This window comes from Hordeum vulgare, chromosome 2H, assembly GCF_904849725.1.
Source record: "Hordeum vulgare subsp. vulgare chromosome 2H, MorexV3_pseudomolecules_assembly, whole genome shotgun sequence".
NCBI lineage: Eukaryota > Viridiplantae > Streptophyta > Magnoliopsida > Poales > Poaceae > Hordeum > Hordeum vulgare.
In genome coordinates this window covers 347,075,131-347,147,219 of record NC_058519.1, presented here as the reverse complement: position 1 = coordinate 347,147,219, position 72,089 = coordinate 347,075,131, and the positions used below count along the sequence as shown (strand labels likewise).

Below are 72,089 nucleotides of genomic sequence, written 5' to 3'. Positions count from 1 at the left end.
CTTTCTTCCTTTGCGGACAATCGCTAGCAGAATGTCCTGCTTCCTTGCAACGAAAGCAAATGAGTTCTGACAAGTCTCGAGGCTTCTTAGCTTTTGCTTTTTCTCCTTGGATTTCCGGCTTCCTTTCTGAGCACATGTATTTGTGGTGGCCAAATTCCATACACTTGTAACATCTGACATGACTCAGGTCTATGTCTGCAGAGATTTGGCTCTTCCGAGGGTACTTTTTCTTCTTTCTGGACTCCTTCATTTTGGCCAGTTCTTCTATTTCAAGTGGATCAAACTCCACTTCTTCCGTCGGGAAGTTTCCCAGATACTCTTGGCTTCTCTTCGTGCAATCCTGTGAATAATGTCCTTCTTTTCCACATGAGTAGCATGCATTGGAGAAAAATCTGGTCAGACCTTGTCCATCAGGGTCTTCAATATATTCGTTCATCACAGGTTCTTCTAGAATCTTCTTCTTGAGGGTTTTCCTTCACTGCATCTTTCTGCTGCTTGACAACTTGTTGTACCTTGGGGTAAATGTGACATTGAGCTGGGTAGTGCGTGGTTCCTTCGCAAAGGAAACAAGTCACCTGACTACTTGGGCACTCCTCAGCTGGGTGATTTTCTTCACAATGAGTGCATCCATCCTTGTTTTCTTCCTGGGTGTGTCCTATTTCTACACAGATCTTCCATGCACAAGTCTTCTTCTTCGGGTTATCATAGCACTTCTGAATAAGACGAGATCTTAACAAAGTCTTCTTGAATTCGTCCCAAGTTTCTGCTCCACTAAATCCTTGTATGGCATGGTGCATTTTCCACCAGATTGCAACACTTTGTGTAAATTACTGAAGAGCGTATTCCACTTCATACTTCCTTGAGATCAAGTTGCTCCCGAACTGGTTCTCCATGTTCTGAATCCATATCTCAGCTTCCAGCTGGGTCATTGGTCCAGAGACTACAAGTCCAGCTTCATACTCCATCTAGTAGGGTTGAGATTTTGGGGATGAGACGGGTAAGAGAGGGAGGGAGATACACACAATACAAAAAATATTTTTGAGAATAAGTTTTATTTGGGGCCGTCGAAAAACACACACCAATGACGGCTCACAAATCATCGTATCTAACGAGGGTATATAACAGGGGTTTGGACTTCTAATGGTCATATAATTATTCGAACGCTTCAGGGTCTTCAATAGGTGTAGCTTCAATTCTTCAAATGCATGGTGAAATCCTCTTTCCTTTGAAGTAGAACTCCGTTGATTCTCCATGAGGTCAAAGGGGTAAGGGTATTGTCTAACTATTGGAGGTGAGAGAGAATGTTTGATGAAATCAGGAGATATGAGAAGTAAAATGTGTTCTCGAAAATAAGATTTTTGAGAGGTCCTATCCTAAGAAGTTTCCAGTTTCTAGGGTCACGTCCTACACTCAACATGTGCTCTGATACCATTTCTATAGCGACCCGACTCAAAACGAGTCAAGCCTCTGTGTATCTGTGCCATCCCTGGATCAGTATGCTGGCACACACAGTACATCAACGTATATATCAAAGTGCAATCACATGTAAATAGCATAAAACTGATATATACCTTAAATATCTCAGCGGAAGCAGTCAAGGGAGTGGAGTCCCAATAAACACCAACGGCAAGTTGAGTGTAGACCGTAACCCTGAATCGTACTCTTACTCGTCGAAGAAAATATCTGCAACATAAGACGTTGCAGCCGTGTAGGTCAGCATATTGAATATGCCGGCAAGTCACATAAGAGAGGGGTGAAAAGTAATCATCTATACTATATGCATATATGGAAGGTGGGGCTATAAGTTTTTAGCGAAAAGCAAGTTTTCTCCTACATCAAGAGAGGGCTAAAAGCAAAATGTTACTACATTGTTGGTTGTTAACGAGATGGTTCTGCCAACCAAATCTCGTACCCGAGTTGTCAATAATTCCCACATCAAATATATTTAATGGTGTTGAGAAATCCAGATAACTTCAGTTCCTTTGGCTCAAGTTGTCCATGACCGTGGACACGGCTAATCGATTAGGTTTGAGTACTCTGCAGAGTTTTGCACACGTTCCCCACAAGATTTGATCGCCTCCGTGTATGTCCTCGCACTTCAGGGTGTTTGAAGACCGGATGATCAAAACATGGTCTTTCAACGGGTCCCTCTGAATCCCTGTCGGTGCCCATCCAATCCTACCGTTCTTCTACATCTGCTAGCACCGCCTGTCCAGAGTCGCCGCGTTGTCCAACCAAGCCAGAGCCCATAATGACTTGTGGCTCTGCAGGTAAGCCTTGGGTCTTGAAAATATTCGTCCGTCTCTTTGAGCCTGGGTGAAGCTTTCCGCAGGATGTCATGGCCGTCCCCAGCATCCCGGGTCATGCACTGGGTTCTCCAGGGAGCCGATCAACCGTCCTTCACCCAGAGTTGCATTGCGTCCGAGGTCTTGAAAATATTGTCTTAACCAATCTTGATTATTTAATCAACCTCGCATCACTCGTGTTATGCACTCAACCGAAATCCCGTCTACTCAAGCATAGCAATATGAAATTTGTCATCCCGGGGCCAAGTATCGGGGTTGTTGTGTGCCTACCACATGATACTACAATCTATACTAAAATTTCCAAGTACCTAAGAGCATGCAATTGGGCATAGGATGGTAGAACTACGATGCATAAAACATAGGTGATAGTATGATCAAAGTGACTTGCCTGGTAATGTTGACGAAGAAGAATTTCTCGAGAAATAACTTGATAGACTACTCGTCACTCTCCGATGAAATCTATATAACAAACATATCATTCACATAAGCACTCATACTAGCAATCATTCTAGCAATCAAAACAAAAGAGAGAGCGAAAAGGAATCCGAAGGAAACTTCAAATAAAACTAGGGAGTCTTCTACTACGTCAAACCCTAAATAGTTTTTGTCTAACAGAAAATAATAACAAGGAACTAAGATATAAATTTAACTAAGATAAAATAAAGTATTTTTCACAAAACTATTTGAAAGTACTTCAAAACGGGATTTGAAACAGTGGGGAAACCAATTGCAAGTTACTAAGGAACTAGAATTGATTTCATGAAAACAAAAAAAATAAAAACTTGTTGCAAAACTACTGTTTAACTAACATAAAAAAAACAATAATGTTTCTGAAATAATAAAGAAAATATTTTAAAACAAATCTAGAAAAGGAATTAGCCGAAATCCTAAAAGAGGTGAAACATAAATTGTTTCACAAGAAACAGTGAGCTCAAATACTCAAACAAATCTGAAATTTTTACCACTGCTAAATAAGATCACTAGTGATCAGTACCAAGAAGAATCAAATTAAAAGCTATTCTTAAACTCCCGGAATAGGCAAAACAAGGTTTAAACTAAATCTGATCTAACTTATATTTGAAAGTTTCAAACATAGACAAATTATAGGTTTTTAACAACTACAGGAAATTTGTGAGCTACTGGAAAAAGAATCAACTCCATTGGAGTTGTGGATCAAAAGTTATGGGCTAAACAAGATTGGAACTTTTCTGTTTTTGGAATTAAACAGGAAAAAAAACTAACTAATGAACGGCCACGTGGCGATCTCTGGTTGGTTAGACCTGTGCGCTGCGGTGCTAAACTAACAAACGTCCGCACATTAGAAGAAAACTGTTTGGCTTACTAATTAAATAAAACAACCGCCGGTTCTTTTTAGAAAACCGAAGGGGTAAGTACCTATGTAATCTACACCGTAGATTATGGATCTAAGGGCTACTACATAAAAACAAAAAAGAAACAGGAGGGGGATGGAGTTACTGTGGCTGGGAGTAGCAGTGGCTGCTCCGGCGAGGTGGCTGGCATGGGGAGCCGCTCCGGCGTGGGGGGGTGTCCGGCGGGGGTGGGGAAAGGGCTGGTGGAGGGTCGCGGCGAGGCTCCAGGGGGGTGGCGAGGGGGAGTGATCTGTAGGGGGTGCCGATGGGGAAGCTGCTGGCTCCCTGGTAGTGGCGATGGGGATGGGAAGGAGTAGCAGGGGGGCCGGCGGGGTGGGGTGGGGTGGCAGCGGGTGGCGAAGGGGTGGGAGGCGCGGTGGAGGGAGTGCAGGGGGGAGGGGCTGAACTGGTGGAGTTCCTGGCGATGGGAAAAGTTACTGGCTGCTTTCTGGTCGTGGTGTGCAGCGAGGTGGAGGGGCGATGGGGTGGGGTGGCGAGGTGGGGTGGTGGAGGAGGGGTGGCCGAAGGGGTAGGAGGGATCGGCAGGGAGGGGTGGGTGCAGGGAGCCGACGGTGGGGAGCTCCTGTGAGTTTTTCTGGTGCCGACTCCGGCGAGATGGCGCGCGAGCTAGAGGCGAGGAGAGGGGAGGGTTTCAACGGGAATGGAACGAAGAGGCCTCGGGGGTTCTTATAGAGGCGACGGGAGGTGCTGGGAGGGAAGGTACTTCGCGAATCCCGGAGGTGGAGATCTTGTGTCCATGGATGGCAAGTTCCTGTGATGTGAGGGAGAGAGGAGGAAGAAGATGATCTTCTTGGGCCAAAAGTAGGAAAGGTCTTAATGGGCCAGCTGGAGTTTCCTAATAGAAACGATTTCTTTCCTATTTTTATAACTAGGAAACTAAAACGATCAAAGGGAATTCAAATCAATTCGGAATAAATAGTTTTTATATACTAAAATTATCAGAAAAATAAAATATAGATGATGGGCATTTTTCCACGGCAAAAATAAAAACTTCAGAAAAAATTATTTTCACAAAATTGCCTAAAAGGTTTATTTTCTTTTGCAAATAATTTTCAAATGAGCCTCGAAGTTTGAGGGTTCAAATAACTTTCAAAATGCCCGTGGGTTCGAGGGTCATGTTCCTCCTCTCTAGAATGTATTTCCCGCACGAAGAAAACAAATGGAAATGCAAAAGAATTCAAATGCAAATATCTCCGTTCAAATTCTTTATAGTTGGAGAAGTCATGTCATCTTCTCTCTTTTCTTTTAAAAGATTGAATTTGAATTCACGGGAGAAGGGGAAAGTCATTTTATTCCCTCTAATTCAAAAGTCTTTGAAAAGTTTCAAATTTCACACAAGTTTCAATTACTCAAGCAAACAAACAAACAATCAATCTAATAATTATATTAACATTCCAAATTTTATAATTTTGGGATGTTACAATTGCTTATTTGCTTCCATTAATTATGAGAAAAGTTGAACTTTTCTTGAGGCCATTTTGGGTTCATTGATTTGAACAAGTTTATAATTCCTTTGAATTTGAGAAGTGGCTAGGGTTTTTGAGTTTTCCTTCACCACTTGCTTTGTTCTTGTTGAAATTTTCTTGGATGCAATGCAAAGAATATATGAGCACAATGCTATACTTGATTAGGGTTCCAGGGATGTGACACAAACATAGTATTAGTCATTGATATAGTCCATGCAAAATTATGATACAGGAGAGGCGATTCACATACAAATATACAATCGGGGACATATTTTATGATTGTGAGCCCCCACCAAATATTCTATAATGATCAGAGTGGGGATGTTGGACAAGGAAGACAGCATAATAAGTTATGTTTGTTTACATTCACATAGATGTTATATTCTCATGGTTTCTCTACCATGTGGTGCTTGCTTAGGATCCTTTGCCAGCCCAAAAATTTGCACTGAGTAGAGACACTACTTTTGCATCCATAACCATTAAACCCAGCTTCTTGCCCTGAGATTTTACCATACCTACGTATGGATTGAATAAGATCCTTCAAGTAGGTTGTCATCAGTGCACAATGCAAAAAAATTGGTCCTAAACATGTATGATATTTTAACGTAAGGGGAAATCAGCTTTGTACGATCCTGTGATGGCAAATAAATAGAAGTGACATACTTCATAACAAAGGTTGCTATCATAAGGGGCAATATAAAGTGATGTTCCTTTACATTCAGAGTTTGCACATCCTAAATTAATAGTGCACGGCAACCTCTGGTTCCCTCTATGAAGGGCCTATCTTTTACTTTCATGTATTTACTTTTATGCAAGAGTCAATAATGTTTATCCCTGTTCCTACCTATTAACTCTCTAGTTGGCAAGCATCATGTGTTAGGTAAAGATCCGTATATATATATATAAATGGAAAATACCTCCTACTACCAGGTGTACTTACTTCCATGTCTCATATACTACCATGTGGTAATGTATATACTAATTTATCACTTTGAATATGTTCACATACTATATATAAGATACTACAAAGTATGTTACACGAAAAAAATATTTATATGGTACATATTTGTACATATAAATATTATGAAATATGTAATTAATAGTAATATTCTTATACTACAAAATAATTAATAGTTTTTATAATATTATGAAATACGTACATATTTGTACATAAAAATGAGTATGCTAAAAATATGGTACATGCTATCTAAAAAGTAGTATATATACTATCTAAATTCTCTTATATACTACATACTACGCGTACATACTATCCGATATGATAGAAACTACCTATAACATACCAAACAAAAGTGGGCGTAACTACACCCGGTCGTACGAAACATTTGTTTTATACATATATATATATATATAGGTGATCATGATTCATTACTGTTGACATTATCCTTGAGGTAAATGAGTTGAGTGTCGAAAACAATAAAGCCCATATGTTCCCATGTGTGCGATGGAAACATTAGCTCCCAAAATATGTAATGAGTGTCAGCAATCATAGAATACTAAATGATAGTTGAGTATGTGAACTTGTTAAAATGAAAGGTCTTACATAGACTCCTCTCTCAAATATGATGAATTGTGATTGTCTGAATGACTAAGAACATAGTTTGTTGATGGCCAATAAAGTTCATACTTCCTACTTCAATAATTATGGATAGATTGTTACTTCCTTATAAGAAGTCATATGTTGAAAACCTTGCTCTATGTTAATATTGTTGATGCTCTAATGTATGTATTCTTATTTTATCGACACCTCCCTCTCAAATTATGTGGTCATTATTATCGAGTTTGGCTTTCGCTCGAGGAGAAGCAAGGTCTAAGCTTGGGGGAGTTCATACATCCATTTTGCAGCATGATATCCTATTTATATTTATATTATCCTTAGTCATTATTCCACATTATGAAACAATTCTTATGCGTTTTCGGTCTAAATTTTACAAGGTACATCACAAAGAGGGAAATTACCGAAAACTGGAATTCTCGACCTGAAAACCAAGAAAATGGCTGAAAATTTACTAGATTCCAAATGACCCGGAACTTCACATGAATTTTTCTGGAATATATGGTAACTTATGAAGCAAAAATATACCATAGGGGCCACCAGATGGTGCCAAGCTAAAACGGCGCGCCCACCGCCTATGCGCCCCTTGATGGCTTGGGACCACCTCCAAGGTGCCCTAGCGTCCCTATTCTCCTGTAAGATGGGTTTTGAATTAGAAAAATAAGGAGGAACTTTTGGGATGAATATACGCCATCTCGCGCTGGAAACCTGGGCAAATGACTTTTTTGCTCTCCGGCAGAGCTATTCTACCGAACAAACTTCCCTCCGGGAGGGGTAAATCGAAGCCATTGTCATCACCAACACTTCCTACTTACTTGAAGGACCAATGTTCATCAACATCTTCACCAACACCATCTGATCTTAAACCGTAGTTCATCTCTTGTATTCAATCTTTTTCTCAAAACCTTAGATTGGTACCTATGGGTTACTAGTAGTGTTGATTACATCTTGTAAGTGATGCTAGTTGGTTTATTTGGTGGAATATCATATGTTCAAATCCTTGATCAAAATTGTTATACCTCTGATCTTGAACATGGTGATTATTTGCGAGTAGTTTCTTTTGTTCCTAAGAACATGGGAGAAGTCTTGTTATAAGTATTCATGTGAAGTTGGTATTCGTTTCATATTTTGATGATGTGTATATTGTTGCTTCTCTTAGTGGTGTCATGTGAATGTGACTATATGACACTTCACCATGTTATGGGCCTAAGGGAAGGCATTGTGGAGTAACAAGTAGATGACGGCTTGCTAGAGTGACCGAAGTTTATACCCTAGTTTATGCATTATTTAACAAGTGGCTGATTTGGACCCACATGTTTCATGCTATGGTTAGATGTATCTTAATTCTTGTTTCATGGTTGTGGATGCTTCTAAGAGGGGGTAATCATAAGTGGGTTGCTTGTTCAAGTAAGAACAAAACCTTAGCACCAGTCCGCCCAAATATCAAATTATCAAAGTAACAAACGTGAATCAGTTCAACATGATGAACATGACTAGACGGAAATTCTTATGAGTCCTCGGGACCACTTTGCTTCATATAAGAATACTTTTAGGCATGTCCTATTGTTACTTTATGCACACTTGCTACTATTGTTACTTGTCACTTGTTACGAATTATCTTGTTGCAAAACTATATATCACTGTTACTTACAGCATTTACAGATAATACCCTATAGAAAATTGTTTATCATTTCCTTACGATCCTCGTTGGGTTCGACACTCTTATTGAAAGGACTATGATTCATCACCCATACTTGTGGGTCATCAACAGATACTGAGGCAAACCTGGACTAAGGGGTCTCAACCTAGGTGGTTTAGTCCATGGGTTAGACCGAAGGCACGTCAAGGAGAAGGACTTCGAAGGCCTTCTAAAGAAGCGTGACCACTCGGGATTCTACCAAAGGCTTAGCGTGCACTCCAGGGAAAGGATGAATCGTTTGGCATGTAATCCATACATGTTAACTGACATTTATGTAATCCTAGATACCCTCGGTTCCTATATAACCATGGGGTTTATCCCATAGAACACACATATACACAACATAATAACCACTAGGGTTTTAACTCACAATATCATGATCTCGAGGTAGATCAACTTTCTAATCGCTACAACATCAATAAAACAAGAGCAGGACGAAGGGTTTGACCTCCATTGAGATGGCCCGAACCTGGGTAAAAGCCTTGTGTACTTTATCTCGTGTTACCCTCAATCTCATCTCACACCTCGGCCCCCCTACCCAAGATTTGTTGGTTTTGACACCAAAACCTGCATCCATCGTAATTAAGTTCATACGAATAGAGTAATGCCTTAAAATATATGGCATAATGTAGGCAAAGTAAGACCAAATAATATGTTCACACCTTGTCATTTTATCCTTAGTAGCAACAATACAAACACGTGCCTTGCTAGTCCTCCTGTCATACAGTGAGGACAGTACAAAATTGAACCAACTAATATGCACCACTCCCTATGATGATCCACTCATCTACTTGGCTAAATAAAACTTATAGATCGGAAAGCATACATAACTATATGAATTCACACATAATAAATCTCAGATTGGGTCAATTACTTTCAATGAATAATCTTAACATAAACTTGCAATTCATCACATCCCAACAAACACATCGTAAAGATTACATCGAATAGGTCTCTCAAGAGATCATTGTTTTGAAGTTCAAACGATGGAGAGAAATAACATCTAGCTACAGCTATGGACCTGTAGGTCTTGTAGGAACTACTCACACATCATGTGGAAGGCAACAAGGTTGATGAAGATAGCCTCCGTGATTGATTCCCCCTCTGGCAGAGTATCAATGGAGGCCTCTAGATAGGATCACGAAAGAACAAAGGCTTGCAGCGACATTTTCTTATTTAGGGGCTCTCCTTGGAGTTTTTTAGGATATTTGAGAATTTATAGGACGAAGAGGCGGTGACGAGGACCCATAAGGGTGTGATTACCCACAAGTATAGGTGGTCAATCATAGTTCTTTCAGTACGTAAGAGTGTCAAACCCAACGAGGAGTAGAAGGAAATGATAAGTAGTTTTAGCAAGGTATTCTCTGCAAGTGCTATGAGTAACAATGATAGGTCATTTTGTCGAAAGATAATTTATAACAAGTGACAAGTAACAATAGTATCAAGTGTGAAAGAAGATAGCCCAATCCTTTTTATAGAACCCGAGCTTACTCTTACATGAGGCAAGTGCTCCCGAGGACACATGGGAATATGTGTCTATTGATGTTCATCATGTTGAGTTGATTTGTGTTCGTTACTTTGATAATTTGATATGTGGGTGGTCCGATGCTAAGGTGTTGTTCCTACTTGAACAAGCAACCCACTTATGTTTACCCCCTCTCGCAAGCATCCACAACTATGAAATAAAAATGAAGATAAATCTAACCATAGCATGAAACATGTGGATCCAAATCAGCCCCTCATGAAGCAATGCATAAACTGGGGTTTAAGCTTCTGTTAGTCCCACAACCCATTATGTACTTGTTACTACACAATGCCTTCCCTTAGGCTCGTGTAGTCAACGTTCACACGATACCAGAAAGCGAAGCAACAACATAGACATGAGAAAAATATCAAACAAATACCAACTTCACAAGATTACTTATAACAAGACTTCTCCCATCTCCTCAGGAACAACAGTAACTACTCACACCTCATCAACATATTCAAGATCAGAGGTATAATAATGGTGACCAAGGATGTGAACATAATATTATTCACCAAGTAAACCAATTAGCATCAACTACAAGATGCAATCAACACTACTAGTAACACACATGTACCAATCTGAGGTTTTGAGACAAAGATTGAATACAAGAGATGAAATATGGTTCGAGATGAGATGGTTTTGGTGAAGACCTTGACTAAGATTGGTCTTGCCATGATGGAGGAAGCGTTGGTTATGACATTGGCTTTGATTTCCCCCTCTCGGAGGGAAGTTTGCCCACCACAATCTCTCTGCTGGAGAGCAAAAGGGCTTCTGCCCTGGTTTCCGCTTCGAGACGGCGACACTTCATTCCGAAAGGATCCTTATGATTTTTTCCAGGATAAAACACACAATATAGGAGAAGAGGGGGTCGGGAGACCTGGTGGGACCCCACAAGCCATTAGGGCGCGCCATATTGGCTTGTGCGTGCCAGGTGTCCCCCTCTACTATATTTTTGGCCAATAATTCTCATATTTCCATAAAAATTCTCTGTGAAGTTAGAAGTCCAATGATTTTCCAACCTTTTTCTTGGTATTTATGTCCATAACTCCTGTTTCCAATAATTTCCCTCCTTGTAATGTACCATGCATATTAAGAGAGGAAAAACATAAGAATTTTATCGTGATGAGGAATAATGTACAAGAATATCATAAATATCAATAAGAATTCATGATGCAAAATGGATGTATCAACTCCCCCAAGCTTAGCCATCGTTTGTCCTCAAGCGAAACCCGGACTCAATAATAATGACCACATAATTTGAGAGAGAGGTGTCGATAAAAACAGAGTATAGCCATGCGAGCATCATAAATATTAACATAGGAGCAAGTTTTTTCATCATATATATTCTCATAAACAAGTAACCATCTATCCATAATATTTAAGCATAAAGCATAAACTTTATTAGAAAACATCAAACTATGTTCTTAGCCATCGAGACAATCATAATTCATCATATTTCATAGGAGAGTCTATGTAAGAGATTTCCTATTAGCAAGTTCACATACCCAACTATCATTTAGTCCTCTATAATTGCTGACACTCATTGGCTCTTTTTGGAGATAATTTTCTCATTGGACACCTAGGAAGATAGGGGCTTTATTGTTTTGCCACCCAACTTATTTCCCTCGAGGATAATGTGAACAATAATGGTCCATGATCACCTACATTCAAATGGATATATATATCTGGATCTATCCCTGACACATGATGCTTGCCAAATAGAGTGTCAATAGATTAGAATAAGGATAAAATTTATTGACTCTTGCACAAAAGTTAATTCATGAATATATAAGATAGGACCTCTGCAGAGGGAACCACAGGTTGTCATGCGCTTTTAAGTTGGGTGTACAAACTCTTAATGCAAAGGTACATCACTTTATATTGCCCCTTATGATAGCAACCTTTATTATGCAACGTTTCGCTTTTATTTCTTTGCCATCACATGATCATACGAAGCTTATTTTCCCATACTATAAAAGATCATACAGGTTTAGGACCTATTTTTATGGCTTGGTGTACTGATGACAACTTACTTGAAGGATCTTACTCAATACATAGATAGATATGGTGGACTCACATGGCAAGTAACTCGGTTTAAGGGTTATGGATGCACAAGTCGTAACTCTACTAAGTGTGGCAAATTTTGGCTACCAAAAGGTATAAAGAAATCACCCTATGTTAGAGGATGCATGACGAAATAACTTCTATGTGAATGTAAACTATCATGATCATTACGTTGTTTTCCATGTCCAACATCAACACTTTCTCATTATATAATATTTGATGGGGGATCACAATTATAAAAGATTTCCAAGATAGTGTATTTATACGTGGATCTCCTCTCCTGTATCATAATATTGCATAGATTGTACCAATGACTAATGATATTTTTGTTTATTCCCGTCAAATTTTTTCACTTATACTTTTTAAATGTGAAGCCATTACTCCTCATGGGATTATCATATGATATTTTTATTTATTTTATTTCAATGCTATGATGATAGATGCATGAGAGTAAAGCACACAAACTCAACTAAATCTGTATTATATAACTCTGACACTCGGTTACAAAGATATATAGATATCAAAGTGAAACAATCTAAGCAAAGAAAATTTGAAATTTTATTTCGCTAAGTCACGACATAACTAAGTATAGAACTATGATAGATGGTAATTATAAAAGTGATGGTGATACGATAATGGGGCACCTCCCCCAAGCTTGGAACCAGCTAGGGGTGGTTCCCATACCCACATACTCACGCGTCCTTCTTGGGTGATTGTGGTGGTGATGTAATACGCTTGTCCCTTCCAACAGTTAGCAGGACAACCCTTAATTCCTTCATCTCAAGGAGTAGCTGATGAATCATTGTCGTGTTCTTTTATACTTCGGCCATAATATGCTTATTCTCTGCCCCCAAGAGCCTTTTCCTGCATCACTTTCACTCAGACGAGAGATGTCCCAATTGGACGTATATGTGATCAAGAAATATTCTCAACCTCATAATTATGAACCAAATTATGAAAGTTGTTTGCATATAACCTGTCGAGGGGCCTCCTCCTAGTATATTCACCGTGCGTTTCCTAGCCTAGTTGGGATCTCCTCCCCATTGGTGGGACAGGGTTCGGAGAAGTGGAGATCTAGCTATCGTCCTGCAGTTTGAGACCGGTGGACGTGCTTCCATAGATTTCATAGGTTCTTCCCCTAAGATAACTTTCTCAGCTCCTTCTCGCTCAAGCTCCATCTGCAACAGCCAAGCCTGGTCCTTAGTGTTGCTGGAGGAGGACGAAGACATAGCTTCCGTACCTTTGGAAATTTGTCAAAAAACATCTTGAAACTAGAACAAAGGAAAACTTGCGATGCGGTGATCAAAACAAATTGGAGTATAATAATGAATTTTCTAGCTCCCAATACGAGTCGAGAAAGAAAATGGAATGCAGTAGGCACACGAGGGCCCGAGGGGGGCTTGTTGGCTTGCGCCTCCCTCTTGGGTCCTTGTGACTCCTTTTTTATTTTTAGAATTCTTCTAAAATACAAAATCCAGCAAAAAATTTGTTTTTGGAATATTTGGAGTCGGTTTACTTACCATATCACATGCCTACCCTTTTTTTAGTTTTGTGGAGCGTTCTGAAAGGTCTCTTTTATGTGTTCTTTCGTAACTTGAATAATATTAGTTTCAATATTGATGGGCGTACCTGAGATATTGTGTTTAATTCTTTGCCCATTTACCACTCTTGGTTTTTTGCCTTCGAAGTAGTTAATATTTATAGCACTGGAGTATTAGGCCACCTCGACGACATAAGGGTGTTCCCATTCATAGAGAAGCTTAGGTGCAAAAAACTGAAACGAGAAGTTTGTACAAAAGAACTAGGTCTCCTACTTTGAATTCCCGTTTTTGGATTCTTTTGTCATGCCATATTTTAACTTTTTTCTTAAACAACATGGCATCTTCATAATATTGTGTCCTCCATTCGTATAATTAACTAATCTCAAATAACCTCTTTTCACTGGCAAGTTTAAAGTCATAGTTAAGTTCTTTAATTAACCAATAAGCTTTATATTCTATCTCAAGAGGTAAATGGCATGCTTTACCACACACTATTTTATAAGGGGACATTCCCATGGGATTATTATAAGCAGTTCCATAAGCCCATAAAGCATCATGAAGTATCTTAGATTAATTCTTTCTAGGCCCATTAATAGTCTTTTGTAAAATTAATTTTATTTCTCAATTGCTCATCTTAACTTGGCCACTAGACACAGGAAGATAAGGTGATGCAATTGTATGGTTACCATCATATTTAGCTAGAAGTTTACACAAAGCACCATGAATGAAATGTGAACCACCATCAGTCGTTAAATATCTTAGGACTCCAAACCTCGGGAAAATAATACCTTTAAGGATTTTAATAGAACTGCTATGATCAGCACTAATAGTTGGAATAGCTTCTACCCACTTAGTAATGTAATCAACAACAACTAGAATATGAGTATACCCATTAGAAGAAGGAATAGGTCCAATATAATTAAAGCCCCAAACATAAAATGGTTCAACAGCAAGCGAATAATTGTAGGACCGAAAGTATGTGTAGAGGGGGGATTAGACTACTTGACAAGATAAATTTTTTGCCTTTTCCCAATTTTACTTGACAGGCAGCTAAGACAATTATCACAAGTCAAGTACACCATACACATGCAGTTCTAATACTATTGCAACGGAAAGTAAAACATGCAAGTGTAAAGTGGAAAAGTAAGGTTGGGAGATCAAACACATGAGGTTGACACGACAATTTTTGGCATGGTTCCGATAGGTGGCGCTATCGTATGTCCATGTTAGTGGAGACTTCAACCCACGGAAGGTAACAGCTGCGAGAGTCCACGGAGGGCTCCAACCAGGGAGGGCTCCACCCACGGAGGATCCAAAAAGAGGCGTCCTTGTCTATCCCACCACGGCTTCCGTCCACGGAGGACTAGCCTTAATCATGGTAGATCTTCACAAAGTAGGCGATCTCCTTGCCCTTACAAACATCTTGGTTCAACTCCACAACATGAAGTAGGAGGCTTCCAAGCGACACCTAACCAATCTAGGAGGCACCACCCTCCAAAAGGTAATAGATGGTTTTGATCAATGAACTCCTTGCTCTTGTGCTTCTAAAGATAATCTTCTCAACACAAATATCTCACACAGGATATGAATGGGTACGAAAGGTTGATTTGGTGGAAAGAAGTTTGGGGAGGCTAGAGATCAAGTTTTGAATGATTGGATTGGAATATCTTGGTCTTAACACATGAGTAGGTGGTTCTCTCTCAGAAAATGGATCTGGAAATGAAGTGTGTGTATTCTGAGTGCTTCTCCCACTAATGAGAGGTGGGTGAAGGGGTATATATAGGCAGCAGCCAAAATCCAACCGTTACACACGAAAGTGCAAACTCGACGACACCGAAGTGGACAACTCGGTGGTAACGATTAGCTCAAAGGTGTGAACTTTTGAGTCTCGGTGAGACCGATATATAGAACTCGGTGGCACCGAAAAGGTGACTAACGGTGAGATGGCCAAACTCTGTGGCACCGATACTCAAACTCGGAAATTTCGATTTTGTGTATCTGTGCAACAGAATGTTGGTCACCCAAACTCGGTAGCACCGATGCAGTTTCGGATGCACCGATTTGGTGGGAATGGCTAGGGTTCTATCTTAGGTTCAAACTCGGTGGGTCCGATGTGGCAATGTTGGTGACACCGAATTTCTATAGGTGGAACTTGACAGAGTGGATATGTGGGAAAATGACTGAGTGTTTTGGTGGCTAACTTTGAGCATTTGAGCAATCAGTTCATTTTACTACCTCACCCCCTTTTAATAGTATTGGCTTTCCTATGGACTCAAAAGTGATTTCTCACAAATATAAAGTGAAGAGTCTTCTAGCTTGAAGCTTGAGCCAATATTAGTCCTTTCTTGCATCCAGGGGCATCTCCACATAAACCTTAAGCCATAGCATCTTTGAACTTTTCTGAAATACACTTGGAAAACACATTAGTACAATGATGAATATGTTGTGATCAATTATCTAAACCACCCTAGGGATCAATTTTGCTTTCAATAATTCATAGGCATTTCCTCACGTCTACTAATGTTACCAATTCTGTGACATTCATCACAAGAGAGGACATACTTACGAGCATCCTTGAAAAGAGTATGCCAATAAATACCAGATTGTAATACCTTCTATGCAGTTCTGTCACGAGCATGGTGTCCTTCATATGCATCGGAATGACACTTCTCATATGTCCCCGTTCATGCTAAGGTACACAATTTCTGATAACACCATCTACACCTTCTTAATAAATACGCGTGTCATCCCAAAAGTAATGTCTTAAATCATAGAAAAACTTTTTCTTTTGTTGGTATGTGAAACTAGGTGGTATATATTTATCAACAATGTAATTAGCATACTCTACATACCAAGGAGTATTGTGTGAAACATTTATAACCTCGGGTTGCTCATTAGGAAATTTATCATCAATAGGGAGAGGGTCATCAAGAAAATTTACATTCCTAGACAAGTTGTCCGTTACAGGGTTTTCAGCTCCCTTCCTATCTACGGTATGCAAGTCAAATTCTTGAAGTAAAAGCACCCCCTAATAAGTCTAGGCTTAGAATCCCTCTTTTCCATAAGGTATTTAATAGCAGCATGATTAATGTGAATAGTAACTTTGGAATCAACAATGTAATTGTAAGGTCTATACTTATCACATGCAAACACAACTGCTAAAATTTCCTTCTCGGTAGTACAATAATTTCTTTGAGCGTTGTTTAGGTTTTACTAGCATAATGAATAACATTCAATTTCTTGTCTACTCTTTCTCCTAGAACAACACCAACATCATAATCACTATCATCATACATAATCTCAAATGGTAAATTCCAATGAGGTGGTTGTATAATACGTGTAAAAATCAAGGCTTTCTTAAGTATTTCACAGGCTTCTACACAATCATCATTAAAAACAAAAGGGATATCATTTTCAAGAAGATTAGTTACTGGCCTAGAAATCTTTGAGAAATCTTTAATGAAGCGCCTTTAAAAATCAGCATGACCTAGAAAACTTCTTGTACATTTAATATCTTTAGGACATGGCATTTTCTCTATTGCATCAACTTTGGGGTTGTCTACCTCAATGCCTCATTCAGAGATTCTATGCCTAAGTACTATACCTTTATTCACCATAAAGTGACACTTCTCCCAATTCTAGACAAGGTTAGTTTCCTAGCATCTGTGTGAAACTCCCTCAAGGTTGCTGGAGCAAACATCAAAATAAGTCCCGTAGATGGAAAAACCATCCATGAAAACCTCAATAGTCTTTTTTTATAGAAGTCACAGAATATAGAAGCCATACATCTTTGAAACGTATTAGATGCATTACATAAACCAAAAGGCATACGTGTATAGGAATAAGTTTCAAAGGGACATGTGAAAGTAGTTTTCTCTTGATCCTCTTTTGAGATAGGTAACTGAGAGAAACCATAATATCCATCAAGAAAACAAAATTTTGTATGCTTAGATAACATTTCTAACATTTGATCAATAAAATGCAAGGGGTAATGTTATTTTCTAGTATCTTTGTTTAATTTCTTGAAATCAATTACCATCCTATAATGAGTTAGGATTCTTTGTGGAATAAGTTCATTTTTATCATTAGGAACAATAGTTATACCTCCTTGCTTAGGAATATAACGAACATGACTTACCAATCTAATAACGACAATAGGATAAATTATACCTGCCTCAAGAAACTTTAGTATTTCAGTTCTTACCACCTCATTCATCTTAGCACTACTACAAGAATGCCTAGCAGTGGCGGCCGCAAAAAGCCTAGTAGTTGTGGGCGAGGGACCCACGGGCGCACTCCACCGACCGCCTACCACTACTATTATGGCATCATTGTCAGGCGAGCACCCGCCATTGTTAGAACTTATCCAGTGTCGGGCACTGCCGAACGCCCGCCATTAGTGCATGTTAATAGTTGCCGCGAGCAGTCCCTGTCATCCACCACTGCTACCTCTTCAGCCTGCAACCCTAGCAGGTCCTAGGCATTATAGGATACAAATAACCACATTACAACATACAACTAACGTTAGCGATCATGCACATTACATTTAACATAGAAATAATCTAAACTTCATACAAATACATGTACGCATTAATGTACAACCATTCACGTCACATCATTACTATGTACATATGCATACAAGACCTCATGATAACAACAATACCATAATGAAAATGATTTGGATAAAGATAATCAAATCCTTTACTCGTAGACTTGTCCACACGATCTTGCATACTTTCTTAGTTCATTTTCTCTTCGCGGACGTAACTGGCATAATGACCCTCAGCTTCTTTGCGGGCGTATTTGGCATAATGACCCTCAACTTCTCTACGGATGTAGTTGACATAATGACTCTTAGTTTCTTTTTTAGTCTTATATCCTTTGTAGTACCTATTTTTGTAACCATGCACTTACTCCTTGTGTATCTCCCATGAATCATATATTCTAGGATTCCTCCTGGTGTACACCACATACCAGTTCCACTTCATCTCGAGCTAAGTTACATCTTAATCTTCATAGCAGCATAGATGATAAAAGTCACCATGTTGCATAGTTAATTATTATTTGGAAAGAACATGTTTATCGCCATCATAGCAACTTAGAAATTTACTTCACAAACATGGATCACATTGATCACATGAAAGTAGTGCACTAGTTGTTCAGCTCCATCACACCTTCGATGGCTTCTCGAGCACTCTCTGCGGCTGCTCTAGCGCTCTCTCAATATGACTGAGCGCTCTTGGTGGTTGGTCGAGCAATCTTGACATAGGCTAGCATGATCTCGGTGTACTGAGCCACCCTCATGACTATGTCTATAGCAGTAGGAGTTCCGTCTATGGTTGTAGGAGTCCTAACAAGGCATCTTGGCTTCTTGACATTTAGAAGAAAAAATAGTACGACCTTTGCTTGAAGTTGGACATATTGAGTGCCACAAATTAAGGGAAATGGAACTTAATCCATGCTTCAAAAAAACATTGGCACTCACTATGAATACACCTGCATCATGAAAAAACTCATGTACCATATGCTCATCCATATTTTAAGCCATTCACTTATGAATATTTACTGTTACATTTTACCTACATTAATAAAATGTTGTATGAATATTTTTAGCCATTGGCACTCACAAAAAATTTTAGATACACTAATAAAATTTTGTACTAGAGTTGTATTCATATATTTTTACATTTAAAAAAAACTAGAAAACTAATACCGCAAGCAACATTAACATAGAGAAGGGAGGTGTGATTACTGGCTCGGAGTCAGACGGCGGGTTGGACGAGGCGCGGGTCGATGCCATGAGCGTCGGCGGATGGCGAGTTTGACGGAGACAAGGACGATGTTGGATGCACATGAAGGCACGAGCGATGGTCACAGGGAAGTAGTTCGAGGTAGGTTGGACGACGATGCCGATGAACTTCTAGTCAGGGACGGGAGACTAGGAAGATTAGGTCCTCAATGTTGTGTGATCCGACGGACAATGACCTCATCGATGGCGGCGAACGATACCACGATGTTGGCAGCGACAAGACGGGACGGAGAAAGATTGGGAGTTCAGAAACATATTTGACTTCATGGGGGAACGCAAGGTGTTATTTAGCAGTGACGGGCACGGAGCAACGACCGTCACCCTAGTATAAGCGTTGGAGGTGGCAACACAATCAAATATAGAAGCGGCGAGTGGCAGAAAGAACCCACCACCCTACCCATGAAAATACTTGAAAATGTTTGGTGTGAGGGTGCCGAAATCTAGTTGTCACAGGAAAGGATGGCAGACCGCCACTGGTATGGAAGATAGCTGTGGCACGCAGTTATATACACCTGCTGCAGTAGCTTGTTAGCTAGGCACGAATTGAAAAAAAACATAGCTGTTGGGTGTGGCTGGTGCCACCCGATAGACCTACACATGTAGCACCGGCGGTTGGGATTTTGTGCCCACCACTTCTTTCTTTCAAAATTAGTTGTGGCGGGTGACACGCACCGCTGGCCACTGAAGGGGGTTCACCTATAAGCCATTTCCGAGTAGTGTAGGATTTAAGCGGCATTGATGATCAACAACATGTTTAGCATCTGGTTCCATATTAATCTTGTGCTGACATAGAGTGGGGCTCATGCTCTTAAGATCATCAAGAGTACATCCAATAGCAACCCTATGCTTCTTCAGTGTTTTAAGTAATCCCTTTTCTTAATGCTCTGAAAGGTTAACACTGATAATAACAGATATATCTTATTTTGATCAAGGTAAGCATATTTCAAAGTGTTGGGTAATTTCATTAGATCAATCACGAGATCTCCTTTGGGTGGAGGAGGATCCCCTAAGGTATCAACTCGTAAGTTGTGCTTAAGAATAGGTGTTTGTCTAAGAGATATATGATCTATCTCGTTTCTTTTATTCATATGCATATCATTTTCATGGTATAGAAAATATTGTTTTGATGGATTAGTAGGTGGCACGATAATAGAAGGAAGACCAATAATTTAACCTTACTGAGTAATTATTTCTCACGTGGTTGTCTACCAAACTTAGTGAAATAAAATTCCCGAGACACATCACCAAATCTTACTTTGACCTTCTTAGTAATGCAACTAATTTTAGCATTAACACTATTCAAGAAAGGTCTACCAAATATAATGAGACAGAAGTTATCTTGTTCTGAACCAAGTATTAAGAATTCATCTCGGTATTAAAACTTTCCACACGAGATATCAACATCTCTAACAATCCCAAGCGATGAAATAGTCTATCTGTTTGCAAGTTTAATAGTGACATCAATATCTTCAATCTTAGCAGGTGCTATATCATGCATAATTTCTTGGTATAAGGTGAAAGGTATAGCACTAACACTAGCACCAATGTCACACAAGCCATGATAACAATGATGTAAAATTTTAACAAAAACATAGCGCATTCCAGCAATTAATTTATTTTTGTATAACTAATCCCACTTGTTTCCACTAGGTTTGACAATTCTAATAGCTTCAACGCAAAAGTAAATAGCCTAACTATCAGTATTGTCAACTAGGAGATCTTTAACCATAGAAACATTCGGCTCAACATTTATTTGTTCAGAAGGTTTGGGTGTTATAACATAACTTTTATTAACCACAGTTGTGGCTTTAGCATGCTCCGTGATTCTAATAGGAAAAGGTGGTTTCTCAATGTAAGCCGTAGGAACAACCAAACCAACATGGTTAACAATTATTTTTTTCTTACTATTTTTAACACGTTCCTCTAATGGTATTTCAATGTGTGGATGATATTTAAACCTATTTTCCCTAGGGAGATCAACATGAGTAGAGAATGATTCGCTTAAAAGAAGCTACTATCTCAGAGTCAAGAACATGTTTATTGCTATACTCATGAAAAGTATCAGTTTCTATAAAAGATTTAACACAATAAAACTTAAGATTTATACTCAACTCTTTACCTTTCTATAATTCCCAATCTTTAGAGTTGCCTTAATTCTTTCCAGAAGATCCCATTTGAATTCAATAGTGATCTTCATGTAAGAACCAGTAGAAGAAGAATCGGGATGTAATTGATCATTATGAGAAAGTCGCGCATAAAAAATTTGAATAATCATTTCTCTCGAGAGGACATTGTTGGGTCAAGTGTGCATCATAGATTTAAGCCTACTCGAAGCATGAGCGATGCTTTCTCCTTAAGGAGGCAAGCAATTATATATAAAGTTCCGATCACGATGAACTAGATGAATATGATAAAACTTCTGATGAAATTCCATCTTCAAATGATTCATGTCCCATGATCCACTATCATACAATAGCTTGTACCACATTAATGCTTTTACCTCTAAAGAGAAAGGGAAAACCTTCTTCTTAACTTTGTATCCGGATAAACTTGCAAGGTGAAATAATCCACAAATCTCATCAAGATATATGAAGTGGTAGTGAGGATGAGTTGTACCATCATACGGATTAGTTAGCAATTTCTCTTACATACCCGAAGGAATCTCATAATAAATATTTTCAGTAGGTTCAGTAGGTTGAGATACAACCTTTTCCACTTCCATTTAAGGTGAGGATGCCCTGAACAAGCCACTCAAAGGGTGATTGTACATACTAACAAGCAACAGTAAATTTCAACACATATCGAAAATGTGTCCTTACCAATTTCCACTTCCCAAAGGCGCTTCATTTGCCATTAATGGTGCTAGAAAAGAGTCTTGATAACCCTCAAGTATGTGGGATCAATGTTAGTCCTTTTCATAAGTAAGAGTGGCAAACAAAACGAGGAGCAAAAGGAAATGATAAGTAGTTTCAACAAGGTATTCTGTGTAGGTACTATGAGTAATAGTGATGGTTAATTTCATGACAACATAATTTGTAAAAAGTTACAAATAAAAAAGTAGCAAATGTGAAGAAATATAGCCCAATCCTTTTTATAGAAAAGAATAGGACCTAAAGTACTCTTATATGAGGCAATCGCTTCTCGGGATCCATGGGAATTTATGTCTAGTCGTGTTCATTATGTTGAGTTAGTTCGCGTTTGTTACTTTGATAATTTGAGACGTGGGTGAACCAGTGCTAAGGGGATTTTATTTCTTGACCAAGCAACCCACTTATGATTACCCTTTCTATAAGCATCTGCAACTATGAAAGAAGAAGCAAGATAAGTATAACCATAGCATGAAACGTGTACACATCATCAAAATATCAAACGAATACCAACTTCACATGATTACCTATAACAAGCCTTCTCACATGTCCTCGAGAACAATGGTAACTACTCACACCTCATCAACATGACCAAGATCATAGGTATAATGGTGATAAGGGATCTAAACATAACATGTTTCCTAGTAAACCAATTAGCATAACCGACAAGATGTAATCAACACTACTAGTAACCCACATGTACCAATCTGAGGTTTTGAGCCAAAGGTTGAATACAATATATGAACTAGAGTTTGTGATGAGATAGTTCTGGTGAACTTGTTGATGAATATTGGTCCTCCCATGATGTAGGAAGCATTGGTGATGATGATGGCCTCGATTCCCCCCTCCCGGAGGGAAGTTCCCCCGATAGAATCTCTCTGCCAAAGAGAAAAAGGTCCTCTCCCATTGTTTTCTCCTTGAGACAACGGTTCTTCGTCCCAAAAGTGTCCTTATGATTTTTCTACGGTAAAATCCACCATATAGGAGAAGAGGGGGTCGAGAGACCTGTTGGGGGCCCCACAAACAATTAGAGCGCACCCAAGGTGTGGGTGCGCCCTGTTGGCTTGTGCCTAGTAGTTGTTCCCCCTATTGTATATTTTTGGCCCAATAACTCATATATTCCATAAATATTCTCCTCGAAATTTTAGGTCATTTTGTGTCGAGTGATTTTTCAGCCTTTTTCGTGGTTTTGAGGTCCAGAATTCCAGTTTCTAGTAATTTCCCTCTTTGGAATGTATCTTGCATATTCAGGGAGGAAAACAGAATAATTGTATCATAATGAGGAATAATGGACAAGAATATCAAAAATATCAAAACAAATTCATGATGCAAAATGGCCGTATCAGGATGCCACAAGGCCAGGGGTGTGCCCTCTGGCCTTGTCGTGGTCTCGTGCGGCTTCTGCTGTCCATCCAAAGCTCCCAGGTCTTCCTTTGGTCCAGAAAAAACTTCAAAAACATTTGTCGTTCTTGGCCTTTGATTGGTACAAAAAAATTGAAAAGCCAAAAGCACGAAGAAAACAACAACTCGCATTGGACATTGATTTAATTGGTTTGTTCCCCAAAAAATTACAAAATGACATATAAAGCATACAAGATTGATATAATAATAGCATGAAACAACCAAAAATTATAGATACTTTGGGACATATCAGTGCTTAGAAAAAAGTGTCAGAATCACCATCCTATTTGGAATGCGGTGGGTGTTCAAAATTGGAGCCATCCTGAAGGAGGACATGACCAATTAGGACACAATGTCTAGCCAATGGTCAACCAACACTTCTCCAACTGTTGGATTTCAAACGCAGTCAACAACTTTACTTGAGAAAGAAGTAAGGTTGACTCATCGGTCCAAAGCATATATCTTGTAGTCCAGAAGATCAGTGTCTCTTGAAGTCACATAGATTTTGGTTTAGCATGAGATAAACGTAAGCTTCCTAATACTCAACCCCTCTTATTAGTACGACGGTCATATGACTCAAGGCAGAGAAAAAACTATGAAAGAAAATACTACATCTTTTCTCTTTATTATTTCTTCTCTGTTACAGTCAAGCGCAAGACTAGGTACCGAAACTATTACTTCACATCAGCAACTTTTAGGAGTCACTTACGACACGCTATATCTTTGATAGCAGTCTTCTCCGCGGCATAATCTTTGGAGTTTATAGAAAACTCCTCAGGACTTCGGCGATCTAATTTCTCTATGTGTAGTAGCAAAAATATTAGCCTCTTACTTTTTCTGCCAACAAACTCCAAAACACAAGGAGATAAATTGCAGCACCAACTGTGTTCGTGGACAATGCCCAGAGGAACATGTACTGAATCTGATTTGGAACATTTAAATTGGTCCCACAGATGGTGAAATGGGTGAAAACATACAACAACCTATTGCGAGCCGTTCTAATATGGTCCATCTTACCTTATATTTTAACATGAGAGGTAAGAGTATATAATAGGTATGAGTATGACCCATTGATTTTATTAATTAGTGGGTGTGGGTAACCCTTACCTTCTTATCTTCCTTGTAAAAATAGAAGGTAAGAGGAATCATCTTAAAATTAGCCTATCGCTAATATGAGAAAGTTCATCTTGTGTACATTCAATACAATTCTCCATTTTATCACCATAGTGTGAGAGGGAAATAACTTGTTGAAGGTCCAACAAGAGCACAAGAGGAAACAATACCTAAAGGCATCTCTAAAGCATACCATCAACTCATCACCAAATGTTCAAATCAAACTATTTGAAAATAGTTTGTCATCCAACGTCGTTCTGCATCAATCCACATATCAGTTTGTTTGTATGTTTTTTCATAAACTAGAAGCAGAGAAAGTGGGTGATGTCTACCATGAAACTTTATTCTTATAGACTATATTGGGACTCCAAGAGTAGAGTTTTGTAGGATAGTACCAAATGTCCCTCAACTCGATGACCTAAGGTTTGTCAATCCGCGGGCAGTGTAGGATGAAGATGGTCTATCCCAAACAACACTGCAATCAAATACAAGAAATCACTTGTCTCCCCAACACACCCAATACAATGGCAAACTGTATAGGTGCACTAGTTCGGCGAAAAGATGGTGATACAAGTGTAGTGTGGATAGTATATATTAGTTTCTATTGTTTGAAATAATAAAACTGCAAGGTAGCAACTGATAAAAGTGATCGCAAATGGCATTGCAATGCTCGAAATCAAGGCCTAGGATTCATACTTTCACTGATGCAATCTCTCAACATCATAAGATAGTCCACTACTGGAATTTAGAAATTTGCCGTCAGCGTTGCCTTTGTCGTCTACTCACACATAGCAAAGAGCTTCTTTGCCGTCAGCTGGCACAAAGTAGACAGCAAACACAACACCTAAGGCAAAAGTATTTTTTTTTGTCGGCCTTCCCTTTGCCGTCGGCCAGCGGACGGCAAAGGAGCCAAAGGCAGACGACAAAGGGGTGGCAGACGACAAAGGGGTGCCACACTAACGGCCGAGCCCACCCCACCCCACCCACCCTTTTGTTGTCTGCCACCCAGCCTTTGCAGACGGAAAAGGGTCTCCCTATCTAACGGCGCACAACCCCCACCCCCTCCCCTAACTTCTCTCGCGCGCAACCTGCCCGCACTCTCTCTCACGCCCTGCCCACTCTCTCTCCCCTCCCCACCCACTGCTGCCGCCGCCGTCGGAGCCGCTCCGTCCCACCACCCCGTCCCGACTGCCACAGCCGCCCCCGGCCACCCCAGCCCGCTCCGGCCCTCGTGGCGCCCATGCCGCCCCCTGCCGTCGCCCACGCCGCCACGTGCCGTCGTCCACCGCGGCCGACGCCCCCCCTCCCCGCCATCGTCCACCGCCGCCCATGCCACCCTGCCGCCCACTATCGGTGAGTTCTTCTCCGTTTTCTTTTTTATTAAGTTAATTACTTTAGTTAGTTTATTAGGTTAGTTTTTTATTATAGGTTAATTTAGTTAGTTTATTAGGTTATATTATTAGGCTAATTAGGTTAGTTAGTCAGGTTAGAAGAAAAAAAGAGGAAAAAATGAAGGAAAAAATGAAAAAGAAAAAAGGAAAAGAAGAAAATAATTATAGGAAGAAGGAAAAGAAGAAGGAGAAGAAGAGGAGGAGGAGGAGGAGGAGGAGAAGGAGGAGGAGGAGGAGAAAAAGAAGAAGAAAAAGAATAAGAATAAGAATAAGAATAAGAATAAGAAGAGGAGGAGGAGGAGGAGGAGAAAGAACAAGAAGAAGAAGAAGAAGAAGAAGAGTAGGAGAAAGAAGAAGAACAAGAAGAACAAGAAGAAGAAGAAAAAGAGGAGAGAGGAGAAGAAGAAAAAGGAACACCGACACCCCGACACTGAGCCTCGACCCCCGACCCCTGACGCCCGATGCCACTGACCGCCGACCCCCGACACCCGACGCCACTAACCCACGACCCCCGACGCCACTGACCCCCAACCCCCGAACCTCGACCCCCGACGCCACTGACCCTCGACCCCCGATGCCACTAAGCCTCGACCCCCGACCCCCGACCCACGACCCCCGACCCCCGACGCCACCAACCCCCGACCCTCGACCCCCGACCCCCGACGCCACGGACACCCGACCCTCGACCCCCGATGCCTGAAGCAACTGACCCCTGACCCCTGACCCCCGACGCCACAATCCCCCAATCCCCGACGCCCGACACAAGTAATCCTCGACTCCCAACGCCACTAACCCTCGACCCCCGACCCTCGACCCCCGATCCCCGACGCCACTGCCCTCAACCCCCGACTCCCTACCCCTAAACCCCGACGCCACTGACCCCCAAACCCCCACCCCCGACACCTCTTCGGCCTCTTGTTGACCAAAAAGACCCCCGACGCCACTAACCCTCGACCCCCGATGACACTGACCCCCGACCACCGACGCCACTAATTAACCCCCGACCCCCGACGCCACCGACAGCCGACACCACCGAACCTCGACATATTTTCCGATTATGTTAATTATAAAAACATCATATTTGTGTTGATCGAGGGAATTTCAATGTGCAGTTGTTCGACGACCTCCACGTGCGTTGGATGAGCTCCGCCTCTGCGTTTGTTCGTGAGCACAAATAACTTCTCCTCCTACCCCCTTAATTTGCTATGTTCCGATCTTTGTGCCAATGAAACTTGCCAGCTATAGGTTTCTTCAATCATGAGTATGCGTGACCAGTATGCGTCTCCCATTCAAAAGGGAGACATCTACAAATATGCATGTCTTTGCATATTTATAACCGCCATTCTTTCGAATTGTCCAACGTTATCCATGGAAAACCCGAGTATGTGTAGATTGGGTTCATTTTCCCGTATGTTGTGCTCCAGATCCGATGCGAAATTTCGTCAGTGCCTCCCTGTTGTTCTCCGGGTACACATCCTCTGTGCTTATTGCCGAGACATGTATCAAGAGAACAGCGGGGAGGTGCTACCGAAATTCTCCATCGGATCTGGAGCAGAGCATGGGAAAACGAACCCAATCAACACATACTCGGGTGGGATTAGGACCTATCTTTACTATTAGCGTGTACGTTGCATGGACGTAATAAAACTAGCAAACTTGATTAGCGGATGAATATATATGATGAATTATATATTTAATTCTTGTATTCCCATAGGTAAATAGGCAAGATGAGTGATCATGCTTGGATGTACACTGATCACCCTTGTCAGAAAGACATAACCCATGAATGGTTAACAAAAACCAGGGGATTTGTGAGAGCCGCATTTGCAAATGGCCAGCAAAAAACATGGTGCCCCTGTCCCAAGTGCGACAACTGGAAAAAGCAGACATAGTTTGAAATGTATAAACACCTGCAGAAGTGGGGTTTTACGCCTAATTATATGGTGTGGACTTTTAATGGTGAGTCTGACCAACGTGCTAGAGCTGAGGTGATTTGTCGTCACACCGACGAGCATGGTACCGGGATCGAAGATATGGTGCAATACTTTGATGATGCTCGGGATTCGGACGATGAGATGGAGGAATCTGCAAAGGCCTTCTATTAAATGTTGGAGTCTTCAAAACATCCTCTCCACGAGCAGACTGAGCGTCATCAGCTGGATGCCATCGCGCAAGTAATGGCTCTGAAGGCTCAATTCAACCTAAGCAAAGAATGCTACGATGCGATGATGTTGATATTTGGACACTTTCTACGCAAACGACATGTACTGCATGCAAACCTATACCAGTCAGAGAAAATCCTCCGTGTACTTAAGATCCCCTATGAGAAGATACATGCCTATGAGAATGGATGTGCCTTATTTAGGCTTCAGTATGCGGCCTTGATCTATTGCTCCATTTGCAATTCTTCCATGTATATTGTGGTAGAAAACGGTATGGGTGAGAAGAATCAGACTAAAATCCCAATTAGTGTTCTTCGGTATATGCTAATCATACCAAGACTTCAACGTCTTTTCATGTTCGAAGAGATGGCAAGACATATGACATGGCACAAATTGGGCAAAAGAACCAAACTAGATGCGGATGGGAACAAGATGCTAGTACACACTTCAGATGGTTTTGCATGGAAGAACTTCGATGCATTACATCAGGATAAATCGGAAGATCCAAGGCATCCTAGAGTTGCCATCAGCACGGATGGGTTCAATGTGTATGGTATGACGACAGCACAATACAGTTATTGGCCTGTATTTGTCATTCCACTCAATCTCCCACTCGGAGAGATTATGAAAATAAAGAACATTTTCGTGACGTTGATAATTCCAAGGCCCAACTATTTGGGGAAGAATATGAATGTGTACATGCAGCCACTTAAGGATAAGTTGCAAGTAGCCTGGGATAATGGGATCAAGACCTACGACGCCGCTACCAAAACAAAATTCAAAATGCATGTGTGGTACATGTACTCGACGCATGATTATCTAGCGTTTGTGCTATTCGCTGGCTGGTGTGTGCATGGAAGGTTCTCGTGCACCACATAAAAGGCAGCTCTTCAGTTCCGTTGGCTGCATGCTGGTCGCAAGTTTTCTTGCTTCGACATGCATAGACAGTTCCTGGATCCTGACCATAAGTTTAGAAAAGACAAGAAGAATTTAATCAAAGGTAAACTTGTCAAAAACACTGCACCAGCTGCGTTGATATGCCAACAGACCCTTGATCAGTTAAACGCTCTCGAGCCTGATCCTTTGCGTCCAGGTACTTCAAAGGGTATAATACGGAAGACCCCTGGAATCACAAGTCATGCTTACGGGATTTGTCTTACTTCAAAGACCTCCTTTGCCCACACAACATCGACGTGATGCACACTGAAAAGAATATTGTGGAGGCCATTTTGGTACATTCTTCGGCATAGAGGGGAAGTCAAAAGATAATCCTAAGGCTAGAATCGACCTGGAGGATCTATGTGATAGACTGTTACAAAACCTGCGACAACGGAAAGGAAAGCAAAGCATAGCGAAGCCAAAGGCATGGTTCAATCTTGAAAGGCCAGCTATGAGGGAAATGCTATTATGGATGAAAATGCGGTTGATGTTCCCCGATGGGTATGCTGCGAATCTGAAGAGGGGAGCGAGTTTTGAGAAATTGAAAATGTCTGGTCTCAAGAGTCATTATTCGCACTTATGGATTGAGCGGGTAATGCCGATGATGTTGCGTGGCTTTATCCTTGAGGATGAATGGCCTGAGCCAAGTGGCCATGCTGATAGAGACGAGGAGCTGGGTGAGGGAGCCACCGCCTACCAGCGTGGTAGTTCGAGGCTCCCGCTCGTGCCGGCGACCCGCGAGAAGAGGTGCTCGATTAAGCCAAATGGGGACAAGTAAGTTAATTTACTCTTATTTAACCTTTTGCCTTCATGTTTTCTCAAATATCTAATCTTTTCGCTTTAATTTGTCATAATGCAGGGGTTGGATTGTTGCCAAGGGTGTCCGCAAGCCCAACAACGTCCTTGGTGTGCTTTGTCGTCAACACTTCCCGGGGTTTGTTACGTTGCCCGGTCGAGAGCGAGATGTAGGAATGATCTGGGAGCACTACTTGGGTGCCCCAGCCACGCCAGAGGTGGAGATCGACGGTATTTTGTGCCACACGAGGGCCGACATGATGATCCGACAGTTCTGGGTAATTTCTCCTTTACACAATTATAAATCAACCATAGATAGTTATTGTACTAATCGGTGTTGTCTCATTTGCAGACCTACAATAGGTGTGAGGAGGCATACGTGGAGGACGCGACAAAGGTTATCGAAACCTAATGTCACTGCCTTCAAAACTTTCGGCACGAGGCTCCGGTGCAGGCTATTCAAGACTACTATGCCTTGCGGCCTATTAGTAAGGACAACGCAAAGTGTCGCGATTCTAAAATGGAGAAGGAGCATCACATGAACGTAATTACATATTATTAAGGCCTTCTACTTAGTTTCCTTGATTTGATTCTTACGCGTTGTGCTCAAATTTCTCTTTATTAACTTAGGTGCCCCTGAGGTGGTGTGTGGATAAGATGGATTGTTGGGAGGCCTTGGTGGATCAGTGGTTCTCCGAAACGTGGGAGGCCAGCCACAACAACGACAAGGAGAGGCGTGGCAAAATGGTTGGTGTGCCAACCCATCAGGGAGCGTCAACTTAATCCAATTTGGCGAGAACTTGGTATGTGGTTTGCTTCATGCATCATGGAATTCATTCTTAATGCTATCTTGAGCCCTTTACTAATACATTTTCCCTCTCTCTCTCTTTTAGGCGCGTCACAATAAGACGGAGGTGCCACAGATGTACGACATGTATGCGATGGCTCATACTGCCTCGTACAAGAAGGTCAAGGCATTATCTGAGTCTAACCTCGAGCATCCAGAAAACTTCACCAACATCTCCTCCCACCACAAGCTCGTGAAGTACACAGATCACGGGAAGGCGAGGAAAGGGGAGGACTTTAACTCGAGCGAGCTGGTGATGATAGCTGGCAACGGGAGGCCCCATCGCTCGATCGCCATTGGAGACGGCCTTCTACGTTGTCCTAGCACTCTCCGGCAGATAAAGGCACGCCAAACGAGCTCCTGTCCTGAGATAACACCTCGTCCACAGCCTGTCGAGCTCGCCATCAAGGTTAGTTTAATGGACTCAACTATCTTTCCACATTATGTTATGCGTGGGAACCAATATGATTAGAATGCTAACAATGAGTTGTGTTGCAGGATGCTATTCTGAAAGAGAGGGAGGCAATGCATGCGCTTTTTGTGGAGAAGGATAAGGAGATGAAGGAGCTGGAGGAGAAGACGGTTGCATTGGTGGAGGCGGAGAGGGCAAGGAATGATGCGTCTAACAGGGCCATGTACGAGCTCTTCGTGGTAAGTTTCTTCTTCATATTATTTCAAATCTTGCATTTTAATGTCCATTTCATTAATAACTAAAAAGTTTGACTTGTCGAAACCAAATGTACAGTCTATGTGCGAGAAGACCGGCCACGTCCCTCCAGCGATGCCAGTCATTAACATGGCGGGGACGGTGAGTTACATTTCAATGCAGTGATCTCAAGAGTGTCGTCATGCTAAAGACACATTGCAAACGATGTTTGGTGCAGAATATCTCCCGAAGCGCATCGCACGACCCTTCTATAGTGGAGCCTTCTCTAGGGCAGCCTTCTCCAGGTGAAACAAGCCAAAGCCACCGTGCTTCACCGTCGTGATGACGATAATGGTATGTTATTTCTAATGTTTTGCTGAACAACCACATAATGGTCCATTATGGCTTAATAAGCATAGTTAGCTCCAAAATGACATATTTAACCCAAGTTAGCTCCAAAACGACATATAGTTAGCTTGGCTTCCACCTAAATGACCTATTTAATAAAATATGACCTATACTTAGCTAAGTTCCCTCCTAAATGGCATAATAAGGCTTACGTAGCTCCAAAATTACCTATTCCCCCTAACTTAGGTATTAAATGGCCTATAATTAGCGTAGCTAGCTCCAAAATGGCTTAATAAGCATAGTTTGCTCCGAAATGACCTATTTTACCCAAGTTAGATCCGAAATGACCTATTGGCTAGGCTTCCACCAAAATGAAATAATTAGCTTAGTTAGCTCCAAAATGGTTTATTTAATAAAAACTGACCTATACTTAGCTAATTATGCTCCAAAATGACATAATTAGCTCCAAAAATACATAATTAGCTAATTTAGCTCGAAGAAGAGGACAAGAGGAGAAGAAAGACGAAAAATGAAAAGAAGGAAGAAGAAGAAAAAAGGAGAAGGGGAAGGAGGAGAAGAAGGAGAAGGAGCCCTCCTCCTTCTCCTTCTTCTTCTCTCCTCCTCCTTCTTCTTTTTCTTCTCCTTCTTATTCTCTTCTTCTTTTCTTCTTCTTCTCCAACTCCTTTTCCTTCTCCTTCTCCTTCTCCTCCTCCTTCTTCTTTTTCTTCTCCTTCTTATTTTCTTCTTGCTTCTTCTCTTTCTTCTTCTACGTAGCTTATGTTCCCCAACAAAGACATACTTAGCTAATTATCCTCTAAAATGAGATAATTAGCTTAGTTAGCTCCAAAATGGTCTATTTTATAAAAAATGACCTATACTTAGCTAATTCTGCTCCAAAATGACATAATTAGCTCCAAAAAGACATAATTAGGTAATTTAGCTCAAAGAAGAGGACAAGAGGAGAAGAAAGAGGAACAATGAAAAGAAGGAAGAATAAGAAGATGAGAAGAAGAAGGAGAAGGAGAAGGAGAAGAACAAGGAGAAGGAGCCCTCCTTCTTCTCCTTCTTCTTCTTTCCTCCTTCTCCTCCTTCTTCTTCTCCTTCTTCTTCTCTTCTTCTTTTCTTCTTCTTCTCCTCCTCCTTCTCCTTCTCCTTCTCCTTCTCCTCCTCCTCCTCCTCCTTCTTATTGTTCATCTCCTTCTTCTTCTCTTCTTGCTTCTTCTCTTTCTTCTTCTACGTATCTTATTTTCCCCAACAAATACATACTTAGCTAATTATCCTCCAAAATGACATAATTAGCTTAGTTAGAAAAAATCATCATAAGAACCTTTGTTAGCTCATTAAAATGACTAATTTAGCTCTGAAATGACGTAATAAGCTCGAAATGCCATAAGAACCTTGGTTAGCTCATGAATATTATATACTTAGCTTGTTCTCCTCTAAAATGACTTAATTAGCCCATTTAGCTCCAAAAAGACATACTAAGCTAATTTAGCTCCAAGAAGAGGAGACATGAAAATAAGGAAAAAGAAGAAAAAGAGAAGAATAGAAGAAGAAGAAGCAGAAGGAGAAGAAGAAGAAGGAGCAGAAGAACTCCAAGAAGAGGAAAAGAGGAGAAATGAAAATAAGGAAGAAGAAGAAGAAGAGAAGAAGAGAATAAGCAGAAGAGAAGAAGAAGAAGCCTTCTTCTTCTTCTTCCTTCTTTTCATTTCTCCTCTTCGCCTCTTCTTGGAACTAAATTAGCTAAGTATGTCTTTTTGGAGCTAAATGGATATGAAACTTACTTATTTATTCTCCTCTTCATCTAGTCTTCTTCTTCTAACTTACTTATTTCCCATTTTGCAGATTACATTCACTTCCCGGAAGCTTGCATTATATTGATGGAGTGCTTCAATATGGTTTCTTCTAAAATGGCTTCACAGAAGCTTGGATTCAAAATATTGTAGTAAATGGATATGAAACTTTGTATGTATGGATGAAACTAGTGTAATATATGGTTTGGTATGGATGAAACTTGCATAATATGTATGTATTATGGATGAAACTTATTTTAATATGGTTATGAGTATGGGGAAATGTGTGTGAAATATATTATGTATTATGGATTATGGATGAAACTGTCATATATATATATATATATATATATATATATATATATATATTCCTGGTTTGTGTGAAAATTGCTGAATATTGTTAAAAATAAAATAAACAGTGGCAGTTTGGACTCTTTCCCGTCTTCCCACGGACGGCAAATGGGTTATAGCAGACGGCAAAGGGACTAAACTGGTGTGTCATAGCAAATCGGTGTAGCCTTTGTTGTCTACCCACAAGGATGGCACACGACAAAGGGTCCAAGGGCAGACGACAAAGGGGCAAACTAGAGGGGCTTTGGTGGCACCTTTGTCGTCAGCCCACAAGGATGGCGGACGGCAAACGGTCCAAGGCAGACGGCGAAGGATGTGTGGGCCCAACAGGGTGTCGTTAGCACTTGACGGAGGTGCCCGTAGATGTGTTGTCCCATATACTTCGCCGTCTGCCCCCCTCACAGCAAATATCCTTTGCCGTCAGCTGTCCCAATGCAGACGGCAAAGAGGCCTTCACTGGATTTTTGTTTCCCGTCTAGTTTGCCGTCTGCTGACGGACGGGAAAGGCCTTTTCCATCCAGGGTGTCCCCCTTTGCCGTTCGTCATGGCAGATGGCAAATTTCTGAATTTCAGTACTGGTTGAATCATACAACAACAATCCCTCAACGTGCGAGAAATAATCACGCCAAAGTCCTTATCAATAGCAGAGAACATATGATGAAATTTTTGTAGGCGGCCAAACCACCTCAAAGTTATCTTTCGAATAAGTCTATTGATCCATCACTAAGTGTCAAAAACATCCCTAGAGATAGTACTACAATAAAACCATATGACACATCAATCAACTCTAATATCACCTAGGTCCTCAAATGTCACCCCGAGTATCTGTGAGTTATTATTTGATATGCATCAAACGAATTCAGATTCATAATATTCGATCCAACACAAATATCTTCAAAGAGTGGAACTCAATTCATCTCAACAAGATAGAGAGAGGAAAACCCCATATGATCCAACTATATTAATAAAGATAGTGGTACATCAAGATCTTGTCGTATCAATATCACGAGAGAGAGAGAGAGAGAGAGAGAGAGAGAAAGAGAGAGATCAAACACATAGCTACTGGTACATACTCTCAGTCCGAGGTGTGAACTACTCCCTCATCAAATACGTAGTAGATCGCTTTGATAAGAGGCTTGCAGCGGTAGAGTAAAATTTACAAGTTAACTTTTGGGGTTTATACTATATATAAGAATTGTGGGCACCGGAATCACGCCAAGAAGTACCACACGGGACCCACAAAGGGGGAGCGTACGCCCCATGCCCTTTGGGGGCCCTGTGAGTCTTTTGGTGCTCCTCATAAGCTTCGTGGGTTTCTTTCCTTCTAGGAAAAAATCGTCAATTTTTTCATTCCGTGTGAACTTTGTTTGGTATGTATTTATTTTTAAAACCAAAAACATGTAGAAAGCAACAATTGGCATTGGGTACTCGATTAGTATGTTAGTCCAAAAAATCATATAAAAGTGCACCAAACACTACTAGGAAAAGGGTTATAGATAATATAGATACTAATGGCGCACCAGACAAGTGGTGCGCCACTACTATATAGCAGTGGCGCACCATGTGCAGGTGCGCCATTAGTGTGATGGACACTAATGGCGCACCACACACACGGTGCGCCACTACTAACAAACTTTTTTTATTATTATTTTTCCAAAAGTACTAATGGCGGACTAGGGCAGAGGGCGCCATTACTAGTTTAACTAGTAATGGAGTACCACTCACCCAGTGCGCCACAACTATAAATTTTTTTTTTGCAAAACTACTAATGGCGCACCACATACCAGGTGCGCCATTAGTAAGCCTGGTTACCAATGGCGCATTCTGGAAGGTGCGCCATTAGTAACCCGGTCTTACCACCACTGCCAGCAGAGCACCGCACCGCTCCAGCCCCGGTCTTACCACCCGGTTTCTTGGCTGGAAGAAAGCTTGATTGAAATTAACCTGATTCTAGACATTCTGTTTCTTGCTATCTGTGATAACTTCTCAAGGTGCAACGGTGGGCTGTGGTTATCTCTGTGCTCGCTATTTAGGGATATGCTCTCTGGCTCTTATGATATTGGAAAAAATTTTGTGTCTGCTGAAGCAAAGAGATCATTTCATCATGCTAAAGCTCAGCTACTCCTTATTCTCATTGAGACTTTGGACCTTGAAAATCTCCTCCGAATGGTTCACGACGAAGTCTCTTTCAGTGGAGGGTATTCCTAGTATTCTGTTGCTGACATTCTTGAGATGGATATTGAAGTATCAAGATTGCGTGAATTTGAAGTGGAATCGGGCCCACTACTTCTTGCTTGGGCAGTTTTTCACTACATGCTCCTGTCTACCGTGCCGGCATCAACGCATCGACATGAAGTTAGGTCCGCACTCTACCATCCCCACCCCTCCCCTCCCCTCCCCTCCGTCGTCACATCTTTTAACCTATAATTTATTCCGAATTGATTATTACAGAATAATCCTCGACATAACCTGTCTGCTTTATAGATTTTCTATTATCTGTGCATGTTTATTGGCACCCTCGCACGAAACACAATTAGTTTCTAGATATGATCTGAAATCCGAATGTCAATCGTGTTAATCTGTGCTGCAACCACTGTGGTCTGTGGTTGTTTTGCTGCTTCGCTGATATTCGTTAGCTATGTGACACTCATGTCAAGTTGTGAGCCTGCATGTCGGTCTAGCCGTATGTGGTTTCGATTTCATGATGACCACAAAGGTGGAGCAACGAATTTAACCTCTAATTATTAGATTCGAATTGATTATCAGGGAATAATCCTCGAGATAAACGGTTTGCTTAGCATTTTTTTTATCTGTGCATAATTTCCACAGATGATCTGAAATCTGAATATTAGCCGTACTAATCAGTAATGCAACTCTTGTGATTATAGTGCTTCGCTAATCTCTGTTAGAAATTTATATATGTCGTGGGACACTTATGTGAAGTTGTATAAGATTTTCATTTCGTGATGGGCACCCCTGTTTTGATGCCTATGCGCATCGCCAGTGTTTCATGGCCGGTCGGATGCCTTCGTGCCCCACCGGTGCTCATCACCTCGGGTCGATCTGTTCATATGCTAAGTTTCCAGTGTAGAGGGCTGGAAGAACGAATTTAACTCTACTTGTAATGTTTGTCTCATTAGAGTGTGAAATTTGTTTAAATTGATCAGGAGAACAATCCTGGAGATAATTTGTTTACTTATGGTTTTTATTTGTGCATGATTCTTTTCACCTTACACCTGGCATGATCTCTCAAGATGATCTGAAATCTGAATGCTAGTCGTATTAACCCATGATTCAATAACCATGGTAATTTTTCTTTGTTAATCTCTGTTAGCTATGCTTCTGTAAAATTTGTGGCGGTGTCTCAACATATATATGGTGGTCCATGATTTCTGTGTGTTTTTTTGGCACCTTAGACGAAGCATAATCCGTACAGAGGATCTGAGTATTAGTCATGCCCAAATTGGGGCGTTAATCTCTGTTTGCTATGCTTCTGTAAAATTTATGGCGTGGAACACATATCTGAAATTATATGGTGGTTCATGTCATGTAAAAAAAGTAGTTGCAAGCAATGTATGCATAGCTGGCAGCAATGATGTTTAAATGTTTACTCTGACGCAGGAACCACCGAGGCAAACATACATAGCTGGAAAAATTATGTCTTGTGCGTTCTTTCATGATTGTGAATTCCAGGGATCAGCTAATGTAGCAGCAAAAATTTTGTCTGGTGCGTTCTTTCATATTTTGCATATACTCGTTGTTGCAGCTGTATGATATTAGTGGGAAGAGCCCTGAAGTACACTTGAACACTAAGATGTCAATTGATGCCATTTTATCATGCATGTACTGATCAGCCATCAAGTTGCTTACTCATCATGATCGAGTGCAATGCACCTTTTTATATATCTAATGCTTCTTGAACTTGTGGCATCCTCTCTAATGCTTCATCTGCTTGGTATGATTGGGTAATTGCTCATTCTGATTGTACTTGACTATGTTAATGCAGTTATTGTTCAAAAGCACATTATACTCCCATCAACGTTGGTAATGTCAAAAAATTAAATTTAGACATATTGTGCTTGAGGTGTTCATAATACTGATTATTGGTTCTGAAGGCATAATTGACTTGTTTGTTATGGTCTTTACAGAATATCTTAAAATAGGAGCAGAGGCAAGATAGTTAGCTGCAAAATTTGAAGTTGAGAATGACTGGAAGGACATCAAATTCAGGAAGCCAACATGGAGGACAGGAAGATGATTGAAGAACTCCTGCAGGATGAGGAATCAATACCAACAAGCAGTGATTGGGTTGTGAAGCTGGGAACCAATCTTTACTACAGCGCAAATCTGACCAAATCTCATCTGCATAACAAACAAATGCCATACAACAGGGTCATTTATAAGGCATTTGGCTGCAGTTCTCCTGATAACTCACCAGTAAAACTGGAAACTTGCGAGAGGAGTCAAGACAGGCAGAAGAAAGTAGCCTTTGCTGGCCGATGGTGTGGGAAAGCATGGATGTCAAACCAGGTCCATCCATTCCTAGCTTAGAGAATTGAAAGCAGTGAACCGGAGGAGGCTGACAAGTCTAGTGGAGTGGAAGCCTCCAAAAGAAAGAGTAGCACCATAACAGATGTACCGAAATCAAGTATGAAAAAGGAGAACGTGGCTCTGGAGGTAACAACAAACACCAAGAGGCCCAGACTAGCTGAGAGGCATAGTACCAAAGCCTTAAAAGGTGTAGCTGATGTGTCCCACCCCTCACCAACTAGAGTGGTTCCCCGTGTTAGCTTTAGGATTGCCGATAGAGCAAACAAGGTGAAAACAGAGATGACAGAAGAGGATGATGACCCTGCTTGCCGTCCGAAGCCAAAGGCCACTTCCCATTCGCGAACAGGGCCACCAAAGAAGATTGAGGCTAAAGCAAAGAAGCAGATGAAGACGAGCAAAGGAGACAGCAAGATGATGGCTCCAGCTGCTCCAAAGGATGATGAGGAGCACCCATCTACTGCCAAGGGGGGTCCTTCTGTGGGCTCTACCACTAAGCTGGAGTTGTCTGGGCGTAAGCACATAACCAGAACCAAAACGATGAAGCAACTGAAGAAAGCCACAGGAGAGGAGAGGACTCTAAGAGATGATCCAATGCGCGTCGAAGGGTACACGTGCAGCATCGAGGGTTGTTCAATGAGCTTTGACACGAAGAATGAACTGTCCCTGCATGAGCGCCACATCTACCCGGTGGATGGCTGTGGAAAGAAGTTCTTCACGCACAAGCATCTGCTGCAGCACCGCAAGGTTCACACCGAACAGACGAAGCAGCTGAAGAAGGCTATAGGAGAGGAGAGGACTCCAAGAGATCATCCGATGCGCGTCGAAGGGTACACTTGTGGCATCGAGGGCTGCTGGATGAGCTTCGACATGAAAAGGGAACTGTCCCTGCTGTGTGTTCTAGATGATTGTTAAGATGGTCAAAACTATGCTTCCTCTAGGTTAATTTGTTTGTCAACTTGCGTTCAATGTATGTGAATGTTTATAAACATATTTTCATTGTGGTGTAATATGTGTTTATCTTGAACCTTCTTGTGGGTGTGAGGATAATAATTGAATATTTTTAGAGCTGGTAGTATAACCTGTGGCGCATCATGAGCTATACTAATGGCACGCTTGGGAGGCATAATAATGGCGCACCTGGGAGGCATACTAATGGCGCACCTGAGAGGCATACTAATGGCGCACCTGGGAGGCATACTAATGGCGCACCTAGAAGGCATACTAATGGAGCACCTGGGAGGCATACTAATGGCGCACTTGGGAGGCATACTAATGGCGCACCATGAGCTATACTAATGGCGCACTGCCTGGTGCGCCATTAGTATACTAGATACTAATGGCGCACCTATGGTGCGCCATTAGTAAAAAAATCTAATGGCGTGATGCTAGTGGCGCATCTATAGTGCGCCATTAGTAGCCAAAACAGGTGCGCCACTAGTACGCATTTTCCTAGTAGTGAAAACCTTATAAAATTGTTGTAAACATGGCATGAATACTTCATAAATTATTGACACATTGAACATGTATCAGCATCCCCAAGCTTAATTCATGCTAATCCTCGAGTAGGTTAATGATAAAAGAAATAGTTTATGAAGTTTGAAAGCTAGATTAGTTAATAAGTTGATTAATGGTAATTCTAATCACTTTTTCTAGCATCATTATTTATCATAAACAACAACTCATTTCTCATAAAACTTCTAATTATCAAGTAGCACGTTGTTAACATGTTTAAATTATTGATCATAAATTCTCTTGAAACTTAACGAACTATGTTTTCAATCATCAAACAATTACAATTCATCTTGTTTTCCGGAAGGGTCCTTATAAGAGCTTTTGGTTTATCAAATTCCACATACTCAACTATCATATAGTCTCCCATGATTTATGAAACTCAAAGCCTATGTTTAGAACAAACTGTTGCAGCTACACACATAGGAAGATATGGGTTTAATATTTCACCTCCCAACCTATATATCCAAAATATAATATCAATAACAGTAAGTCCTGATCACCTACATCCAATTGGATATATATGCCTAGATATTTCCCCGCCACATGATGCTTGCCAAGTAGAGAATAATTAAGGTCGGAATAAGAATACATACAATTGACTCTTTCATAAAGTAAAAAAAATAATAAATACTAAAAATTACAAGATAGGACCTTCGTAGAGGGAACCAGAGGTTGTCAGGCTCTTTTGATTTTTGGGTGTGCAATTTGTTAATATAAAGACACATAACTTGATATTGCCCCTTATGATAGCAACCTTTATTATACGATTTGTCACTTTTATTGTGTCCCCATCACAAGTTCGTACAAAGATTATTTTCCCTTATAATAAACGATCATACATATATAGGAGCAAACTTTTATTGCTTTGTACCAATGAAAACTTACTAGAGGGATCTTATTCAATCCATGAGTAGATTTGTTGGACTCTCATGGCAAGAAACTGGGTTTGAGGGGTTTTGGATGCACAAGTAGTATCTCTACTTGGTACAAAGTTATGTCTAGCAAAATATTATGAGCAAGAACCACATGTTAGAGGGTCCATGACAATATAACTTCTATGTGGATATGAGCAAACATAAACCATTACATTCTTTTCTTTGTTCAACATCAACTACTTGATCAACTTTGGAAATAATTATGTAGGCACACAATCATAATACATGTCCAACATAGTATATTTGCATGTGAAATCTGTCTTCCTTCATTATTTTTTCATGAATTTTTTAAATGACCAATGCTATGTTTGTTAGATTCCAATAAATTTTGTTTCCAACTATTAGATGAAGCCAAGTATAGATAATTTCATATTTCTGATATTCAATTCATCAATATTTTACTCTTAGGATATAGGTGATGCACAAGAGTAAACATCAAACTACTCCAAGAAGGTATAAGTGGAGAACAAGCAGTAGTTAAATAAATAGGTAGCTATGTAAAAGACTCTCTACTGATTAAAGATATCATATCTAATTATTTGAAACAACAAACGAAACAAAAAGGACACTCCAAGAATAGCACATATCATGTGAACAAATATTAACTTAGGCTCAACATAGGCTAACCGATAATTGTTGACGAAGAGAGGTGGGATGCCTAATGTGGCATCCCCAAGCTTAGATGCTATGGACTTCAATATGAACTTGGGAAGCCTTTAGCATCCCCAAGATTGAGCTCTTGTGTATCATTAATTCCTCTCATATCATGGTTTCCCCTAAGTCTCAAAAACTTCATCAACACAAAACTTAACAAGAACTCGTGAGATAGGTTAGTACACATATGAATAGATCAACAAACCATGTACTATAGAGACAAGTTGCATAATAATATTTCAAATATTAAATATTGTATACTGTTATTTCCATGATTTATGTCTACAAGTATAAGCAATGAAAACTCTAGGATAAGCAGATAACAAAACTAGGACAACTATCTGTCTAAACAAGATAGTTTGTAGCAATTAATTCCAAAAGTGCACTTATGTAACTCAATAAATTATGAAAAAATGGGAAATAATAAACACTTTGGAGGACTATAATGTATTAAAATTTCAGAAAATTCCCATCTTCCAATAAAAAATGAAAATCAAAGATTAGTGCAAAAAATTCTCTTTCTACACTACAAACATCAAACATGCAATTCAAACATCCTAAAGGTAATCCTTGGCACTTTTACTAGAAAACATGATTGCAAATAACAACAAACAAATCTAAATGAAAGCAAATGACGCTCAAGTAAAAAACATAATATGACTAATTATAATATAGCTCCAAGTGAGGTATACCAATAGTGTTGAAGACAAAAGAGGGGATGCCCTAAAGGCATCCCCAAGCTTAAACACCTCGGTCTTCCATTAATATTACCCTAGGGTGCCTTGGTAATCCCCAATATTTGGGTCTTTCCACTTCTTGTTCTCCTCATATCGGTATCTCACCCAAAACCTGAAAACTTCAATAACACCAAAACTTAACGGGACTCATGAGATGGGTTAGTATAATAAAATAGATCATTCACTTAGGTACTCTCAAGACTAGATTCCTAATTTATCTCACTTAATTCCTACTATATTATTCTATTTACAATATTTATACCGTTCAATATAAGCTATGGAAACATTAAGACAAGAAAATTATGCATGCAAAATTGAATATGTCAAAAACAGAACAGCCTATAAAGATCTAGTTTTATATCATACTTATGTAACACATAAAATTCTAAAAAAACTAGCATATAATAGAGGACTCATGTATGCTAACTGTGTGTAATTTTGAAGAATATATCTCGTTTCCACTATAGGAATACAATTCATTACGGGATGCAACACTTTCTGTTTTCAAACAACAACTCATAAACTTGCAAACTAAGCATCGCAAAGGCTAAAGTTAGGACTTTATCTAAATAAAGGATACAAAACATGATTACGATAGTAGCTTAATCATGTAAACAATTAAAATAGGAAGCGTAATTTCTGGGTTGTCTCCAAACCAGTGCATTTGTTTAAAGCCTTTTAGCTAGGCATTTATATTTCAATGATACTCACATAAAAGAAAGAATGAAAACATAGAGAGAGAATAATGAATCATATAATAAAAACATTTAAGACTAACCCACTTCCTATGCATAGGAAACTTGCAAGAACATGGTTTATTAAAGAACAAATTAACTAGCATAGGAAGGCATAAGAAGTGCAACTTCAAGAATTTCATCACATAGGGAGGAAACTTGACATTATTGAGATATCTATAAGCATAAGTTACTCCCTCATAATAAGTTCTAGTAGCGTCATGAACAAATTCAACTACGTAGTTTACACACAAAGCAATCTTTTCTTGATCTACAATCATAGAATTTTTATTACTCTCCACATAAGCAAGTGTATCATGCATAATAGTGGGAGTATAGTACATAACTTGAACACTATAAAATGATTCCACATTAAAAGAATAATTTTCAGTAAGAGGACATTCGTAATTATGAGAAGTATTGTAAGAATAATTATTATTAGTTTTTATAATATAAGTTTCATCACAATAATCATCATAAGTAGCAACTTTGTTATCATCATAACTAATTGAAACCTCTTCCGCAATAGTGGAATCATTACTAAATAAACTTATGACCTCTTCGAATTCACTTTTATCATTGTAAAAATATTCAGTATCCTCCAAAGAAGGTGGATAGTAATCACCTAAAGTTTACACTCTTCTGAACCCACTTACATTATCATTGCAATAATCATAAATAGGAGGCATGCTATCATCATAATAAATTTGATCACTAAAAGAAAGGGAACCTAAAATATTATTGCTCTAAAACATGGCATGCCCAATCTTAGCGTTTGGCATATTATTAGCGTAAGACTCCTATCATTAATAGCATGAATAGCGCCAATAGTATAACAGTTATTGTAATCATATTTTTCCAAGTTGGTGCAAAAAATATTTTCAAGATCGTAAGAAGTGTCATTATATTCTCAATCATGATTATCACAACAAGTAACACGCATAACAAAATCTTCTTCAATGTTGCTTACCGACATAGTGCCATTCGACCAAAAAACAATATCATAATCAAGTGTATCATCTTCCACAATTTGTGATTTAGTCCCACAAGACACAACTATTATTACCTTTGCTTCTCTCTTTTTCTTTATCTTGTTCTCCACCGCATTATGTGTGTGTTTAATTATTTTTTCTAAGCTCCTTATTGAAGAATTGGTTAGATATGAAGCTTCTCCTCGTCACTTGATTCATCATGAGAAACAATAGGAGGAAAATGGGAAATATTTTCCCTTCCATTAGTATTTTTATATTCTGTCGGTTTTCTTCTCTTTGTATAATTGGCTATCTAAACATTCTTATTGCAATTCAGCACACAAAATATATAGATTTATCTTAGATTAATTTCAGTATACTCAGTAGAAATGAATGTATAAAACCAACTATTTTTATGTGATAATTGTTCAGACCCCAAAAATAGAAAAAAATCATTATAAAGTTCAAGGGTGATCATGTCATTACAATACTTGGATATGACGCAATCATAAAAATGTGCGCGTATCAAATTAAGATGACCACCCTTTTTGCAAAGCTCACAAGTAATTGGATGAAGGGAACATAATTTTCTAGCATGATTGTCTAACACTTTAAGCCACCATTCGTATTTTTCATGTTTATGCTTCTTACAAAATCTATCATCCCTAATTGGCATATCTTCACCAAGCCTTTGGATTCCAAATAAATTGACATGCTTATAGGAAACATCTTTATCATGACTAGTGCAATCATTATTAGTATTGTGGATATTCATAGAAAGCATACTAACAACATTGTAATTATGCTCATTGATAACCCACAAGTATATGGCGACAGTCTTCACGGGTAGTATTTCACCCTAATCTATTGATTCGATACAAGGGGAGCCAAATAATATTTATTAACCTTCACAGTTGAGTTGTCAATTCAACCGCACCTAGGATATCTGTGAGTAAGAAATGTTTAGTAGCACGACAAATGATAGTATTAACAGTAACAATGATTGGAACAATTATGGTACGAGCGGTAATAGTTGCGATAGAGTAACCGGTGCTATAGTAGCAGCAGTAGTAGTAACTTAGCAAGAATTCGTATATGTAAATCATAGTCACTTGGATCGGTGATGGAAACATATGGATAACGTTGGTACCTGTGAACTACGTTGGGTTTCCATGAAGAGAAACGGATTAACAATGTGGGTAAGTATTTCCCTCTATTAAGAACCCAAGGTTTGTCGAACCAATAGGAATATCAATCCTCAACCATCTTCAGCGGCTGCACACAAAAGCGCAAACAACTTCCACCCAATGCGGGAACGAGGGTTGTCCATCCCCTTGATATCGTTATTTGCAAGTGAATGAGGTGTGTAGATAATTGTGGATAGTTGTGACTTGCAAAATAAAATAAAATAAAAATAACAACAGCGAGGAAATTATAAATTTTCTGAATATATAAGTGAATAGACACGGGGGACATAGTGTTCTCTAGTGGAATCTCTCATTAAACCAACATATGGTGGCTAAACAAATTACTGTTGGGGAATTCATAGAACATCAGATAGTTATGCGATTTTCACGGCAATGATCATGTATATATAGGCAACACATCCATAAGAAAATAGGCCGACTCCTACATGTACCTACTACTATTACTCCACCCATCGACCGCTATCCAGCTTGCATCTAGAGTATTAAGTAAAACAGAGTAATGCTTGGAGAAGAATGACATGATGTAGACAAAGGAAACTCAACCAATATTAATGAGCCCCATCGTTTTATCATTAGTGACAAAAACACAAAGACACAACTTGTCCCCTTCTCTCACTTGGATATAGAAATTTGCCAGGTTGAACCCACTACAATGCACCCCTCTTATTGAAGGAACATCAGACTACTTGGCCAAAGAAATTCAATAGATCGGAGAGAATTGCGAAGCTAATGCAGACATGCAAATAAGAACCATAAAACTCATAGAAGAATAAAATATTTTTCATGAATAGTCTGAACATAAACCCAGAATTTATCGGATCCCAACAAACACACCATACAAAAGAATTACATGAGATAGATCGGAGCGAAGATGCGATGATCATTATATTGAAGATCAAGAGAGAGAGATACATCTGGATGCTAACTACGTACACGTAGGCCTATGGTGAACTACTCACACATCATTACGAAAGCACAAAAGTTGATGAAGAGACCCTCCATGATCTAGGCCCCCTCCGGCAGATGGGATCACCATGTAAAAGTGACTTGCAGCACACAAAAAAAGTTTGCATATGATATTTAGGGTTTCTGAAAAATTTGGGAATTTATAGGCTAGAGAACGAGGCAAGAGGGAACACTCGGGGGCGCCAATGCATCAAGGCGCGACCAACCCTAGTCACGCCCTGTTGCCTTGGGGGCTCCTCGTGTGGCTTCATGTTTCCTCCCGAAGCTTCCAAGTTTTCTTTTGGTCCAGAAAAAATCATAAAAAAGTTTCATGGCAATTGGACTTTGTTTGGTACTGAAAGTCTGAAAAACGAAAAACACGCACAAAACAACAAGTGGCACTAGGCACTGGGTTAATAGGTTAGTGCTCAAAAATATTATAAATTGGTGAATGATGACCAACAAAGTATCCTAGGATGATAATATAACAACATGGAACAATACAAAATTATAGATACACTGGGGATATATCAAGCATCCTCAATCTTAATTTTTGCTCATCCTCGAGTGGGTAAATGATACAAATAGAATTTATAATGTCACATGCTATCCAATATGTAATATTTTGCATGTATCCTGATTAAGAAATGATGAATCAAAAAACATTAACATAGTAATAATTCTAAGCATAAGCAACAGAATCATCAATCTTTCAAAGTATATGATCCTAAAAGAATGTTTACTTCCCATTAATCTTTCATAATAGCAAAGCATGGCTCCGTATTCACCACATTAAAACAAATGTTAAGCACCACGGTGTCCAAGTCGGGAAATTGGATCATACTTTTTGAAAGTGAATCAACTTTTTATTCTTCACGCAATACATGAGTGTGAGCCATGTACATAGCATAAGGTGGAATAGAATATGGTGGTAGGTATCAAAGGGGTAAATGTGGAGAAGATAGTCTCACATCAACTAGTCGTACCAACGGGCTATGGAGATGCCCGTCGGTAGATGTCAATGCAAGGAGTAGGGATTGCAATGCAAATGATGCACTAGAGCTATAAGTGTATGCAAGCTCAAAATAAGCTAAGTGGGGTGTGCATCAAACTTGCTTGATCATGAAGAACTCGGGCATTTGAGGAAGCCCATCATCGGAATACGCAAGCCAAGTTTGTAATATTGATAGTATGATTCTCACCGGCATATCAAAATGACATATCATGAGACTGTCTATATGAGGAACATGGTGCCACTTTGAGGCACAAGTGTTGTAAAGGATAGTATCAAAGATCCTTCTCTCCTTTTCTCTCATTCTCTTTTTTATTTTTTTATTTTTTTGGTGGGATCATTTGGCCTCCCTCATTTTTATTTTTCATCCGGAGTCTCTTCCTAACTTGCGGGGCAAACATAGTCTCCATCATCCTTTTCTCACTGGGACAATGCTCTAATAATGATAATAATCACACTTCTATTTACTTACAACTCATGAAAGCTTGATATCACTGAATATGAATGCCTGTAGTAGTGTACCAGGATGTGCAGTGATCTAGTGTGACATGCATCAGCAATATAATAAATGGTGGGTTTGCCACAAATTCTATGGTTGTTCTATATGATCATGCATAGAAATATGATGATGAATGAACTAGTCATATGATGTAACGGTGGAATTTGCATGGCAATGTATCTCAGAATGGCTATGGAAATGCCAAGATAGGTAAGTATGGTGGCTGTTTTGAGGAAGATAAAGAAAGGTCTATGTGTGAGAGAGCACATCACCCCACGGAGTTTGGATTCACCGGCGAAGTTTGCACCGATCCTCGAGGTGAGAATGAACAACACACGGTATGGAAGAGGCTAGCTAAATATGAGGAGGTGAGATTGCGTATGTCCATGGTTTCACATTGAAGAACTCATATACTTATTACAAAGTTTTATTAGTCTCATCACAAATCAAAGCACTATTCGCATGTCCCGAGGGAGAGGGTTGAGAGGAGTTGACCATCGCACGACTCCGACTCGAAAAAACACTATGATTTCAACGAGGAATAGAAATTCTCACACATCCCCACCATGCCTTAATAATATTCGGAGAAATAAGGAATTAACACCTCTTAATAGTGATACTTCTACGAATCAACAATGATGCACTCACACCTTTTTCATTTACCATATCAATATCATTAACCCACAACTTCTCTATATGTGCTACATGATGGTTTTGATTATCATACATTGAATACCTATTGTTTTTGGACTAGATTTATGACCCATACATATTAATGCTGCTTTTTATTAACTCTCAAACAATTATAAGTGAAGAATGAGAGTTCAAATATTTCTATAAAATCTACACGCCAACGTGCTCAAAAAGATATAAGTGAAGTACTAGAGCAATTGTTTAGCTCAAAATATATAAGTGAAGCACAAAGATTATTCTAAAACATCATGATAAATATGTGTATCTATCAGGTTCGTTTGTACAAAAAAATATTATTATGGAAAAACAAAACAAAAAAGAAAACAAAAACAAAAACAAATGACGCTCCAAGAAAAACTCATATCATGTGATGAATAAAAATGTAGCTTCAAGTGACATACCGATGGATTGAGACGAAAGAGGGGATGCCTTCTAGGGCATCCCCAAGCTTAGATGCTTGAGTCTTCCCAGAATATTACCTTGGGTGCCTTGGGAATCCCCAAGCGTAGGCCCTTGGTGCTCATTATTCCATTGTCCATCACGATAACACCCAAAATTTGAAAACTTCTATCACAAAACACTCAACAAAACTTCGTGAGATCCGTTAGCATAAGCAACATAAGAAATCTTAGGTATTGTTGTAAATTGATTCATATTTCGATATTGTATAATAGGTACTATATTCTAACTTCTCCATGGCTTATTACCCCTGATACAATCCATAGCATCATCAAAACAAGCAAGTTATGCAAGCCAGAACAGAATCTGTCTAAAACAGAATAGTTTGTAGTAATCTATAATGAACCTATACTTCTGTAACTCCAAAAATTCTGAAAAATTAGGAAGACCTGAGAAGTTTATACGGCAATATTGTGTCAAACAGTCAGCTTAAAAAGAAGTTCTAGTAAAATCAGAGAAATTATGCACTGGACTTCAAAGTGTCTTTTTGCACCGTATCAATTATACTAACCATACAAGTCATCCCAAAGGTTTATCTTGGCACAAACACTAATTTAAACATAAAAACACAAACATTACAAAGGCAACGATCATTTAGTCACACCAAAACAGAAATAAATGATAACTATTGGGTTTTCTCCCAACAAGCTCTTTCTTCATTGCCATTAAGTTAGGCTTGAGATAATAATGATGCTCACGTAAAAGTAAAGAACTAAAGCACAAAGAGAGCATCATAAATCATGTGAAAAACACATTTATGTATAACATACTTCCTATGCATAGGCATTTTATAAGCAAACAAAATTCCAAGACAAGAAGTGTCTAGCATATGCAAGTATGAAGATTGAAGCATTAACAATTTAAACATCAAGAGAGATAAGTGAGTAACATGAAAATTTCTATAACCATATTTGCTTCTCTCATAAGAATTACATGTAGGATCATATTTAAATTCAACAATGTAGTTTTCATGTAAAACATTCTCTTTATGATCCATATGCGTACGAGTCTTATAATCGCCCAAGATAGTGGGATCCTTATTACCTAAAGTTGACGCTCCTCCAAACCCACTTTTAGTAGTGTTGCAAATATGATAAAAAATAATAGATTCATCATGAAGCATAGAAATATCAAGATGAGAAGCAACATAATTATTATCACCCAAACCACGATCATTAGCACAAATGATATTCACAGAATTTATACTAGCAACATGGCAATCATGCTTTTCATTCAAGGAAATGTCATTAATTAGTTTTAAAATTTCACAATTTTTAGATTCATGATTTTTCAAGCAAGACCTCATAAAGATAATCTAGTGCGCTCTCACTAGCAATTGTTTCAACATAAAAGAGTCTTTTGAACAGATTAGCTCGTGGATGAGGACCATTTATCTTAATCATTGCATTTTACTTTCTATTTCGGTGTGACAAAGGTAAAGATAACATAACTAGGAAAGAAGGATAATAATAATGTTTTTTTTATTTTTGGTTTTTTGGAGCAAGCAAAATATAATAATAAATAGAAGGGGGAACAATTTAATGATAATTTGTGTGAAGTTATTTGATAGTTGGTGATGATATTCCCCGTCAACGGCGCGAGAAATCCTTCCTGATACTTGTGTTCTGCGATGGGTTATCCGTGACGAAGAATGGTTTATGGCAGCACAATGCAGGTAAGTATTTCCCTCAATTAAGAAACAAAGGTTTATCGAACCAATAGGAATATCAATCCTCAACCGTCTTGAGCGGCTGCACACAAAAGGGCAAACAACTTGCACCCAACATGGGCAAGAGGGTCGGCAATCCCCTTGAACTCATTATTTGCAAGTGAATGAGGTGTGTCGATAATTGCAGATAATTGTGACTTGAAAAATAAATTAAAAGACAATCAATGTTCTCTAGTGGCATCTCTCATGAAACAACAAGGAAATTATAACTTCTCTGAATATATAAGTGCATAGACCCGGGGGGCATAGTGTTCTCTAGTGGCATCTCTCACGAAAGCAACATATGGTGGGTAAAAAAATTACCGTTAGGAAATTGATAGAACAAAAAATAATTATGCGATTTTCACAGAAATGATCATTTATATATAGGCATCACATTCATAAGAAAGTAGGCCCAATCCTGCCTGCACCTACTACTATTACTCCACTCATTGACCAATATCCAGCATGCATCTAGAGTATTAAGTAAAACAGAGTAATGCTTGGAGAACATTGACATGATGTAGACAAACTAAACTCGACCAATATGAATAACCCCATCATTTTATCCTTACTAGCAGCAACACAAGGATGCAACTTGTCCCCTTCTATCACTGGGATACAGAAGCTCGCGAGGTTGAACCCACTACAACGCATCCCTGTCACTAAAGGAGTACCAAACTACTTGGCCTAAGAAATGCAATAGATTAGAAAGAATTAAAAAGCTGTTATGATCATGCAAATAAGAATCACAAAACTCATAGAAGTATCAAATATATTTCCTGAATAATCTGAACATAAACCCACAATTCATCGGATCCCAACAAACTCACCATACAAAGTAATTACATCGGATAGATCAAAGCAAGGATGTGATGATCATTGTTTTCAAGATCAAGAGTGAGAGAGAGATAGCCATCTAGATACTAACTACGGGCTTGTAGGTCTATAGTGGAATACTCTCATATCATCACAAGGGCACCAAGGTTGATGAAAAGGCCCTCCACGATCAACCCCCCTCCGACAGGGTGCCGGAACGGAGTTCCAGATGGGATCGCCTTGGAACAGAGACATGCAGCAGCGTAAAAAGTGGTTGCGTGTGATATTTAGGGTTTTTGGAATATTTGGGAATTTGTAGGCCAAAGAACGAGGCAAGAGGGGCCACAGGGAGGTGCCAAGGCATGTGGGCGCGACCACCTCCTGGTGTCGCCCTCTTGCCTTTGGGGCTCCTCCTGTTGCTTCAGGTTTCCACCCGAAGCTTCCCGGTCTTCTTCTGGCCCACAAAAAGTCATAAAAAATTCGTGACAGTTGGAATTTGTTTGGTATTGAAAACATGAAAAACAAAAACACGCCGAAAACAACAAGTGGGACTGGCCCCTCGGTTAATAGGTTAGTGCTAAAAATAATACAAATTGGTGAAATATGACCCAAAAAGTGTCCTAGGATAATAATAATATAACAGCATGGAACAACAAAAAATTATACATACGTTGGAGACATATCAGACATCAATTGTGAAACAGTTACACACTAGAGCGACACAGAACTATCTCCAATTCATCAACATAATGTAGGCATGCATTCCGTATATAGTCATACATGCTTGTGATAAGAACTGCCATGCCATCTTTTGTCCTACCCTCCCATTGCAGTGGGGCCCTATTGGAAACTTAGGGATATTAAGGCCTCCTTTTAACACAGAGCCGGAACAAAGCATTAACACATAGTGAATACATGAACTCATCATGCTACGGCAATTACCGGAAAGAATCCCAATTATTGTCACCTTGGGTTATGTTGATCAAGACATGTACTAGGTGCGTTCAACTTGCAAGATAGGATCTAAAAACTTTTCATATTCAAATAGAACACAATAAGTTTAGGTATGTAATCATGGCACACGGTCCCCAGTGACAAGCATTAAGCATGGCAAAGTCATAGCAACATCAATCTCAAAACATAGTGGATACTACGGAACAAACCCTATCAACTTCCAAACCTCATCACCATCCAACAAGCCTACTGAGGAATTACTCACTCCGGTGGTGAGCATCATGGAATTGTTGATGGAGAAGGGATGGTGATGACGACGACAATGAATCCCCCACTCCGAGCCCCAAATAGACTCCAGATTAGCCCTCCCGAGGAAGAACTGGAGGTGGCAGCAGCTCCATCTTGTACAACATGATGAAATCTTCTCTCTAATTTTCTTCTCCTAAGATGTGAATTTATAGGACTAGAATGAGGGTCGGAGGAGCCATGTTGGACCCACAAGCTATCGGGGCACGCCCTGTTGGCTTGTGGCCCACATCCATCCCTCCTCCAGTGGATCTTTGCTCCATAATTAATTATATATTCCAAAAATAATCCCCAAAAAGTTTCATCCAAATCCAGGAACTTTTATTTCTGCACACAAATAACACCAAGATAGTTGTGCTGAAACTAGCGTTATTCCGGGTTAGTTCCATCCAAATCATGCAAATTAGAGCCCAAAACTAGAGCAAAAGTGTTGGGAAAAGTAGATACATTGGGGATTATCTACTCCCCCAAGCTTAACTCATTGCTTTTCCTCAAGCAATTCAGTTGATAAACTAAAAGTGAAAAGAAAACATTTACAAAATCTTTTGTTCCCATTGCCATATATATGCTTAGCCAGTGTTCAAGTTTTCAGCATGAGTCATAAGTAATCATATCCATGATAACACTTAAGCATCATATTCAATCATGGAAATATATACCCAACTAGCAAGCAATAATAAGATATCTTGAATGCCAACAATTTCTCAAGACAATCATGATATAATATGGTGAAATGGTATTTTCCTAGCCCTTTCAGAGACTGCAAAACATAAATGCAGAGCACCCCTGAGGTTCAAGCTGCGACTAGACATTATAATGCAGGGTAGAAAAGATCGAGTTCATGATCACATCCAACATTAACTAGACTCAATACATAAGAATGAAATAGTATTTTCCGGTCTGGTGCTTTTAGTAAGAGTGTGATGACTCAACATAAAAGGACATAGACACGCCCTTCACGGAGCGAAGCATTGATTTGTAGAGGTGCGAGAGCTCTAGTTTTAAAGTAGGAATGAAAATATAGTTTTTGGGTGGTGTACTAGTCAGTGTTATGACAAAGGTTTTCAGTATCTTCCATTCTAAACTCATTGTTGGTGGTCCCCAAACAGAATTGTAAAGTTTACTCCTTTCCACCATCCATACAGAAACCATGGCTAGCCGAATTCACGGGTGCCCTCCAACATATCAATTGTCCGAAGGAGTTTTGTTTAATCTAATTTTGATTATGTAGGAGTGGGCATCCTTTTTACCAACCTCTCTCGTGCAATGAGGGCGAATAATCGACCGTCTTGAGAATAATTTTCTTAGCATGGAAGATACCGCCCGCCCCGTGGCTACATGAGCGGTACAAGTGCAAAAAACAGGTGTTTGTTTGAATATTAGAGGTGGCACATGCAGATTTACTTGGAACAGCAGGGTAATAGTGTATATAGGTAGGTATGGTGGACTCATGTGGAATAACTTGGTTTAAGGATTTTTGATGCACAAGGAGCATTCCCGCTTAGTACAGGTAAAGGCTAGCAATAGATTGGGAAGCGACCAACTAGAGAGCAAAACGGTCATAAGCATGCATTGTGAATAATTAACATTGGACGTTAGCATAAGTAGGATATGAACACTCTGAATTTAAACATCATGAAGGTTGCGTTGGTTTTGAATCAACTACGTGTTAGCACTTGGGCTAAGTCAAGCCGCTAGAATAACTCACAGGGAAATACCATACTACCATACCACATCATAACTATTTTAATGCATGTTGTCACAAAAAATAAATCATTATCAACTCCTAGCTATTTAAGCATGGCATGAGAAACTATTATCTATAATTGTCATCATAAACATGTTTACTCATGACATACTGAATCAAGATCGAACGAGCGTAACATATTTACAAAAAACAGAAGAAAAAAAGGAGTTCATACCAGCTTCCTTTGCCACTGTCACTTCATCATATATCATCATTATTGCATTTCACTTGCAAGAACGAAAAATTTGATAATAATAGGGTAAGTGTGTCATGGACAAAGCTAGAATATGCAAGTTATTTGAGTAAAGGAAAAGACATGATAATATCGGCTCTTTGTTAGATCAACATTAATGCATATAAGATCCACTCAACATTTTCATCGTAGTCTTCTCCTTTCAATGACTCAAAGGAAACAAAAGAAATTCCTAGAAGCACACGGAAATATTTTTGGAGTTTTTATTTTTTCTCAAAGAAAGAAAACAAGCAAAGGGAAACAAAAACTAGAAAAACTATTTACACAGGAAAGCGCCCAACATGCAAAGGAAATCTTTTGGGGTTTTCATTTTAGTACTACACCTAAATAAATGGAAAAGGAAAACCGAAAAGAAGCAAGAAGTACTTTTGAATTGTCTAAAAAAATTTAAACATAGAAGAAGAAAGCGAAAAAATAAAACTAACATGGATTTACAATGGAAGAGGATGTATAGCAACAATTGATATGAAGCATGTGAACATGAATGTATTTCTCTACGTACTCCCCCCAAGCTTACGCGTTTTCCTAGCTGGGTGATCACCACTGATAATAGCCGCCGGGTCCAGGAAAGTATTGCTACTGAGGCACCTGAGCATCCCATGCATGGACCTCGGCCTCCGTCGGAACAAACTCATTTTGATAAGCAATTATATATTCTGTCATAATGATGTACCCGTGCCTGGCATGATTGTTAAACAAAGAAGGTGCACGCAAGGCAATAATATCATAAGTATTCTTGCTAAATACTAAGCTGTAACGAATGTCTATGGTGGTGATACTTGTGATCTATGTCGGGTTTTCCATGAGGAGGAAGGGTTTATCACATCAAAATTTGGGGAAGAATTTCCCTTACTTATGAAACCAAGGTTTATCGAACCAATAGGAATATCAACCACAACCATCTTTAGTGGCTGCACACAAAAGAGCAAACAACTTGCACCCAACACGGGCAAGATGGTTGTCGGTCCTCTTGTCTTGTCATTTGCAAGAAAGTGAGGTGTGTAGATAATTGTAGATAGCATGATAAAATAAAAACAAATAAATGACAGCAAGGTATTGAAGGTTTTATGAATATGTTATGAATAGAACCGAGGGCCATAGCTTACCCTAATTTCATATCTCATGAAAAGTAGCATACGTTGGGTAAACTGATTACTATTAGGCAATTGACAGAAAAGCGGATAGTTATGCGATATTCACGGCAATGATCATGTGTCTATAGGATCACGTCCTCAAACAAATAGGCCTACTCCTGCCTACATCGATCGCTATCCAGGAAGCATCTAGGGTATTAAGTAAAATAAAGTAATGCATGGAGAACAATGTCATGATGTAGACAAAGTAAACTCAAGCAATATGAATAAACCCCATTATTTTATCCTTAGTAGCATCAACACAAAGACGCATCTTTTCCCCTTTTGTCACTGGGACATAGAAATCGCCAAGTTGAATCTACCACAACAAACCTCTCTCATTGAAGAAATATTGATCTAGTTGGCAAAACTATTTTAATAGGACGGAGAGAATTACGAAGCTATCGTAATCATGCACATAAGAATCATGTGAGTATTCAAAGGAGTCTCAAATATTTATCATGAATAACCTGGACATAAACCCACAATTCATCGAATCGCAATGAATGCATCGCACAAAAGGAATTACATCATGTGGAACAAAGCGAAGATGAGATTATCATTGTATTGAAGATCAAAGAGAAAGAGATTGCCATCTAGGTACTGTCTGTGGACCTATAGGTCTTTGGTAAACTACTCACACATCATCGTGATGGCAGGAAGGTTGATGAAGTGGCCTCGATGATGGATCCTCCCTCCGACAGTGTGCCCGAACGAAGCTCCGGATGGCCTCCCATCGGAAGAGAGACTTGCGACAGAATAAAAAGTGTTTTTATGGTATAAGAGAATTTATAAGCCAGAGAACGGACTCGAGAGGGCCACAAGGGATGCACAAGCCATCAAGGCGCACCCCGGGCCGTGTTGTGCTGGCTTGTGGTCCCCTTGTGCAGCCTCCAGCCTTCTTCTGATACTCCTTGGTCTTCTTTTGGTCCTGAAAAAATCACCAAAAAGTTACACGTCAATTGGGATTCGTTTGGTATGGAAAACCTAGAAAGAAAACACACACATAAAATATCAACTGGCACTAGGCATTGGGTCAATAGTCTAGTGCTCAAAAGTTATATAAACTCATAAATAAGTACCCCAAAAGTATTCTAAAATGATAATATATCAACATGGAACAATCAAAATTATAGATATGATGGAGACGTATCAAGCATCCCAAGCTTAATTCCTGCTCGTCCTCGAGTAGGTAAATCATAAAAGCCGAATTTTTGATGTTACATGCTATCCATGATGGAAACCTGATGCATGTATGTTCATTGAAAAACAAAGAATAAAGAAATATTAAGACAACAATACTTATAGGTATATGTAGCAAAATCATTAATCTTTCAAAGCATACGTTCCTCAAAGATTGTTTTACCCCATTCATCTTATTATGTTAGCAGGGCATGGCTCCATCTTCACCACATTAATACAAATGTCAAGCACCACGTTATCCAATTTGGGCAATAGGATCGTACTTTTTCAATATGCATCAACTTTTTATTCTTCACGCAATACATAAGCGTGAACCATTGGACATAGCATAAAGGTGGAATAGAATATGATGGTAGGTTTTAAAGGGGTAAAAGTGGAGAAGATAGTCTCACATTAACTAGGTGTACCAACGGGTTATGGAGATTTCCGTCAATATATATAGATGCAAGGAGTAGGGATTGCCATGCAAATGATGCACAAGAGCTATAACTGTATGGAAGATCAACAGAACCTAAGTGGCATGTGCATCCAAGTTGCTTGCTCATGAAGACCTCGGACATTTGAGGAAGCCCGTCATCGGAATATACAAGCCAAGTTTATGAAAAGTGATTCCCACTAGCATATCAATGATATAACATGGGAATCTCTATATGAAGAACAAGGTGCCACTTTGAGGCACAAGTGTGGTAAAGGATAGTAGCACAGACCCTTCTCTCTTTTTTCTCTCATTCATTTTTTTCATTTTTTTTATTATGGTGGCCTCATTTGTGATCCCCCATTTTTATTCCCTAACTAGAACAATGCTCTAATAATGATGATCATCAAACTTTTGTTTACTTACAACTCAATATGAAAACTGATAGGACGATATGACTATGCATGAATGGCTCTGGCAATGTACCAAGATGTCCAAGGATCTAGTGTGACATGTATCAAAAATATGATGAATGGTGGCTTTAACATAAAAACTATCTCAACTCTATATGATCATAAAATGCATTAGGATGATGAATGAACTAGTCAAGTGAAGTGACGATGGCATTTGCATGGCAATATATCTCAGAATGGCTATGGAAATGCCATCATAGGTAGGTATGGTGGCTGTTTTGAGGAGGATATAAAAAGGTTTGCGTGCAACAGAGCATGTCATGTCGTTGGGATTGGATGCACTGGTGGAAGTTACGCCGATACTCAAGGTGACAACGGGCGATGTACGGTACCGAAGAGGCTAGCAAATATGAGGAGGTAAGTGTCGATGTCAAAACCGATAGATATCGGGTAGGGGGTCCAGAACTATGGACCTTGGATCGATGGATTGCAGGAGAAAAGGGGAGACAATATTTACCTAGGTTCGGGATCTCTTGAGGAGGTCAAACCCTATGTCCTACTTGATTATATTGATGTGGATGATGATTACAAAGTTGATCTACCTCGAGATCGTATGGCCTAAATTCTAGATGAGTTAACCTCCCTATACGCATGAGAAACTCTAGTTTATATAGACACCAGGGATCCTAGGGCTACATATTACCGACCTCAGCCGAGAACAGATGGTCCTATATGGTCTTCTTAACTTGGAGTGCACGCCAGCCTTCGGAGCATTCCATCTCGATCATAAAGTCGTCATGCAATCCAGTCTTCAATTATGCGGCCCATATGGCCGACACATAAGGGATAAGGCAATTTCCCGAGGACCCCTTAATCCAGGAATCCATAAGTGAGCTTGCGTATGTCCATGGTGTCACATTAGTCATCAAGAACACATGTCCTTATTGCAAAGTTTATAAGTTGTATCACAAGTTAAAGTACTCGCATGCCCCGATGGAGATGGTTGGTAGGAATGAATCATCGCACGATTCCGACTCAAAACAACACTAGGATTTCAACGAGGAATAGAAATGCTCACACATCATCCCCATGCCCTTTTAATTTTTTATGTGAACAAGCAGTTTAACACCTCTTAATATTGACACCTCTGTAAATTAATAATAATGCACTCACACCTTTTTCATATCACCACATCAATAGCATTAACCCACAATTTCTCTATATGTGCTACATAATGGTTTTAATTATCCCTCATTGAATATCCATTGTTTTTATCTAGTCTTATGACCCATGAAAATAAATGTTACTATTTATCCAGCTCTCAAACAAATATAAGTGAAGAATGAAGTATAATATTTGTATAAAATCTACACGCCACCGAGCTCAGAAAGATAGAAGTGAAGTACTAGAGACACTGCTAAGCTCAAAAGATATAAGTGAAGCACATAGAGTATTCTAGCAAATTGTGATGATGTGTTATATCTCTCAAATAGGTGTCTCCAGAAAACAATGATTGTCATAAACTGAAAGTAAAAGCAAACAAAAGCAAACAACGCTCCAAGCAAAACTCATATCATGTGATGAAGAAAAATATAGCTAGAAGTGAAATACCGATGGATTGAGGCTAAAAGAGGGGATGTCTTCCGGGGCATCCCCAAGCTTAGATGCTTGAGATGTCACAACCCTAGATTTAGACTTGTTTGTCATTGCATTCATGCACGAATTGTTATTTTTCTTTTGAATTTGAATTGAGGGGTCTTCAAGCCTCAGAATGAATTTCTCTCAAAAGAGCAACATAAAAATTGCTTCAAAGAAGTACAAGAAAATGTCTGTGGTATTCTAAGGAAATGTCCCTGGTAAAATTCAAATCAATATTTTTGGAATCACAGAAGAATTTATTTATGGACTCTGAACTAAAATAATATTTATTTGAGTTTGATTTAATTCTGCTACAATAGAATTACAATTATAATAACAATGAAAATTTGTGAGTGGCTACGAATGTATGTTATAAAGCCACATAAATATTACCACGAGCTACACAAATGATTTGGCTTTGATTCAAATCAAAACAAATTAGAAATAATAATAGAAATCAGGAAATAACAAAAAAAGGAGCTTACCTCACTTACCAGGCCCAGATCAGGCCATGCCCACCAATGCATGGAGCTTCTTGTACCTTTTGCCAGAAGAAGAAGCAGCTCCCTGTTGAGCGAGCAGCCGTCTCCGGCCACCTCCTGATTCCCTCCCGTCGCGCTGGCGACCTGGATGGCTCTTTAGAGCCATCTAGATCGAGGCCACTACTACCTCTTGATCTTGCGTTGGTTTTCCCTTGAATAGGAAAGGGTGATGCGGCAAAGTAGACAAGTATTTCCCTCAGTTTGTTGAGAACCAAAATATCAATCCAGTTGGAGGAAGAAGCAAGGCCCCAATAGTATTACCTACACAAAGAATCAAACACTTGTACTCAACGCTATAAAGGGATTGTTAATCCCTTCAGAGTTTTTTGCAAGGATGGGATCTGATAGAGATAGATATGAAATATTGTGGAAAAAAGTAAATAAATTGCAGGAATATATTTTTGGTATTTTTTGTTTATAGTTCTGAAAATATAATATGGAAATTGATCCGGGGGCCATAGGTTTCACTAGAGGCTTCTCTCACAAAGGAAAATAATACGGTGGGTGAACAAATTACTGTCGAGTAGACCGAAACCATTCTGTCGAATAGAAAACCGAATAATTATAAAGATATCTAAGGCAATATTATGCATATAGGCATCACGCCTGTGTTAAGTAGACCGAAACCATTATGCATCTACTACTATTACTCCACACATCGACCAACTCCTGCCTGCATCTAGAGTATTAAGTTCATGAAGAACAGAGTAACGCATTAAGTAAGACGACATGATGTAGAGGGATAAACTCAAGCAATATGATAAAAAAACCCATGTTTTTATCCTTGATGGCAACAATACAATGCATGCCTCTCTACCCCTACTATCATTGGTGAGGACACCGCAAGATTGAACACAAAACTAAGCACTTCTCCCATTGCAAGAACTGTCAATCTAGTTGGCCAAACCAAACCCATAATTCGAAGAGACTTGCAAATATATGAAATCATGCATACAAGTATTCAGGAAAGACAAATAATATTCATAGATAATCTGAACATAAACTCACAATTCATCTGATCTCGACAAACACACCGCAAAACAGTATTACATCAAATAGATCTTCATGAAGATCATGAAGAAAATGGTATAGAAGATGAAAGAGAGAAGAAGCCATCTAGATAATAGCTATGGACCCGTAGGTCTGTGGTGAACTACTCACACATCATCGGGGGGCAATGGAGTTGATGTAGATTCCCTCCGTGATCAATTCCCTCCGCGGCAGATTACCGGAAAAGGCTCCCAGATTGGATCTCTCGCGAATAGAGGCTCCCAGCGGCATAAAAGTATTTTCGTGGATCCTTTTTCGCGGTACGGGAATATTTGGGAATTTATAGGCTACGAATTAGGGTTAGGAGACCTGCAGGGGGAGCACAAGCTAGGGGGCGCTGTCGGATTTTGGGCTCCATAAAACCCTAAAGATTCAAACTCACGGGCGTGTACGAAGATCTCTCGTGGGCTCGCCTCACCTAACTTCCTACTCGTTGGGGATGGCAGAGAACCCACTCGATGGTAAGGAAGATAGAGAACACGGTAGATTACCCAGGTTCAGGCCATTGAGAAGCGTAATCCCCTACTCCTTCTTTGGTGGATTGCCTCTCGTGGAGGTTGGTGGATGAGCTAGTACTGTGTTCTTGGGCCTCCAGAGGCTAGGTGGCTTTTGTGTGGTGCGAGTGGACCAATGAATGGATCGGATCCCCCTATGAAGGAATCTACTCTCTACATATATAGTGGCGGCCCCGGTCCTCTCCCCTTATCGTTTCGGAGCGAAGGGATCCCAAAATGGCCAATTTTGAAGGGGAACAGGGGAACATGCTCCCCTGCCCAAAGGTGGTCTTCACCTGCAAAGTGGCTGCTAGCGTTGTAGGGACAGGTCGAGGGATGACGTCTGTCGTGCTGGCGGGTGGCGATGGCCTTGTTGCACCAGAAAGGATACTTCTGGAAGATGCCTTCGGAACCCCGGTCCGTCCTTTCCCCTTTACACTAAAGGGGAAACTGGCTCATCCTGCAATCCACTTCTCGTATGTCCTTTCCCCGTGTCATCCTTGACTCCTGAGGCCGGGTCTTGCCTCAGAATCTCCGCCGCTCTGGAGGGGCCCTGAGGAGGTCCCCTCCGGGTCTTGATGCTACTCCTCCTAGCGAGGCTTGGTCCCTCGCGAGAGCCTTTCCCTGAGTGATGCCGCGCTCGATTGTGTTTTCTTGATGCAGTGGGCCAGCCCTAGGCCACGGGCAGGAAGGTCTGGGTACCCCTCTTTCCCGGAATGCCGACTGTAGCCCCCGGGCCCACGACGTGCTCGGGTTGACTTCTAGGAGAAGCCTTGGGGACGACCTAAGGTGCCACGGGCCCTAAATGCATGTGGGCCAGGTCTGGCGCGCGTCTCGCGGCTGATGTCGAGTCTCCCTTGCCTTCTGCGTCCACCCGAGCTATTAGGAACCTCACTCGTTGCGTTGGTCCACTATTGTTTTCGCTTCTCCCACACTCGCTCTTCCTCCTCGGTCTCCAACTCCAACCGGGATCTCCCAGATCTTGCATCGCGCCGCTCCCATGTCGGTTTAGCGATGGCGCCCGCGGGCAACCAAAAGCCAGAGACGCAAGGTCCTGCCCTGGCTCCTCCGCTCCCGGAGTGCGCCCTCTTCAAGGATGTGGGTCTCACCCATGTGCTCCCGTGGACTGTGGCCAAGTCCAACGAGCATGGAGGGACCCTGATCTGGCTCGGCACCACAGCGAAGTAGCCTGCATCGAAGGTGGTATACGCAAGGTCCTACCCTGGCTGGTGCCGCATTTCTCATTGTTCTTCACTGCCATCCTAAACCACTATGGGATCCAGGCCCTTCACCTCCATCCCAACTCCGTCTTGCTCCTGTCCGTCTTTGATTTCTACTGTGAGGCCTTTGTGGGAGTGCGGCCTTCAGTAGCCCTCTTCCGCCATTTCTTGAGTCTGTGCCTGCACGACGGTACCCATTTGTGGGCGTGCGTCTCCTTCGTAGCGGCCCAGAGCCGCAATTTGCTCCTGAAGGCCGGGAAGAAGGTGGAAAACTTCAGGCACCGTTGGGTTCTCATGAGCCACAAGGATGCCAACCCTCAGCTAGAGGAGCCGAAGGGCCTGCTAGAAAAGACCTCTGCATGGAGCTCAGCGAAGCTCTCCGACCCTCAGGTGGCGCCCATCCTGGAGTGCTTCTCCCGCGATATCAATGCCAAGAGGCTGACCGGTGGGATGATAGTAAAGGAATTCTTGGTGCAGTGCCTGCGCCCCTTCAGGCCCATTCTAGGCCCCTATTGGACTACCAAATCAATGACGACAAGATCAGGCTCCGGTCCCAGGACCTTTCTGCTGAGGAGCTGAACAAGGTCATGGCGACCCTGCTCGGCGGTGACCCTGGTGACCTGCCCGAGGCTCTGGTTCCATTGTACCGTCTCGATGACCGGGCCGACCTGATCGCTGCACTTCCTGTCTTCGATGAGCGGGGGATCCTCCTGGCCGAGGGCTCTGGTCCTGTAGAGGTGTCATCAAACAATACCTCCGGTCGGGAGGACTCCGAGAAGACCATCGACGACAGCCCGGCGAGCGTGCCTCTCCCGTCACAGGTCGTCCTTCTGCGCGACCCTGAAGATGATGACGTTGTCGGCAAAGTCTCGAAGGTGATCTCCCCGCGCCTGACCAGGATCTCTAGGGGAACCTGTCGGACCCGCGCGCCACGCGGTCCGCAAGCGCGCTCGCCCCCCCTGAGGCAGAAAGGAAGAGGAGATGGGTCGATGTCGAAGAGTAAGTGAATTGTCTTGGCATGCCCCGCGCGTCCATCGTCAGCGCATGTTTGATTCCCTTTTTGCCTGATGTCCAGGGACGTTGCCTTGCTGGGGGCGAAGAAGAAGAGGTCGGGCGTCAAGCCAAAGGCGACTCCTGACACACCGCTGGCCCTCCCCAACGCGTCGCCGCCTGCCGATGAAGAAGGTGAGACTCGCGAGGCGACCTCACAGGCCTTGTTTGCCGAGCCCCCGAAGCGTCCCAAGGTAGTCGTTGCGGCGCCGTTTCCCGAGGGGCAGGCTCTTGACGCCCCTTAGTCCAATAATGCGCCAATGCTCGCAATCTCCGAGCAACCTTCGGAGCCCCCTGTCCCTCGTGACGCTGCCTCCCTGATGACTCTGTTCGCGACAACACTAGAGGCTCCTCAGGAGGAGATCCGTAGGATTTGGTATACGTCCAGGGCCTCATGAACAAGACCTTCTCTGCCCTGGGCAAGGTCGCGATCGTGATGGCGGAGGGCGAGAAGGAAGCCAAGGCCGCTCACGCTGCATGCGAGGAGGCGTTGGAGGAAGCCGGATCCGCTCGACCCGTGCACAAGGAGGCGATGAAGGAGGCCGCGGCGGAGGCTCGCCTGAAGGCCTTCCAAGAAGAACAAGCCAAGCTAGCCAAGCAGCTTCGCGTGTGAGACCTAGAACTCGAGGCCCGCAAGACCAAGCTCGGCGCCCGGGAAAAAGAGCTGTCCCTAGAGGAAACTCGCCTCAGCGTGAAGAAGGCGCGCCTGGACGAGCAGGAGAAGTACATTGCCTCGAAGAAGACCCTTCTCGATGCCAAGGGGAAGCTCTTGCTGCGGCCAAGAAGAAGAAGGCCATGGAGCTGGTCGACTTCTGTGATGTTGAGCTCAGGCTTCGCACGGCGCTCCATACCCTCTGTCGGGACGGGTTCAACGAGCCTCTATCCACCCCAGAGGGTAGCTTCGTCGTGCTCGCGGTGGAGCTCGCCGTGGCGTTGGAGGACGCCGTCATCCAGGTGGACAAGGTCTTGGACAGTGAGTGTCGTGACCGCTTTTCTGAGGCCGCGACACGCGTCTTCAGTCACCTTCATCTTCGTGAGCCGGGGTTTGACTTCGGCTCTGTGATCCTGGTGGTCCTTGCTAAGGCCCGCGACGGCTTTGTGGAGGCGGTGAAGGGCCCCGTGGAGGCGTTGGGGAAGAGGTTCGCCCATGTCGCAGTTCCCTCATCTCCGGAGCCGCTGAAGCCGACGGTGGGGAAGACAACGCTGTCGGATTTTGGGCTCCGAAAAACCCTAAGGATTCGAACAGTAGGGCGTGTACGAAGGTCTCTCCCTCCTATGCCTCGCCTATCCCACTACTCAATGGAGACAATGAAGGACTCACTCGATGGCGAGGGGAACACAGAACACAACAATTTACCCAGGTTCGGGCCGTTGTGAAGCATAAAACCTTACTCCTGCTCTTGGTGGATTGCCTCTCGCGGAGGTGGTGGATGAATTAGTAGAGTGCTTTCGAGCCTCTGGAGGAAAATGGCTAGGTGTATTGTTCTACCATCTGAATGAACTCCCCCCTCAGGTATCCTACCCTCTCTATTTATAGCGGAGGCCCGGGTCCTCTTCCCTCATAGCTTTGGCAGGAAGGGATCCCACAGAAGCCAATTTTGAAGGGGAATAGGGGAACATGCTCCCCTTCCCAAAGGCGGTCTTCACCTGCAAAGTCATTGTCCGCACCGCAGAGACGGGCCCGTGGATGACGTTTTCCCTACTGGTGGGAGGCTGCAGCTTTATTGCACCAGAAGGGAAACCTTTGGAAGATGCCTTTGGAAACCCTATACGCTCCCGCCTCCTTTGCACGAAAGGGGAAACCGTCCGGTCCTGCCATTTGCTGCTCGCCTGTGCTTTCCTGGCGTCACCCTTGACTCCTGAGCCCTCGCCTTGCCTCGGAATATCCACCACTCTGGAGGGGTCCTGAAGAGGCCCCCTGCGGGTCTTGACGTTGCTCCTCCCTGTGTGACTTGGCCCCTCACGAGGGCCCTTCCTTGAACTGTGTCGGGCCCGTTGGTTTGCTCTGGTGAGGCGGGCCCGCCCTAGGCCACGGGCAGGCGGGTCTGAGTGCCCCCCATCCGAGAACGCCGACAGTAGCCCCCAGGCCCGCGGAGTGCTCATGTTGGCTTCGGGGCGGAGCCTCGGGGGGCAGCATGAGACACTGTGGGCCCTCAAATGCGTATGGGCCAGGCCGGCGCCCGTCACGCGGCTCGTGTCTGGTCCTCCTTGTCCTCTATCTTTGCCCCCCTTTATTAGGTTCCCTTCTTGTAGCTTCGGTGCCTTATTGTTTTCCTTCTCCCGTACTCGCCTTTCTTCTTAGGTTTTCGACTCCGACCGACGCCTCCTAGATCTAGCGCCGCATAGTTCCTTGCCTGTCCGGCAGTGGCACCCGCCAGCAAGCAGAAGCCAGAGGGGCATGGCCCGGCCGTGGCTTCTCCGCTCTTGGACTGCGCCCTCTCCAAGGACGTTGATCTCGTCTCAGTGCTTCCATGGACCGTGGCCGAGTCCACTGAGCACGGGCGAACCCTGATTTGGCCTGGCGCCGTAGAGGAGCGGCCCGCGCCTGGGGCGGTATACCCCTTCTTCCTTCATAGTATTTATGTTGGGCTGGTGCCGCCTTTCTCTCAATTCTTCACCGTTGTTTTGGATCACTATGGGATCCAATCCCTTCATCTCCAGCCCAACTCCATCTTGCTTCTGTCCGTCTTTGCCTTCTACTACGAGGCTTTCATTGGCGTGCAGCCTTCGGTTTCCCTCCTCCACCACTTCTTCAGCCTGCGCCTGCACGACGGTGCTCACTTGTCGGCGTGTGTTTCCTTCGTGGTGGCCCAGAGTGGAAACATGCTGTTGAAGGCCGGGAAAAAGGTGGAGAACTTCAGGCACTGCTGGGTCCTCATGTGTCTCAAGGATGCCAACCCCCGGCTGGAAGAACCGACGGAGCTGCCGGAGAAGACCTCGGCATGGAGCTCTGCGAAGCTCTCCGATCCTCGGACTGTGCCCATGCTGGAGTGCTTTTCCCCCGACATCAGCGCCAAGAGGCTGACTGGGGGAATGATAGTGAAGGAGTTCCTGGTGCAGCGTTGGCACCTCTCCAGGCACATTCCAGGCCCTTGTGGGAGTACCGGGCTGGCGACGTCGAGCTCCGGCCTCTGTCCTGGGACCTTCCCACAAAGACCTGACCAGGTTCTTGGCAATTTTGCTGGGCGGCGACCATGTCGACCTTCCCGAGGCCCTGGGTCCGTTATACCATCGTGACGACCGGCCCGATCTGTTCGCTGCGATGCGTGTCTTCAACGAGCGTGGGATCCTCCCGGCTGATGGCTCCGGTCCAGTGGAGGTTTCATCTGACGACACCTCCGGTGAAGGGGGCTCGGAGAAGACCGTCGATGACCGCACGGCGAGCGTGCCTCTCCCGTCGCAATATGTCCTTTTGCGTGACCTGGAGGATGATGGAACCACTAGTGATACCTCCGTCGGGACCCTCTTGCACCCGGCCACGGCCTCCAGGGGGCTTGTGCCGGCTCAGTGCGCCACACGGTCTGCATGCGTGCATGCTTCCCGAAAGCTCGAGGCTAAACCATCACCGATGCACCCCGCTTCTGTCGGCGGGAGATCCAAGCCACCGAGCTCGCCTCCCTCCGTGGGGGGGCGTTTCCTCCGCTGTCGCCGGGGCGGAGAAGAGGAAAAGATGACACGATGTCGAAGAGTAAGTTTCCTGCTTGGGCGTGCCTTGTGCGTCTATTGTCCGTGCTTGGCTGATTTACTCCTTTTTGCTTGACATCTAGAGATGTCGTCTCGCTGGGGGCAAAGAGGAAGAAGACGATCATCAAGCCGAACGCGAATCTCAATGCCCTGCCTGCTCTCGTCGGCACGTTGCTGACTGCGGGTTTGGAGGATCAGGCTCGTGGGGTGGCCTCGCTGGCCTTGGTCGTCAAGTCCCCCGAGCCCCCGAAGCATCTTGAGGCGACCGTGGGGATGCCACTCCCAGGGGGGAAGGCCTGCGAGGGTCCTCACACTCCGGAGGTCTTGATGCCCGCAAATGTTGAGGAGTCTTCGGGGCCGCTTGTTCTTCGTGGCGTTGCTCCTACGGCAACGCCACCTGTGCCAGCGTTGAAGACTCTTCAGTAGGAGGTACAGAACAAGCCGGTGCTCACCCATGACGTACTGGATGCGGCCTTCACCGCCCTGAGTGGTCTCTCACTGAGATGAGGAAGGTCGAGGAAGAGGTCGAGGCCGCCTGCGCTGCGCGTGAGGGGCGCTAAAGGAGGCCAAGGAGGCTGTCGAGTGTTGCGAAGAGGTGGAAGCCCGCCTGAACGCCCTCCAGGGGGAACATGCCGAGCTGGTCGGGCAATGTCTCTTGCAGGAGGAGGAACTTAAGGCCCGAGAGGCCAAGCTCGCTGCCCAGGAGAAAGAGTTGTCCTGGAATGCGAGTCGTCTGGGCACGGAGCAGGTGCGCTTGGAGGAGCGGGAGAAAGATGTCGCCACGAGGAAGGCTCTCCTTGAGGTACAGGAGAAAGCTCTCGCCGCGGCCGAGAAGGGAAAGGCAGCCGAGTTGGCTTGCTTCCCCAACGTCGAGCTCGTGCTTTGCAAGGCGCTCCGCTCACTCTGCTGGGACAGGTTTGATGAGCCTCTGGCCACCCAGGAGGACGGCTTTGACGCGCTCGCGAAGGGGTTCGTCGCGGCGTTGAAGGTTGCCATCACGCAGATGGACAAGATCTTGGACAGCGACTGCCACGACCTCTTCTTCGCGGCTACAACTCGCGTCTTCAGTCACCTTCATCTTCGCGACCCCGAGTTCGATCTGAGCTCCATGATCATGCCGGTCCCTGCAAAGGCCCGCGACCGTGCCACGGAGGTAGTGAAGGGTCCTATGGAGGCGCTGGTGAGGAGGTTTGCCCGCGTCGCGGCTCCTTCATCTCCAGGTACCGCTTGAGTCGATGATGGGGAATATGATGCCTCTCACATCGATGACAAGCCCCCTGTAGAGGGGGTGACCGGTGACGGCTCCTCCTAATTACTTACCCCTGTTGTATTCCTGCAATGCACATCGTGTCTCGTGGAGGCATTATGCTTATTGGCCTTTTTATGAACTTGGTCATGGTCTGTAATTATTGGATGCTTGGATGTTTTCCCCGCCTTGTTCATATCATGTTTGTTGTGTTATTCTACGTCGTCACGGCCCGCCTCGCACGTACCTTTGTGCGATTGAACCGACCGGAAACCAAGGACGGCCCAAAGGGGAAGGGGCTACGAGCACAGTTAGGCTCCTGAGTCGCGGTGCTCAGGAGTCCCCCTTGACGCGCGAGCTGCCATCATGAGGAGAATGAGGCGAAGATTTCAAAAATCAGAACACCTTCAGCACTCCGCATCGGCAGGGCCCGCCACGCGCGTAGCTTCCCGTGATTGAACCAACTGGAAACCAAGGACGGCCCAAAGGGGGGGGCTATGAGCGCAGTTAGGCCCGTGAGTCATGATCCTGAGGGGTCCCCCTTGACGTGCGAGTGACTCCGATGCTCCTCCCAAGAAACCGATGATATAAGACTGTCGAACTCCTTCAGCACTTTGCACCTGGCGCGCCAAATGTCCGGATTTCGGGCTCCGCAAAACCCTAAGGATTCGAACACTGGGGCGTGTACGAAGGTCTCTCCCTGGTTTGCCTCACCTAGCCCACTACTCGATGGAGATGATGGACTCACTCGATGGCGAGGGGAACAGAGAACACAATAGTTTACCCAGGTTCAGGCCACTGCAAAGCGTAAAACCCTACTCCTCCTCTTGCTGGATTGCCTCTCGGGAGGTGGTTGATGAATTAGTACAGTGCTTTCGATCCTCCGGAGGCAAGTGGCTAGCTATATTTTTCTACCGTCCGAATGAACTCCCCTCTCAGGTATCCTAACCTCTCTATTTATAGCGGAGGCCCGGGTCTCTTCCCTCATATCTTCGGCTAGAAGGGATCCCACAGCGGCCAATTTTGAAGGGGAACAGGGGAACATGCTCCTCTGCCCAAAGGTGGTCTTCGCCTGCAAACTAATTGTCCGATCGCAGAGTCGGGCCCGTGGATGATGTTTGCCCTACTGTTGGGAGGCTGCGGCTTTGTTGCACCAGAAGGGAAACCTTTGGAAGATGCCTTTGGAAACCCTGTACGCTCCCGCCTCCTTTGCACCAAAGGGGAAATCATCCCATATTGCCATGTGCTTCTCGCCTGTCCTTTCCTGGTGTCACCCTTGACTCATGAGTCCTGTCCTTGCCTCGGAATATCCGCCGCTCCGGAGGGGTCATGAGGAGGCCCCCTGCGGGTCTTAATGCTGCTCCTCCCCGTGAGGCTTCGCCCCTCACGAGGGCCCTTCCTTGAACTGTGTTGGGCCCGTTGGTTTGCTCTAGTGAGGCGGGCCTGCCCTAGGCCACGGGCAGGAGGATCTGGGTATCCCCATCCCAGAACGCCGACATACGCCACCGACACCGACGACAAGCCCCATGAAGATGGAGCGACGGCGGCGGCAGTTCCTCCTGATTTCTCCCTCCTGTTTTTTCCCTGCAATGCACATCGTGCCTCGTGGAGGCATCAAACTCATTTGCATTTTGAAGAACTTGTTAAGGCTTGTAATAACTGGCTGAGTGCTTGAATGTTCTCTTTGCCTCTTTTCTTTCATGTTTGCTGTGATAATGTGCGTCGCTAGGGCCCAGCCCGCGCATACCTCAGCCGCCATTGAACCGACCGGATTCGAGGATGGCCCAAGAGGTGAGGGGCTACGGGTCTAGTTAGGCACCTGAGTCGCGATGCTTAGGAGTCCCCCTTGACGTGCGAGCAGCACTCATGAGGGGAACATGGCGAGGATTTTGAAACTTCATAACACCTTCAGCACACTGCGTCGGCAGGGCCCGCCCTGCGCGTACCTCTTCCGCGATTGGACTGACTCGATGCCAGGACGACCCAAAGGTGGAAGGGGCTACGAGCACAGTTAGGCACCTGAGTCGCAATGCTCAGGAGTCCCCCTTGACACACGAGCAACTCCAATGTCCCTCCTAAAAAACTAACAATTTCAGACTCCCGAACTCCTTCGGCACTCTGCATCGGCAGGGACCGCCCCGCGCGTACCTCCGCCACCATTGGACCTCCTGGGTGCCCAAGTGGGAAGGGTCTAGAGGCGTAGTTCAGGCACCTGAGTCGCGATGCTCAGGAGTCCCCCTTGACGTACGAGCGACTCCAGCGTTCTCCCTGAGAGATTTTAAGTGGCTTGTTAAGCGCACTAGGCTCTGCGTCGGCACGGCCCGCCCCGCACGTACCTCCACCGCCGTTGAACCGACCGGATTCTAGGACGTCCCAAGAGGGAAGGGTCTATCACTACAGGGATCACATACTTTGCCGTCTGCCATGGCTGATGGTAAAGGGGAGCACCCCGGACGACAAAGGCCTTTGTCGTCCGTTTGCAGATGGCAAACGGGACGACAAACCAAAATCCAGTGAAGGGCCTCTTTGCCGTTTGCATTGGGTCTGCTGACGGCAAAGGATCTTTGTCGTGATGGGGAAGACGGCAAAGAATATGGGACGACACATCCGCGGGCACCTCCGTCAAGTGGTAACAGCAGCTTGCTGGGCCCACAAATACTTTGTCGTCTGTTCTTCCCCCCTTTGCCGTCGGCCATGCATGTGGGCTGACGGCAAAGGGTGGCACCCAGCCTCTTTCATTGGAGCCTTTCCCGTCTGCCCTAGAGCCTTTGCCATCAGCCCACATGAATGGCAGACGGCAAAGGGGGCACCGAGTTTGCTTCAGCATGGGTAGTTTGGGCCCTTTGCCGTTTGTTGTAGCCCCTTTGCTGTCGGTGGGCAGACGACAAAGGCTCCAAACTGCCCCTGTTTATTTTATTTTTAATAATATCCAGCAATTTTCACACAATCAAGGATATATATATATATATATATATATATATATATATATTACAGTTTCATCTATAATACATAATATATATTTGACAATTTCATCCATAATCCATAATACGTAATATATTTCACACAAACTGCCCCATACTCATAACCATATTAAAATAAGTTTCATCCATAATACATACATATTATGCAAGTTTCATCCGTACCAAACCATATATTACACTAGTTTCATCCATACATACAAAGTTTCATATCCATATACTACAATAGTTTCAATCCAAGCTTCCGTGAAGCCATTTTAGAACAAACCATATTGAAGCACTCCATCAATGTAATA

The 72,089-nt window shown here is 42.2% G+C and overlaps 1 pseudogene; it reads left to right on the top strand.

Annotated features, from left to right (window-relative positions):
• Positions 1–25,998: 25,998 nt before the first annotated feature.
• Positions 25,999–39,541, top strand: LOC123427144 (annotated as a pseudogene).
• Positions 39,542–72,089: the final 32,548 nt, after the last annotated feature.